This window comes from Salarias fasciatus, chromosome 23 (genome assembly GCF_902148845.1).
Source record: "Salarias fasciatus chromosome 23, fSalaFa1.1, whole genome shotgun sequence".
Taxonomy (NCBI): domain Eukaryota; kingdom Metazoa; phylum Chordata; class Actinopteri; order Blenniiformes; family Blenniidae; genus Salarias; species Salarias fasciatus.
This window is the reverse complement of record NC_043766.1, coordinates 18,895,680-18,967,768: the sequence shown is the minus strand read 5'-3', so window position 1 is coordinate 18,967,768 and position 72,089 is coordinate 18,895,680. Positions and strand designations below refer to the sequence as shown.

Below are 72,089 nucleotides of genomic sequence, written 5' to 3'. Positions count from 1 at the left end.
TTTTTTTAGACATTATTTTTTTATAATAATAAATAATACATTTAATTTCACGGCGCCTTTCTGGGCACTTTTATTTCGCGAAACTGAAGATATTGTCTGGACTGGTTTTTCAATTTCAACAATGTTTATTTGACTACTACTACTACTATTACGGTAATAACAATGATGATAAAAAAATACTACTACTATTACTACAACAACTACTACTACTACGAACAATAACAACAACAACAACATTGATAATCATGGGGGGTTACAAAGCACTCATTTGTCTCAGGGGATAGATGCACAATTTAACGAAAACCTTAATGAATGATGAGAAAATATTTGCAGTTTCAGTAACTTTGGGTGAGTAAATTAAGCAAACAGCTTTATGGCTTAAAACATGTAATTAATACCAGCTTTTTGTTTCCACAACAGTATGTTACTGTCAGGAGCAACATTTTCTCACCATTATTGCTTCTGTGTTTTTAATCTAATTTGTGTTTGTCACTTGTTGTCTTGCTTCTGTTATGCTGCTCAAATTCTGTGTGTTTGATTCCAGTTAGGTGCAAAAGACTCCAAATATAACTGTGAAAAAAATTAGTGTCTGTTGTCACAAGAAGCGGGAGGAATTTCCTCGCTTTGAAAGTGTCAGTGGAGCAAGACTTTTTTGCCCCAACCCCCATGCTGCCATCGGAGGGTGTAGAGTCGGGGTATGGAGGAGTAAAGTGGGGGTTGTGTGCTCCTACATGTGTGTGCCCTGCTGTAGCTGCATGAGTGAAGTACCAGGATGTTGGAGATTACGGTTGTGTGCGTGAAGGCCATCCGTTACCCAAGACCTGTCGTAAACTTCTGGAAGTAGGTTGCGAAGATACAGAGGTCGAGTGTTTCTGCCCCTGGAGGTCAAGCTGCTCTTTCTCTGGAGGCAGTCACATGAGGCTGGAAAGTCACAACAATGTCCCGCCATCATGAATCCACAATGTGTGTGTGCATGTATATGCGCGCTCCTCACGTGAAATGTCACCATGGTAACCGTGCTTTGGAATGCAATCCTCGCTAAAATGTGCACGTGTGTGTGTGTGTGTGTGTGTGTGTGTGTGTGTGTGTGTGTGTTTACCTACATTTATAACTGCTGTGAGGACCATGTCTGTTTACACACTCACATAAGGGAGTGCGCCATTATTCCTTTAAGAGAACTGAGGTCAAGTGAAGGTTGGAGTAAAGTCAGGGTTAGACATTAGTAGCTAGGAGGATTTCGTTAAGTGAGCGGGAAATAAATGGGACTTTTCTGGAAAGTCCCATCCTTGTGAAATGTCTTAAAGGGATCCCTTTTGAGGCCAAACTGTGTTTCAGATTAGATTAGCATTTTTATGGTTGAGTTTAGAGTAACTAAATGAAATTACTCGATCACTACAGTGTCTGCAAAAAGCATAGAAGCACGTGTGTGTGTGTGTGTGTGTGTGTGTGTGTGTGTGTGTGTGTGTGTGTGTATGTGTGTTTGGATCACATGTCATTGTGGTGGTCTGCTCTCACGCCCCTCAGTTTAGCCAATCAAACACTGAGTGAGAGACAATGTCATAGACACAAGCGGAAAGAACCTCCTACCACAACAATTCCCACATACGTTTCCAACTTCCTCCAGTAATTCATCCAGAGTCAGACTGGGCTGAAGTTAGGCTGTTTAATAGTATTCAATCTGATAGTTACTAATTATTCATTTGGGCAGACACTTAAAAAAAAATCATGACACTAGTCTACAAATGTTGTTATTAAAAGATACCAGAGTCGTGCAGAGTCGTGTTTACTTGCATGTTTACCTTTAAACTAGCACTTCAAAATTTCTATTTTTAATTTAGCTATCCAACTTCAAATAAGATCAATAAATAAGACGCACATGTCCACTGAGAATTGTTGACTGAAGAGCTGACTCATGTTTTGACTGCCTTATCCTCTTCATAAATAATACTTGAAACAGGAGTTACATATATTCTGTACCCATGCTTTGTAAAATTATTTATAAAATCTCATTAGTACGACACGTGTTTAGTGGTGACTATTGCAACACTGCATTGTAAATCTACAACATGAATGTTGACAGAAATTTCACTAAATGTGTGTCATCCACCGTGTTTTCAATATTATTTTTTGTGCAGTTCAATTCAAGCTGATTCTACAGATTTGTTGACTCTCACTTCACCCCAGTCATGGGTCAAATACTTCAGTCTGCTTTGGAAACTGTAAGTGTGTGCAAGGGAGTGTTGAATGTGACCCTTGATGGGATTTTCTTTTTTCATGTGCAGCCAGGGGGTCCTGGGAGCCAGAGTCCGAGCTGCGCTTCGACAGATAAGCAGAGACTCACACAGAGTTTCACACAGAGAGACAGAGCAGGAAAACATTTCCCTTTCCAGTGTTCATACTTTTCAAACACAAACCGACTTATATCCATTTCATATTTCTGTTTATCCTGGAGACGGCCCTTGATTCAATAATTGAAACCCTTGTCTGCTGTCCAAACAGTATGCATTAATTCACACTAGCCCCGGGCTTAAAGTCAGAGTGATACCTTTAATCAGTTACACATGAGGTCTGCTCACTCCTGAGAAAAGAGCAATACACCTTTACAGTCAAGTTTTTTTTAATCATTTGGAAAGCTTGTGGATTTATGTTCCATTTAAAATGACAATAAGCACAGAGACGTTCTCTTTCCATGGAAGCAAAAGGATCCTTACTCCTTTCAGTCATGCTCTAGCAAGCATGTAATTAGCTTAGCATAACTTTAGGATGAGAAACGGGAAAACAACTACATCTTACTCCATCTAATCACATGTTTCTTGCTTAACTTTTTAGTACATCTTCCTAATGACCACGTATTTAAATAACCTAGGTAAACATGTAGAACTTAAAAAGTTTTTTTATCTGGAAAATATATTTGCTGGCGCAGCATAGAAAACAGCAGTACCATGGTATCACTTAGCCCGTCTGGTTTTTATAATATGAAATACTGATCCAAATGTAAGATGACCACGTCTTCTACAAGGCTCATATTTGAAAAAAATAAAATAAAAGCAAATTAGAAAATAAAATTTTTCTAAACAAAAAATTGATGACTGAAATGTTGAATTAAGCAAGCCTGAACCAGTAATAATTTGAACATTTCTGAATAAGGACATATGGTGAGGCATGTGTCTTTTGGAGCAGTTTTGCACTTCAAGATAACGGATGGCGGAAACGTAATGTATGACAGAGAGACACACAGGATGACAGAGACAGACTCTTTTCATCCCCACTGCACTTCCACATCAGTGATTTGTTAAGTGTCTGTTTACATTTACAGATGTTGGCATGTAAATTAAATAACTACATTTGATCATTATTTCCTCTCTGGTTCAGCAGCTTCTCAGTGTCGTCTGATTTCAGGTTGGACCACAGCTGTTCTTTTCCATAAAAACAGTTTGTTACACTGCATGAATCTTCTCCGCAGGCCCAGGTGGGCTTTAAGCTCACAATCAGAGATGTTTAGCTCTTCGGACTTCGAATTCAATTCAATTCAATTCAATTCAATTCAATTCAATTCAATTCACTTCAATTCAATTCAATTCAATTCAGCCTTATTTATAAAGTGCCAATTACAGCATAGTAATTTCTAGATACTTTTACAGAGAAAACCCAACAGATCCACACGAGCAAGCATAAGCAACAGTGGAAAGGAAAAACTCCCTTTTAACAGGAAGAAACCTTTGCAGAACCAGGCTCAGAGGTGGCGGCTTTCTGCTATTCTGGTTGGGGTGAGGGGACAGAAAGAGAAAGAGATAGGACAGACAGGTACACTTCTTGTATCGACATACATTTCGGCACCTTCAGCTGTTGAACAGCTGTTGTGTGGTTATCGAAGTGTCCTTCAGCAAGACACTGAACCTGCTTGGAAGGATTTAGCAGCTTGCTTGGCAGCTGCCTCCACTGGTGTGTGAATAGGTGAATGTGATTGTACAAAGTGCTTTGGGTGCTGCTCAAGTGGTGGAAAAGCAGAGTATGAATTAAATCCATTTGTTTACCAACGTGAAACAGCTGATGATTTAAATTCCTCCATTAGTATTGCTCCAATCTATGTCTGTGAAAGAGTTTGAGGAGCAGAGTATGATCTCCTGTGAGTTTCAGACTGTTTTTGACTTTTCTTCCATTTCACTCACTGATACCATATTTTAGGTGTCAGCTACATTGATCACTATCAGTTTAAAATTAGCCTCATAACATCCTGCACATGTTGGCTCATAACATCCTGCATCCGGAATAGCTGATTAATTTGACCTACTTTTGAGCCTCTTTTCACTGTATTGCTCCATGTTTTATCGACAGATTAACATTTGCTGGATATTAGAGATATTTTAACTTCTTTGAGGAAAGAAAACTGTATCACATTGGTTTTACTAACATTTAGAATTAAAAATGAAAACCAGCACATATTTGGATCAGTATAGAAGAGGTATAAATGTGACACACAACACATTAGAGTATCATGAAGGAGATTACTGCTTTGAGTCTCCTTTGTACACTCATTACATATAAAGTAAAACGTTTGGATCTTTTTGAAATGTTGTTGTAATCATGGGTTCTAGGTTTAAAGAGATGTGCTAAAAAAATCTAATTTTATTTATTTTTTTCTTATATCTGAATTTCATTAAGAGGGGGAAATTAACTTTTGCTTTTTGTTAACATTTTGAGATGCAGTGTATACTGAAACAGTTTCAACATGTTTATTTAATACCTGGACACAAGTAAATATATACTGTACGTAACTGAAACAGGATAAAACACTGAGTGAAAGATGACGTACTTTCCTCCCCAGTCAAATCCACAATGTAGGAGACAGATGGCAGATGATAGTGAAAAATAAGTAAAAATTAAACATTTAGAGACAAAGTTTGCTCCCCTGCATGGCTGCTTCTCCTCACGTAACCGTGCTGTCATCAATTATATTCACCTCAACCATCATGTGCAGATGAGTGAAATACATTTACAAAATGTAATTTGCCTTGTCTTTTTGTAAAGTACCTTTAATCACTTTAAGAGTGAGTAATACATCTTTCCTTTTGAATATATAGAAAAGTAATTCATTCAAATGGATGCACTAAACAGAAGGGGGTAAATCTGCCTGGTGGATTCTGATATAAACCTTATGGTAAGAGTTTCTCAAAAGCTGAGCTGAAGGTCGTAGCTGCCAATATCACCTCATTTATTGGCGACTTCAGTGTTCAAGTAATACAAGAAATGCATGTATATGTCACTCTGAATTAGATATTAGATTTCAGATATTGTTGATAATACAAAAAAAATACAAGCAGACCACTTTCCAGTCACTCTTCAAGAAGATTCAAGATTCAAGAAACCTTTATTTATCCCTAAGGGGTAAATAGTTTAGAGCTGCTCTGTCAACACAGCTCATGGCTGCACATCAAACGGTGCTCTGCACTAAACATCCAAATGATGCCTCTGGTGAAATGAAAACAAAAAAGCCCAAATGCACATACTTTTTTCATAATTAACAAAATAAGCACAGATATTGGTTTCCGATGGCTATTATTACATTCAAAAAACATACATAGCTTATTTTCCTAGTAAGATAAGATTTTTCTTCTTTTGATGTGCCTTCTTAAAAAAATAATCAAGCTGTATTATGTTTTTGACATCAAGTTACAGGCCAGAAATAGGAGGGGTGCAGGTGGAAAATGGCCCGTTGGGATCTCCGATCATGTCACGGTGATCCTCACTCACCGCTCTTGCCCTCCCAGGCCAGTCCCAGCACTCCGCTGTAGTCTCTGTTGGTCAGCAGGTAGGACAGGCAGAAGTTCCCCCAGTTGTTCTCAGAGTACAGACTCAGCAGCTTCTCAGGCCCGATGAACAGAGGATTCAGAGGGTCTTTTTTATCCTCCTCAGTCATCACCTGAAGGGAAAGACACACTGAGCTCAAAAACATTAAGAAAAGGGATGATTTTCCTTCACTTTGATGGAATGTTATTGATAAACCTGTGAGTGATGCAGTGCAGTTAACAACTCCTCTGCATAAAGCTTTCTTTTTTTTTTTTTTTTAATTAAAACAAACAAAACACTGCATTCAATTAACAAAGAAAGCTATGATATGTACCTTTATAACAGATACATGTTTAAAGTGTAAGATTATGTGTTGTTGAGTGTTACTGGTGATCTACAGTATATTTGAGGTTTATCCCTGCAGGGGTTATTGTTTCAGTGCACTGTGCACTTACATGTAGAGATTTTACTTTGAAGTTGATCAGCTTGACTCCATCGAAGTCCACCTTGTCGTATATGTCATTTACTGCTCGGATGTAGGATGCAATCTGAGAAAAGCACAAGTTTAGGTCAGACAGCATCAATATCATCAACTGGCTAATGCACAATAGGGATGCTATGCACCTTTTTTTTGTTTTGTTTTTTGTTTTACAAATTCAAAACATCATTTCACAGCTGGTTTCATGTCTGAGTCTTCTGACATTGCATTGTGTTTTTGCTTTGAAATGTCCCTCCCATGGTGCCCTGAACAGAATAAAACAATACAAGCTTTTTTTTCTTTTTTTTTCCCAAATTACAAACAAAATCTATAAAAGAATCACGTCTGGTAGTCTGATAAATGGGGCCAGCCACAGGGTCTTTTCTGTATGGGCGACACAGTTGGTTACGCATTCAACGAGGCACGTGCGGACCAGTCACATGCAGAGATCCAACTCTATACAGCCAGTCTCGGACGTACAGTTGAGCCCGCTGGAAAACTCTGATGCATGTAAATATTGACACCTTGACCAGAGAAGACACTAAATCCAGGTCAGCAATGAACGACAACAGCACTCTGTCCGCTGGCATTCAGAGATCCTGCCACTAATTCTCTCTTAGAGCAACTTTTCTCACCCAGCGCAACAAAGGTCTGGCACTCACCCAACCACATCAGCAAGTGTGTGTGTGTGTGTGTGTGTGTGTGTGTGTGTGTGTGTGTGTGTGTGTGTGTGTGTGTGTGTGTGTGTGTGTGTGTGTGTGTGTTTGTGGTGGAAAGAATCTGAGGAGGGTCAGGAGAGGTGACGGGAGGACAAACAGCAGGAGGAAGAATAACAGAGTAGCCACCAAAGAAGCAGCTTTGAGGACAAACTCCCCTAATCTTCAAGTGACCTTGCTTCTGTTGGAAAGAGATTCAACTTATAAAGAGAGAGAGAGAGAGAGAGAATTTCAGAACACCTCTCACAAATGAAACTCTCACTGAGACAGAGTCGTGTGCTTTCTTTAGTTTGTATCAAACTTGGAACGCCAGACAGACTCTTCATGTTGTTGGATTTCAACTGAAGAAATTGGAATAATGACTATTTTGTAATTAAGTCTTATATTCATATAAAATTTAGCTCTGACCACGAGAAGAAAGATTTCTGAAGGTATGCACTCTACGTTTACAGTGCATTATGCATCATTGGGGGTGTCCTCAGTCATGACTTTTATAATTTCAAAGTAGCGATGGTCTGAACTGTACTGCAGTAAAAGCAGAATTACAAATATCTGAACACAAAACTACTTAACTCCAGAAATATTCATATTTGTAATGCATTACTTCCAGTAGTGCCACTGACCCCCGATGAAAACATCTTTACTGAGACAAAGTGCTAAAAAGTCTATCCATAGACACTTTGAGACAAAACAGATGCACCAAAACATCAGATGGCCTTGAAACCAGCCCATCAGCTTTTCTGCAGTGAGGTTTAGAGGTGAGCGCAATAAAGGGGGTCACACAAGTTCAATGACTTTAATACAATAATCCCCCAACACTTCACTGTGTGCATCAATCACACAACAGGGTTTCACTGAATTTCCAAAACCGGTTGCAGTCTGTGATTATGTAGTGAAGCTCTGCAGAATGTTTAGATGCAGCTCCCATCTGAACTGCAGCTCGTTGTTTCATGTAACAACTAACAAACTGAAGTTATTACAGGAGTGATTGGTTCTCTTCATTCAACCTGCCTCTCTTTGCCAGGTGTAAAAGCCTTAGTGTGAAGCAGCACAGGTAGTTTGTCGGCTCTCCATGTGACTCCATGTTCTCAGAAAGCAAGAAGGTCTGCAGTCCCCCTCCGATGTCTCTGCAGGTCCTTTCATTTACCCCCCTTTCACAGCAACATTTCACCAACAGAGTAGATTTTGTTTACCTTTTTGTATTGTTCAGTATGTGACTGGAAAAATGTGATATGTGCCCGAGCACATTTCTCTCTGTCAGGTATTCGTCACTATGACCAAACACGTGCAAACATGACCAAAATCTTTCCTTCACACAGTAAGAATGAACATTACAGTTAAAATATTGAACTTGCTCACAGAGATACAGTATTTGACAATAGGCTGAACCACACACAAGTATGTGTGTGTGCGTGTGTTCGCCTCAGTTTGCCCTGACTTTTGAAAGTCAATGAACAGATTTCTGTCAATTTTGTAAATATCTTTTTAGATATTTTCAAATGGAAGAGCATCTTTGTAGGATTATAGTAAAAATCACAGCTGTTCCAAATGATCATAACAGTGCATTTTATTGTTTTATAAGAGGTCAACAACTTTCACAGCATGTTTTCAGCATGCCCTGCAGGCCACATTGCACATTGGTTACCCCTGGTTTAACTTCTGACTAATTTAATTCACCACATGTCATATGCTACTACTTTCTATCAGGCTTTAAATTGAGCGTCAAAATGAGCAGTGATTTAGCAGCATGGAGTCTAAATCTGAGAACATTAATTCTGTAACATTTTTGTAAACAAAGCGTGACGCATTCAGTCAACCTCTGCTCCAAATTAGTGATCCAGCGGGATTTTCCTTCACAGAAGGAAACGCTCTGGTAAACAATACACTTGCACACACACATACACGCACCTGTGCACACACACGCGCACACTAATGGACACACTTGATGCAGAAAATGCAGCATAATAGTTTAGTTGAGTGTTTTTTAACTTTATGGCCTCCTGCTGTCAGTGCTTATGATATATAAATCACAGACGTCGTAAAAAGTAGATTCAAAGTCTTTACCTGAGACACAACGCCTTCTACAGACTTGAACCGTTTGTAGTAGAGGTGGTCAGCATGGAAGTGGATGAGGCAGCTGGTCTTTGACTCGTCCAATGTTCTTCTGGATCGGCTCAGCGACGCCTCCTGTAGGATGACACTTCAGAACATTAGGCAGGAGAACAAAGGCAGAGGTAAATCATGATAAGGCCTTCTGAATTACCTAAATGTATTTAAATTTCTCCCTGGGGCTTGGGTGACTTAGTCTTGCATCATAACATTTCAAAGGGAATACGACTCGTCTGAATGTTGATGCAGAACCGATACAAAAGTGCCAGAAGGACTGGTGGACGTGTTGCAAAGAGAAAACAATGCAGAAGCTACATTGGGAAAAACATCTGTTCAGATCATTTGAGATTCAAATCTTGGAAATGATCTCCAGGAGCAGGTATGTTGTTAAAAATAGATCCAAACCGATGTCTCGGCATCCACTGTTGACAATGGACATTGAGATCACCACCCAGTTGGTCAAAGGTCAGTAATTAGCTGTGTGCCCAAGGGGGATATTAGCAGAATCCTGGTGCCAGATGTTTTTCAGTGCTGTTGTTTTAATTTCACATCACAGTGAAGTTTTTCTTTCGTGGGTACAGTACACCCTTTCCAGCATACAGGAGAAAATGAGTACATGAATGAATGAGTGAAGATATTATGGTAATGTCAAGCTTAGGCAATTGATTCATTCAGACATTCAATCATTCATTCAGTGACTTCAGTTATTTAGGAGACGGCCGCACGGTGGCGCAGTGGTTAGCGCTCTTGCCTCACAGCAAGAAGGTCAGGGTTCAAATACCGGCTGGGCCTCGGGGCCTTTCTGTGTGGAGTTTGCATGTTCTCCCCGTGTGTGCGTGGGTTCCCTCCGGGTACTCCGGCTTCCTCCCACGGTCCAAAAACATGCATGGTAGGTTAATTGATCACCCTAAATTGCCCCTAGGTATGAATGTGTGAGTGAATGGTTGTTTGTTTATATATGTCAGCCCTGCGACAGACTGGCGAACTGTCCAGGGTGTACCCCGCCTTCGCCCACAGCAGCTGGGATTGGCTCCAGCCACCCGCGACCCCAAAAGGGATAAAGCGGCAGAAAATGAATGAGTTATTTAGGAGTTAATTTATTTATTCATACTGTTTTCTCCAACACGTGGTGCTGGAGAAGGACCCAGGTCTCACCAGGTCCATCTTAAGGCCTGCACAGACTCTGTGGTTTTAATCATGTAAGTATAAGTTCACAACCTGCCGCACTGTATGTGACAAAAATCTTTCCCAATAGAAAGATGATTGCAGGTGGATGACATCAACATAAAGAGGTGTGCACTCTCCATGGCAACTGAAGCACCAACAGAGCACCGACATTCACTAGCAAAACCTGGTTTACTCCCGCTGCTCATTAAAGCACAGGCCGGTGAACAGTACACAATTGGATGGAGTCCATTTAGACGCTCTTCACCCCCACGATCCGCAAGTGACTCCTCTAGTCAGTAATGAGCTCAGAGTTCTGGAATATCTGTAGCATAAGTGCTATCAGCTGGACACTGGAGTGACCACGGGTCGCAGCAGCAGTCCCACGATCGCCCCGAATTTCTGACATTGTCAGAAATTCATCGTAGTTCATCTTTGGTCCCAGACGAAGACGTCGGCCGTCTTTGACCCAGTTTCACAGGGTGAAGTAGGACCACAGATTTGGAGTCAAGACCAAGGATATTGCTAGATATTCTCTCACGACCGTTATCTTTCATCTGGAATGGCCAAAAACCATGGAGTCTGTACAGGCCTTTAGACCCTGGACAGACCACCAGTCCAGCACAGGGCAAACAGGGAAACAGACATACACACTCACAGTTAAACATATGGGCAAAACAAAATGACTGGTTTTCCTCAGAAGCATGGCTAAGGACTATGGGAAGAAACTCAAGCACTTAAGGGAAAGCCATTTACAAACAGGAAGAACATGCAAACCCAACATGGAAAACCCTTAATGCCCAGTCTGCATCAAACTGGGGACCTTGCTAAATAGCTATTTATTCATCACGAGGCTGTGCTACCTCAAGGTGGATTGATCACGTCGGTGTTAATGAACTTGACATATTCACAACAATCAATAATGCTTCAATAATTAGTTTCAGCCAAGTGTACTAACTACCCAGCTTAGCAGAAAATGTGCAAATGTGTAATGTATTAATATTTTCATATATCATTTTCATTATTTTCATTCATTCATTCATTCATTCATTCATTCCTTGGTGTAAGCACTGGCGCCTAGGGCTGTCTCCCGACGGTGGGAGGGATCATCATGTCCCACTGGCCAGCTACCGTCTGCCTTTAGCTGGGCAGCCCCCAGCCAGTAAGATGCTCGCCCGCCACAGTCTGCTTACTTCAGTGGGTGCTTGAAGTGTAGCCCAAAAGCTGAAGCATGGAAAAAAATTTTTCCCCCATGATCTTTCGAGATCGATGGAGCCAACAACAATTTCATTCATCATCTATTTACATTTAACACTTACTAAATGTGCATTAAAACTTAATACTTGTTTTATTGCATTGTTTTCCTTCAGTCGGCAGGATGCTGTGCTGATCAATGCCATAACATTACTCTGGAGAAATTTTAATTAGATATAGTAAATTTAAGTTAGACAGCAAATCTCATGTCAGAGACACTAATATATTTAAAACTACTTGACTTAAAGAAATCATTGCAAGGAAGGAAAATTTGAAGGCAAAGAGGCAAAACAAAGTTGGTATGAGTATGTTTCCATGAGGTTATGTCTGGACTGTCCCACCTGATTGGAGCTGAGGCTTTTGGAGAGATTTTTCAGAAGTTCTACACCACAGAAAGCATCAGGGGCAGAAGTCGTGTGTGGAAGAACTAGAGGAAAAACAAACACATTTGAGCTCCCACATGGACATTGAGCATATTAAATCCACTTCGTTTTCTCACTCACCTTTGGTCAAACATCCACAGAGATACAGACTGTCAGGCAAACACAGTCATGCGCAATTATGACCTTGACTGTGTTCCTTTAGCTCGTGTTCTCTAGCCTTAATAAAATATCTGAACAGAGATTAATCATGAGGCAGGTTCAGTCTTGTCAGATGAATATTTTGGAGCAAACATGAAGTTGCAAAATCTAAGCTGACAAATACTCACAAACATGCATGCAATGAGATCCAGGGTCACAGTTTATTCTTTGTTTCTAATTATATAAGTTTAATATTTTGCACCGAATGTGCTCAACTAGGAGGCAAAGACCTGAACAGAAATATTGAATAATTTATCTGAAGTTGATAAGGTCAATACAGAATACCAAGTTGAAATATCAGGAATGAAAAACTTTCATGACTTTGTAAACTCTGAGAATGAATAGCAGTATGAGCATTCCCATGTAGATTGTTAACACAGTGTCTCTATTCATCACGATGACCATGCTGAGCCCTACACTGCTCCACAGTAGCATGTTGTTTCTCAACAAACTGAAGTTGCAGTACTCAAAACACTGAAAAGAAAGCTTTAATAACACTTGCAATTTCTTTGGCAGATCAGCAACATTTGGGTGGAAGATGATGATCATATCCTGAATTGGCGGCCCCTCTTCTTGAGAATATAAATCAATCAGTGTATTAGTTAATGGCTGGCTGCTCAAGTTTGCAGCGAATAAATCGTTTCACTTGAACAGAGACACCCTCACACTCTGAGGCACTTCAAGAGGTCGTCTGTTTGGAAATCCTGCACTGTGGTCTGGAGTTCTGAGTCAGTCCGTGGAAAGTCTGTGAAACCAGCTGCTTTGAACACACTACAAAATAGCTTTGTGATTTGCAATTCCCCTGGGTCTCCCCTGATTGCAATCAGATTGATGGAGCAACACTGGGATTTCAGTCAAGTAAGACATTGCATTTGTATTAATTGGCTCATCGTCTTGTGCTTACAAAAGCAATGTTTTACAAAAATGTGTGAGATGTTTGTCAATAAGATGGAGTGTTGAAATAGAATGTTACTTTCATGATCAGGTACGTGGGGTACCTCCGCATGGATATTAAGGATACAGGTTAAATCAAGCGTGTGAGGATGTAAAGCACAAGTACATTTATTCAGTGTATTGCGCATTAGAACCAGCAGTGTGGTCAAAACAAATACCACCACACAAACAAAATATCCCAGCTGCATTAATGTAGACACAATATCTTTGTTCTCTGCTTATAGTAGAGTCATGTGAAATAATAATCACTTTCACATGTGAGCGGCAGAACCAGGCAACGTTTTGCCAGTTAATAGGTGGTGACCCATAGCAACTTCAAGGAGAAAATACAAAGTGTGTCCATGTGAAACACTGTTACCAGCTCGGTCTCTCCAGGTCAGAGATGAGTCTACAGTGGAACGGAGACACACGATGGATCACGCCATTCTACTCAAGGCCTTCACCCAATCACAAACCCCCAATTTAGTCCATATAAGGCATGAGTGGGGGTTGGGGTGGAAGTGGAGACCTGAAATGGCGGTGTCGACCCGCTAACAGAATTATATCCAGACCTTTCCCATGGTCTCTCTCCGTCTGCTGCGTTTTGCTCGGGAGAGGTGGACTCAGAAAGCCAGGCACAATGAAGAAACTCATTTTATGGCCAAACAAGGTGGAACCAAAAATCCAAAAGCTCCCAAGTTCAAGGGAGTGTTATCCAGAGGGAAACAGAGACAGGACACACTGAAGCGCTGACGTACAGGAGAACAGCCTCGCAGAGGCAAAGAAACACAGATGGACCGTCAACCAGAACATACTGGAAAAGCCCGTTATATAATAAAGCAGGCAGGCGATGACAATCGCATGCTCCGGCACAGGTGAAAGACAGCAGGGTGGGGAACAGCGATCAAACACAAGGGAGGGAAGCCTAGGAGCCTGAAGTAAGACACCGAGTTTGAATATCAGCAAAAACATTAGACGGAACAAGAATCCTGACATGTAAATGTATTTGACATATCTGAGGGAACCTTTATTACTTGTAAAGTAAAACATGCTATATGTATTTTTTATTGTTATTATTGCTGATAGAAAAGGAAAGACAACCTGTTAGTGTGAGCCACGTTGTAACTGATTGCTATACAGTCAGGCCAAAAAAAAATAAATAAAAATCACCATTTAGAATCACTGCCTTCAGCAGCTGCTGATTGTAGAAAGTCTTATTTTAGCCTCAAGTATAACATTTTTCACATCAGAAAGTCACAGCTTTGTGCATTGTTATATGATGAAGACAAGTTATTGTGTTTGAGCTAGAGAGAAAGAAGCGAGCATTTATGTAGATTTTATAAAATTGGACATGTCTGTTGGATTCCTGCACTCCTGTTCTAAGGTCATGACCTTAGTACTTCATGATGAATAATGACTCTGTCATCTGAAGTTTCCTGCTCTTTGTTCAGGCTGCTGCCTTCAAGTCCAAAAATCCCCAAAATAACCTCAGTGACAAACACAGCACTTTAACCTCCTTTTCATTTTAGAAAGCAAACTCACGAGCACATGTCCAGTGCTCAAATTAAACCTACCAGGGACTCAGTAGTTGTTCCCTTTTTAACAAAAAGGAACTCAGTTCACCAAAATGATGTAATTTTCATATTTGGTGTCTTTGCTCTGACTCATGTGTACATTCTCTATTTGGAGGAGAGAAATGAGAAAACAGTTTTAGAGCTCATTGCCCTTTTGACTTTGAATGACACTGGCTGAATTTATGCAGCCATAGAAATTGGAAAATCGGCTTTTATATTTTAAAGCACATTTATTTTTAGGTGATTGCTTTGCAACTGTCAGTATGTCCTTGAAACTATTTTATATGTAAAAGTCTTTTTAATCATACACACACGTGTGTGTGTGTGTGTGTGTGTGTGTGTGTGTGTGTGTGTGTGTGTGTGTGTGTGTGTGTGTGTGTCAAAGGGAGACACACAACACAAATACTGATAAGAGCAGTCTCATCACTGGGTCGACACTCTCATTGGGAGAAAATCATAGTAGTTAAACATTGAAAGATGCTAGTAGAGTGTGAGCATTTATTACACCAGATTTACCTGAGAAATAGCGCGTTAATGATTACCCTTCATTCATAAATATGAGACCTTCGAACGGAGCACATGTGAAATATGGTTTTATACGCACACACACACACACACACACACACACAGCTTTCTTTTTTTACTCAATAGCCAAATGTGTTATTCTAGCGCACCTCTGTGATTAACAGGAGGTGAAAATACGGTCAGGCAATGCAGGAAAACAAAGTAATGGGAAAGACAGTGTGAAGGCTGCAGGGAGGACAATGAAGTTGGTGAAGAGTATCAGGAATTAAAGCATGGAGAGACAGGAAATTAGGGGGTGGCATTAAGAACTAGGAGGAAGTATGAATTGGTGAATTGGAAATCACTGAAGGCCTCATTCAACATCATTCACTGTGTGAAATATCAGTTTGTCTATCAGTCACTGAAACTCTCATGCAAAATTCACAAACTTGAACCCACAACCTTCTCTCAAGAAGGCATCAGCACCAACCACTATTATCCTGTTTTGCTCCACCCTAAAAATCATTGTTGTTAGAACAAATGAGAAGTTTGAAAAGTTTGTTATGCTCAGTTTAAAATTAGATAAGCCTTGTTTACTGTTTAGATATGCACTAAAGACTTTCTTTTTTATAATAAAGGGAGAAAAACTGGATATGATATTCAGAATGTACCGCCTTGTTCAACTTAGTGCCACATGGTTTAGGATGTATAAAAGGCTAGATGCTGGACTAAATGAACAATCAGTCCATCCCATGGCAAACAGATAATCGCAGACCCACACCTCAGGTCAATTTAGAGACATTAATACAAGCTGCAATACTTCACATGGGCTGCATTTCAACTGGAAAAAACTTGAAGAACACTGTTGTGCAAGTATTAAGTTACTTGCTCTAACCAGTGTTGTGCAACCACTGGCTGCAATATATTACTTGCATCGCTCTAAAATATTGATGAAGAACATTAAATTATGCTCAGGTTGAACATGCAAACACGGTAGCAAAAAAAAAACAAAAAAACCCACTATAAGCAGCTGGAAAACAATAAATTTGTTTTGGTGCGCCTCACAGAGTGTAAAGACAAGGCTGTGATAAACAAACAAAATAACAGCAACACATTACTCACTTTTATTTTGTGTTCATTAATCTTATTAAAATTACAAATCTAACAATTTTTATGTGTAATTTAATTTGATTTACAAAATTTTTGAGGGAGTTAATTGTTGTCGTACAACAATTTACTGACATACTTGTCTGATTTAATGAATGAAACATGTATTTTAATCTCCTTTCTTGATGTGTGTTGGCATTCAGCATTATGAATCAAGATCTTGATCTAAAAAAGTATTTGATTGGGAGCAGGTGTGTTGAGGTCATTTTTCAATATTTGAACAAATGGGACTGCCCCCACAGTGTCCTGTGTCCTACTTCTGATTGGCGTCATGACATCCAATATCCCACGGGACAGAAACTACCTCACACAACCTCCAGACGACAACCGCAGGAAGTGAAAATACACACAGGGGCATTATGTCACCCCCCACGTCCCATTTTGTCATTTTGCATGGGAGCATTGATTGTTTATTGACTTATCATCTGCCAAATCTTTCCCAGTTTCCTGCAGATATGCTGGCTGCCAAATGAAAGAACAGGATGTTATCAGTTGCAATGTTATCTAATGTAGCTGCAGTTTCTCTTCAACCTTGAAAGGCTAAAGAAAATGGCGGGAGGTGTAGCAAGGAAGGCAGTCACAGAGTCTGAGAAGACTGGAGGACAAACACTGGGAGGTTCTGGCATCACTCGCACTGTATTTCCAGGAATGACCTTTCTTGGAAATATTCAAATACTACTTCAATTATGTGCAGGCAACCAAGGGAATAATACACAAAAAAATACACGTGCACATTTTGACAGATCATTGATGACTGCCATCTGGTCAAATCACACGCCTAATTGTGAGCCAACCAATAATTCAATTTAATCTGTTATTGTAGAGACCGTCTCCAAGGCCTTAAGAGCATGAAACAGCCACTACATGGTCCTCTTCCAGATTTATTTTCTCTCTTTTAATTTTAACATTTTGGCTTTTTCCTGCTGTACTGTGCCAGCGAATTCCTTTCTGCACTTTTTACATTTTCTACACTCACCCCCACCTTTGCACACCTCCTCTTACAAAAATCACACCACCCACAGTTTATCTTTTTTTTGGCTGGTTCCCAGGTAAAAAGGGCCTCAGCAAGCCCCACAGAGTAAGTAAGCAAGTGTGGTTACATTACAACTCCACTCTCACTGCAAGGTTCAGTGCCCTGTAGTAAACTTGGTCTGAACCAGAGCTGGAGGCTGCAGATACTGCATGAAACAAGATGAATAACAGCGGAGTAGAAAACGTGTTTTGCTGCAGTTGTTTATCTTTCTGTGAGACTGCCAAAGGGGGCTGCGGATCAAACTGTGGAGAGCAAATGTAGAAAGGAATTAGTTTTGCGCTCTTTCCCATCATTTGGCAAGGCCAGAGACACCAGCTGGAGCGATAGTTTGTCATTTCACTTCTTTTTTTTTTTTTTTTTTTAGATTTCAGGCTGAAGACATGCTCAGTCAACTTTTTCTCTTAGCTTTGATAGTGTAAATATCCTTACCCAAATCCTCCTCGTGATAGATTATAGAGTGGTAATCTGAGGGGCTGCTGGTGTATCTGTAAGCTGGTTCGATGTGGTAAGTCCCATTGTCTGTGTAGATGCTTCCTTCAAATTGGCCGTTCAGCACAGACCCGTGGCATGCTGAAACTTTCTCACCTGTAGGACAGAGAGTGAGAGAAGCGTCAAGATGACAGGTAAAATTCATACCAGGAGCAGAAAAGATGACTAATGATCAAAGTGAAAAAGCAATACATTTTCAGAGTAAACTTACGGATTTCACTGAATGTATTTAAAGCTCAGTAAACTCAGAATCTGTCAATTACAACTTAGACCAAAAAAAAAAAACAAAAAAAAAACACACTCATTAATTGTTAGGGTTGGGCTGTTCATATTTCACCTCTAGGGCCCCAATCAGTAGATTTATTCAGAATAGACTCATTTAAATATAGAAAATGAAGGGCTACAGAATATGTGCTCTAAATGTCTTCTGTGTGTCTCTGATCACATGAGCTACTGTTGTTAATCCTCATGCACAGTTTTGCTGTGGTGACTGATTTAATAATGCAATGCTTTCTGCTGTGGAATTTTCCATTTTTGTTTATTTCTTTTAAAGTGAAGGCTTTGCTTTTCTTTTAGCTTACACTGCTGTAAAATCCTTTCTAACATATAGCATAAGGGACCTATTGCCTATGGAGCACACATATTCCAGTCATACCCACCCTGCAGCGTTCCTGAGTAGATGTGTGAGAGATCAACCGATCTGGACCCCTCCTCACTGACCACTGTGAACTGTTCAGAAAAGGCTGCGGTGCTTTGCCTCAAAAGCAGGTGGAAATTTCTGAGGAACGCAAAGACATAAAGTTCACAGTCAACACTTTACAGAGTTTTGGGAGCAGCTTCCACTTCAGGACGACGATCAAGAGAGAGTTTGCTCAACCAGATATAAACTGTTTATTCAACTGGATTGTTAAAGGTTTGTATTTGAAAGTGGAGGAATGTAAATTCACCTGTGAAAAGCAGTAAAATCCAAATGAAGAGTGTATTCCTGAGGTCGTGCGGCTCTCTTGGCTCTCAAGTGCTTTCTGTGAAGATCCTCTTTGTTGTATGATAAGCCTTCATAATATCTTATATATGGACTGATGCTATTGACAGCACCTGATGGGAAGAGCGACATGAGGGTTAAAAGACAGTTTTAAATAGTTTCTACTCTCTGGTAGTGTTTTCATGCATGTCTAAAGTATATATTCTGATGTTGCGATTACTCGTGTTTGTTGGAAATGGGCTTTTGCATTGTGAAAGTTGTTCCTTTTCAAATACATGAATAACTTTATGTGAGAAACTTAACCTGTAAACCTTCCATTGTTGGGATATGAGTAGTGAAAGAAACCCATATACTCTGTGGAACATTGGACTATTAAATTTACAAATGAAGTCATTGGCCCTCATTTATCAAATGATCTTTCAAACGGTTGTATATCTGAGCGGTGAGCTCACCGTACGACGGGGCTCGCGTGGCATTACAGAAGCTTTGGTACCTCGCCGATCTCAGCGTTTGAGCGTTCGGGTGTTGATAAATACGGCGGCTGAATTTGATCGTCATTAATAATGTTACGCCCTGAAATATTCATAGTTCCGAAGTTGGGCCCACTGAGGTCAAATACGAAAAAGGAGTGATTTTTACGAAAAAAGAAACTTTTGGGGGCTGGAAATGGATCCTCTCAGGTCTGAGATGGACGTAAATCAGGACGAGCTCTTTGGAAGAATAAAAACTGAAATTAAAGGGTAAAACGCTGTCTGGAGGAAGCTCGCAGCAGCGGTGACCTGGATGTCACCTGGACGAACGGACACCAGCTGAGGTCTGAACATATTATAGATCCGTTAATTTAATTTAACCCTGATATTACAAATATTGAGGCGGATTCATGTTATACAGCTCAGAGTTTTATTGTTTTGTTTAATTATGTCTCAGAGTCAGACAGCAGCGACACCGTGGCCCGGTCTCCTCCCCACAGTGGGGACGGTCCTACCGAGACACACACACCCACCGGACCCGGTGCCGAGCAGGACCCCGGACCGAACGGGACACAGGACTGAACAGGACCCGGGACTCAGTCCACGAGAGCAGCGCGTGCCACCTGCTGCTGCTTAAATGAAATACAATTTGTAGAATTCTTAATAAAATGTTTGACTACTCGTCCACTGTCTGTATTTAATCTCCCTTTAGTTCATGTGTTATTTTCTAGGTTACTGGCATCACATCACTGATTAAATAAATCATTTGCTAAACTTTTATTTTAGTTTATTTACATTTATTTACATTTCAGTAGCGGTTCTTCAGGTAGCGGTCTCCTCCGTCCAGACCCAGTGGAGGCTCTGCTGGTTCCCACATCCTCTTGTGGCGCCAGCGCATCAAAAGTAACTATCGGCCAGTGGAATATTGGGTAAAACTGCCGAAATAAAGTCACACACATTTTCGGGGATGAACAGGAACAGCAGCGTTTCCCCTGCTGGATCTGAGCGTCTGAAGCAGCTCCGCAGCAGCGCGTGTGCGTCTTTGCACACTGTTAAACTGCACTCCTCTCCATGGCAGGATGGACCAGCGGATTTATTGAAAGTTAAGAATCCTTTATTGATCCCACAAGGAAGAATTTTATTAGATATTCCGTAAGGATGTTATTTTATTTATTTACTTATTTTTACCTCCACCAGGAGGTTATGTAATCACGTCGGTTTGTTGGTTGGTTTGTTGGTTGGTTGGTCTGTTAGCAACATTATGGAAAACGTAATGGACAGATTGCAATGAAACTTTGTGGAAAGGTGGGTCTTGGGCTAACTTAGAATCCATTAAATTTTGGTGATGATCCGGATCACTGTCTGGATCCAGGAATTTTTTAAAGGATTCTTTATCATTGACCGATACGGTGTACCGCCCAGCGTAACTTTTGCTTTAGTTCCTAGTCGGATCTGTTTCACAGATGGAACAGTCGTGCAGCAGCACGAGAAAATCGCCACAAGTTGGCTTCTCTTCAAAACTTGATCAGAACTTCGTCTGTAAGTGATTTCACCCTATGCTGGACTATTTGTTTCCTTTGTTATGCATCTCTGCATGTCCGTCATTGTGTTGTTGTTTTTATTGCTGAGTTACGTTAGGGTGACAACTTTCATTTGACCAGTGTAGTACTGTATCTATCCAGCAGAGGGCCTCAGTACTATGTCTTAAATTGATGACAGGCTTTGTTTACATCTGTTTAGTTATATTTATATATGGTGTTCTTATTGTTGTCGGTGACTGATTTCACCTGTGGCGGAGGTCTGCGCTCTCTGAGTGCCAAATTATAGTTTTAATCTGTACTGAATGTGTGTTGCTTGTGCTTTATGGCGTGTTTGAGATGTGTTTCATAATTACTTTCATGCTCTGCCAGGTTTTTCTGCACTGCACAGCAAGTCCGCACTGACTGAAACTTGCATACACGATGTCAGACCTGTCGTGAGATTTCATCTTTCCGAACGATCGTGATCAAATTGATAAATAACTAACGTGTCTTTCATATGGACGTATGACAGGTGTACGCCCACATACCGCCATATGACCGTTTGATAAATGAGGGCCATTGTGTTTGGATAAGGTATTCTATGTTTTTTTTTTTCAGTGCTATTTAACTTCAATTGTATTTTGGTGTTGGTCCAACAGATTTCTAGATGAACCGGCTTTCTTGTGCGTGTTCTGAAGTGGTAATACAACAACTAATTGTATATGCAATAAACCAGTAGTTTATATCCTGGGATCCTTTGAGGGCAAACAACAATTCACAGAGGTGACCTGAGATTTTGTTAAAATCAGGATTGTGCCTGTAAAAGAAAACCAAGTTTCTGTGGTAACTATTATAAAAGATCTATCTGGAAAAAAAAATCAATCTTAAAGAAATAATTAAGGGTGCATATGATACCCTGATTTATGCTTCCAGTGTAAGCATCAAATCCAAGTCCTCTGTCTCTGTCCATCATTCATTCCTTTAACCAAGCACGAGTTGACACCCATCACTAATCTACCTCATCAGCATGTCTTGCAACACACACACACACACACACACACACACACACACACACACCACACACACACACACACACACACACACACACACACACACACATACACACACACACACACACACACACACACACACAAAGGAATATTATAAAATCACCTCACAAAAAATAAATAAATAAATTTTGTTTTATTTATTTATTTTTTTTTAGTTTTTAGGGAGGAGTGTGGTTTCATTTGCAAGGAACCCCTTTTTCAATCTTGGCCAAACTTAAGTCAGTCCAGCTTTAAAAGTGTTATCTTCTTGGCACCATCAAATAAAAGTTTGCGTACTCCTTTTAGTTCATTTGAAGGGAGAGTCCAGCACATTCCTATGCATGCTGTTAGTGAGTGAGGAACTCCTTTAATCACAAATAAAGGATGAAATGTGTTGTCTACAAGTATGATGTGTTACGAGGGCTTCTTTTTGTTGTTCTGCATTCCTCAGACAACAGGTCGAGTCATGTCCAGAAACAAAGCAGGAGAGCAGCATGTCCACCAGAGAGGTGACACCAGTACAGACAGCCAAAGAGGGTACAGAGTGAGGACGTACACACACACACCCACACCCTACCTGCAATCCAGTTGACAGCCACCAGAATCAGTGTCAGACAGCAGAGTTGAACTTCCATTGTTTCTTTCTCTTTTCCCCTCAAAGTTGTTCTTTTTTTAGCCTCTTTTGTTCTGGTCCTTTTTGCTTTTTCATGCCTTTTCTTGTTGCTTCTCCACCTCGCCAGCCTCTTCACACCTGTGGTCGTCCCACACAGGAATGTGACGAGATAGAAAGTTCAAGCCACAACTCAAAACTGAAACAGCAGAGAGGCATATTCAGACTTGTTGGGTAGAATGTTCAGAGTTACAGGAAGCCTTGAGGTTAGATCAATTTCTATGATAGTCGGAGATTTGTGTTATTCACTGATAAGAGCATAAGCCGAGGGTACTATCAGTCAATCTAAACATGCTCAAACTTTGATTTGCAGAAATTAACATCAGAGTAACATGATATTGCTCACTCAGAAGAAGCAACTGAGCAGCCAACAATCCTGCAAATCAAAACTAGAATGTAAAATTCAGGTCAATAACAACATAAACAGGGTTTTTTTTTCCTTCCTGATTTTCCATTTGATAATATTGCCAAAATTCTCATTAAAAAAAAAAGTTCCACAAGCCGAGACTCAAATGGATATTTTCTTGGTGTGAGATGAGACTGCTCGTCACTAAACCGCTCTGCGGTCCTTTAAACATTTTAGCTTTTACTGACAAGTTTCTTGGACGCAGTGAAGGATTACAAGCAGGTGACCGCTGTAAGGACAGATGACACAGGAGACAGAGGGAACTTAAAAGATTATCGACTGCAGAGACAGCAAAAGGAAACTGCAAGAAAAAAAAGAAGTAAGATGTTAAGTGACTTCTGTCTCAGGTTAATGACTGGTGGTGGATCCGTTGAGAGACCCTAGTGTGGTGCAGAGTGTGTAGGTGGGTCTAAAAATAAAGAGGAACTGAGCGTCCTTGTGACCCACTCTAAGTGAAAGGCATTTGTGGTGTCATTCTCAAAAAAGTGTAACAGATTTAGATAGAGGAACAATTACGTGTGAAGTGGAACTGTGACCAGGATATGAATTAATTTAAAGCAAAGGTTTTTTTCCCTCCGTAAAATCAAAATGAGGTGTTTTCCAGGATTAAAGGCTACAGCTTTCACTGGGACGCCTCAGGAGATTTATAGATAGGCAGCCTACTCTGAGGATGGACCAGCAACCTCAACACACAGCTGGCTCCACACACTGAGCAGCACTAAATCACTGAAGCTTCTTGGTACCAGAATTGATTCTGGGTCAAACCAAATATGAAAAGAATTTTGTTGAAAGATGTGTTTTTTTTTGTTTCGTTTTTTTCAGTAAGTAAACCCAGGAGATTTCAGGAGGACAGCAAACAATGGGTGTATTTAAAAGAAATTTGTAAGACCACAGCATCATATAGGCCACCGATGTAACTGCAAAGGTCTATGTGGCATTCAGTTTTTTTTCTTCCATGATATTCTTTACGTCTAAATGATCTTTTTCTTACTAACTATAACCCTAACCCTAACCCTTTGTCATCTTTTTATTTCTTAACACGAACAGTATTTAAACACTATAAAATAAGACATAAACATAACAAACATAGAATAAAAAAAACCAACAATAACAATGAGAGAATTAAAATGAGTTGTCTTATTTATGTTCAAAAAAAGGAGTGGGAGGAAGTGGAAACTTATCTAGTCCCACCCCTTCACTTCACCTGAGTTATCAAACTAAAATACCTGCTTCCAAATAATTGTAATGACAGCAACACAACAAACAACCAAGAATATAATGAGACAATAATTAAAATGAAATATTATTAAAAAAACAATAAGTAAGAAATTAAATAAATAGTTACATAAGAAATAAGGAAGAAGAACACAAGCTTTTCTTTATATCTATGCATTTGTATAGTTGTATCTTTTATATCTCTTTATAGTTTTTTTACACTGTTCAATATTTTGATATTGTGTCAGCTTATCATTCAGATGGTTTCACCCCCACATACACAAACACTACTTTTATGTTTTCAAAATAAAACAATCTCCTTAAATTATATCTTCTTTTTATATTGTCCTTCACAATTGCAACCGAGACATAGCAATATCTGAACTGGTTTGACCACAAAGAACCTCGTAAAGAAACCACAAACAAAACAAAGTCTAACAGCCTGGAAACCTTTTTTTTTTTTTTTTTTTTTTTCTCGCTTGAAATGCTTGGATGCAATCTCCACTGAGGAGCTACAGTATGTCAGACATTCCAAGAAAATTTAGGCTGATATATTGACAGATTTCCCAGTGTGTGTTATCTCTTCAAGGGTTCTGTTATTCTGGTTGCATCCACCACCCCACCCCTGAGCAGATGCACTGCTGGACATGCTCAAAGCACATGTCAAGTCAGGTGTGGATCACACGCACATAGAAAGCTGTGTACCATTGCATTGTGTTCTATGTGAATCTGTTGAAGGAATTTACAGATTTCACGAATTTGAAGAAACATCCGTTCTCCATTTATCCTGCTCAAAAATCTATGACATCAAACATTTTTGTGAGGAAAAACTCTGTTGACTCTGTGGAGAGGTTCTGTTAAAGTTGAAATATTCGCTCAGTCAATATATCGTTAATGAACTAACCAGTCTTCGATCGTCTGGCTATTTCTTATTCATTTCCTTGTCCGAACAAGCCGACCAGATCTCGTTACTGTTAATTACACGGCACTTCAAAAATAGGCCTATTCATTTGAAAATGATGCAGAATCCAGTTTCAACTCTTCTCTTTGCTTTTCCAGTATGTCTTCATACTTTGATCCTCTGAGGGCTTATGGGATTTGTACGCTGACTCCTGCTGCCTGTGACCTGAACACCACAAAGGTCATGACATGCCATCCTCAACTTTTCTGACGATCCGTACTTTAACAGACTCATGTCTCTTCTGGGTTGAGTCCAGCAGTTGCATTCATCTTATACTTGGACTTGCTGCAGACAGGTTCTTGGCCTGAGACGCCACTACTGACATGCAACATACTGCACCACTAACTTACACCAGTAGGTCAATGTTTTACAGCCTGGTTTAGAGCTTAACCTCCCCCATCCCTTAATCATTCACTGACAGCCTCCCCCCCAAAAAATCTCCTGCTTCACACTGATTGGCTGGGAAAGAATCACCCGGATCCATGACATGACATCACACTCCAAGACACACCCACAAGTAACACACACACACACACACACACACACACACACACACACACACACACACACACACACACACACATACACACACACACTTGCAGGTTACTCGCGGCTACAGTTCAGTTCGCGGTAGCGTGAATTGACACCCTCATGTGTCCTTCACGTTATCACAATGAGTCTAAGCTTCATAGTGAACAATGTTTCCAGAAGATTAGGGATTTTGAATCATGTAAAACTACAAATAACTTATTTGTTACTCTTCTGAAGGGACTTTCTGTTTTCACAACTTTTCAGTTTTGTTTTTTTTTTCTTTATGTGGCGAGGTTACTCTAAGGCATTGACTTTAGACAGAAATGAAACTGTAACTAACACTGTTTCTCAAATTTTTTATTTTCTTTTTAATGAATCTATTTACATCTCAGACACTACCTTTATGAAATGCATCTAAAGATCTGAAACACAGCAATTGGTTAACAAGAACACTCCAAATCAGAGTCAGCCATCCCAAGTAGTTTTCTACAACAGTTGACAAGGAAAGTGGAGAATAAATATTCTTTCCTTCCCCACTTTGAGCATTGACTTCCTCAGTTTGGAAACACCTTTACATTCATGTGAGCTTCTCCATTTGGGCTGCAGGATGTGAGGTTCTCATGAGGTTTTCAACTGTGCTTGAATGAAATGTTGCCATGGGGGTTTCTGGTTGCCTTTGAGGCTAATTCAAACCAACAGTACTCATGACATCCAATCTGACCCTACAAATGTCTGGTATTTAGTGCCAGACAAAAGATCATGGGATAATTAGTGCGACCACAAGTCTTAGTAGGTTTTCTTGGTTTTGTGAGGGTTCATAGGGTATGGGAATTATCCAATCACATCATTCTGCTGACATAGCCATGTGTTAACCCCTTCTCAAACTCGACCCAATTCACAAAGGGCCACAGCTTTCCCTTTCTTTATTCCTGAGCATCGCACAATATCCAGTCTGTGTTATAGTCCATAATGAGTGTATTGTGCCCGAGACATTGACATAGATCCGAGCTGAGCAGATGGGCATGCTGCCATCCACCTATGTCTGTGCATCATGTCTTCGTCTGCAAACATCACGCTAAGCATGTTGAAGACAAACCATATCAGTTATTTGTTCTAAACACAAAACACTGCACAGATGCTTATGGCACACCAATTACAACTGGAAAAAACAAATGCACTACCTGAAACAAACATAGCACATTGAAAGTGCATGACAAACACATTGTCTTACTTTCAGAAAATGGATCCACATTGTCACACATATTGTTGACACTTTGTACCTTGATTTTCTCCTCCAACAGGAACAAGAAAGACAAGAACAGTTTTGCCTTTTATGTTACTGATATGAAAAAAGAGTTTTAAAAAATCAGTTCAATTTGGATTTTTGTTTCTCTTTGATTGTCATTTTGGCTGCTCAGAAAATCATAATCAGAAAATGTTTCTCAAAAGAATAACATTTGTGTGTTTGTACTGCATGGTCTGATTCACACCAACCTAAAACCACCAACTTCATTGGTGGGGAGTTAATAAACTTTGATCATTGAACTTTGTAATCTATTACTTGCTTTAAAGTACAGCATGCTGAGTAAAATACTTTAGCATTTTACTGCAGCAGTGTGTCCACTTCTGATGCAATGCCTCCCCCTGCAGAAAGCTCTGGACAAAAAGTATGCAGATAGACTTTAGTTCCATATCCACTTTCTGTTACAGCACAGCGAAGCAACATGAACATGTTTAAATATGTCTTCTTGTGGATCCTGGTCCATACGATTCTACAGCTTGCTCCATAAAGAGACATAACATTTTTAAATTTGTGCTCTGGTAAAAGGATAAAAAAAAAAAAAAAAAAAAACAGTTAAAATAACAGTTTTTTTTTACCTACTGCATCCCAAATTTGTCCTTGGAGAGCTCAAGATGATAGGACATGTGTGATACCTCTTCAGAAAACTTTGCCGTGTGTGTGTGTGTGTGTGTGTGTGTGTGTGTGTGTGTGTGTGTGTGTGTGTGTGTGTGTGTGTGTGTGTGTGTGTTTGTGTTTAAATCGAGGATGTTGACTTTGATGAGCATGAATGCCGAAAACAGCACAAGTACAACCGTCACCAGTATACATGTACTGTTGTGCATAGGAGAAAATAAAAATAAAAAGGTTCTAGTTTAACTGTAGGTTTCCAAACAAAAGCATAAGCCGCAGGTTGTTGCTCCAGTTTCTCTTTGTTGAAACTTTTTCAAGATCAGAGGGACTGACACATGTCAATCAATTATGCAAATGAGTTGTTGCCCATACTCTGCCCATGCACCACTCATATAAACCCAAATTTATTTGCATTTAGGCTAATTTCTTATTCTCCTTTCTTACTTTCTTTTTTATTATCCGTTGTGCATGTAAAAAATTTTATATTGAAGAAGATTTTGATTGCTCATAAAGGCAAAATCTCGCTATTCTTCTGCAGTATGCGGTTCAGTCTTAGTCAAGTGGTCACAAGTTGACACTTTAACACAAATCAGTTGGTTGATCTGTGAATTGAGTCTGATTTGTCATCTATTTATGTATTACTGTCCTGCTTGTTGGGAAGCTATGCATTAATGCAAAAAAAAAAAAAAAAAAAAAAAAAGACTGCTCTGAGTTAAGAAAAAGATGTTTATTGAAACTCAGCACATTAAAGGGCAACTCTGGTTTTTTGACACCTGGACCTTATTTCTAGGTGTGTGCATGCTCATACTCACTCAGACAAACATCGTGCAGCTCGGAGTCCTCCAGAAGTTACTTAGATCCAACTGATTAAGCCGCACTTACTTGGGGCCATGGCAAGGGAGCTTCAGTGCAGGACATAATCTCTGCAAAATCGCTCATTTCGGCTATAGCTGACCCACCTGAAGACAGTAGATGAGCTGACTTTATGATAACACTGGCGAAGGATGAAAAAATATAGCCGAAATGAGCAATTTTGCAGAGATTATGTCCCACGCTGAAGCTCCCTTGCCGTGGCCCCTGCTAAATCGGTTGGATCTAAATAACTTCTGAAGGACTCTGAGCTGCGCGATGTGTGTCTGAGTGAGTATATGAGCATGCACACACCTAGAAATAAGGTCCAGTGTCAAAAAACCGGAGTTGCCCTTTAATAGTGTTCCGTTTCATAAAAGCGGAAGTACTCCAGCAAAAATACAAAACGAGTGCTTTTAAAAAGTGAACGATATTAGGACTGTCATTCATCTTTTTTCCAGCCATCTGGAGGTCGGAGTGGTAGCATTCGATGTTAACCAAAACAAAGACGCAGACAAGGTCTGCAACAGTTGTACTATTATCAGCAAACAGGAACAATGCCTTCCTGTTAAACTTACACAATGATAAAATATTAGCAATTTGATATGGCTCTGAGGAAAGAACAAAATGATTCTAAACCACATCCAATAACCTTGACAAGTAGAAATGAAGTAGTCGGTGTCAGGCAGACTGTCTGATTTAATGTAGCAGTCTGAAGCACATAAGTGACCTTGAGTTTAATCAACTCAACTCCAGTATTGGATGAAACTTCATCAGCACATTCTTTATTAAAGGATATCATTGGCATGATAAGTAAGATGAGCACGTACTGTTTGAAAAGATATGAGTGTGCCAGAGAGAGTATTTTTTGGGAACTCGCTGTTACATGATATCGCATTTCCTCATCTAGCACCAAAGATTGTCAGCTGATTGTCAGTGAAAGTGATCAGTTGACATACAGAAAGGTCAGTTTCTTTTTTTATAGGCATTTAGGAGCCTTTTGTAGTTCTTTACAATTCATTTATGGGTGTATTATGTGTCTTGCTGATTTTATGATCACTGATGAAGCCCTTTTACATTTCAATTCAACTGCAAATTATTCATTTGAACATGTTTATGGCAATCAATAGCATAAGACAGAAAACAATCATAACGCAAATGTAATGTAATCAATAAAGCTGGAGCATATCAATAAGTAAGTGAATACATGGTTGAAGCAACAAAACATAATGCTTTTTTTAACTGGAGTAATCATGCTGGTGAATGACAGAATTGCTGGCCTGCAAGTTCTTGTATCTTGTCATGATTTGTGAAAGGGTGTGTCGGAAGGAGGAGTCAGTGCGCCAGGCACTGCAGGAGTAGCAATTCAAACTCATTTTATTGTCCATAAACCAAAAATCTACAAAACCAAAAAGTCCACCACCAGGAGTGAAGTCCAAACACACGCACAACTGCTGCAGCAGAGGGCAGAAGCGCACGAGCACAGGAACAGACTGATACCAAAAGAGCACACAAGACAACACTGGAGGCAAGACTGAAGACCAGACGATCCAACAATCTGACAAACCAGAGCTCAGACAGCCAGGCCCTCATGGACCCAACGCACTGCAATGACATAATCAGGCACAGGTGACTGACATCAGGGCAGGGAACAGCAATCAGACATGAGGACAGGGATACACAGAGCCTGAGGCGAGAGACACAGTTAGAGGTTCATAAACAGACAGGACGAAGCAAAAAGAAGAGCACTCTGTTCCAAATTGGGTGCAGGAGACCAGAACATGACATATCTATTGGGAAATAATGCAGGGAGGCAAGTGATCTTTACAACATGTTCTTCAGTTTTGTGGCATATTTTTCCTCTTTCATTTAGTTTTTTAAAGAGATGGAACCAATTACTTTGTGCTGAGCAAATATTATGTTGGTTTTTGAGTTATGCACATTGATACCAGCCCTTGACTTGTTAAACTCTCACTAGAATTTTCACAATAATTCCCTGTAAACCATTTTTGTCACCTAGAATAGAACAATTGTGGTTCCATTTTGCTGCAAGATGTCTGACTTTCTATTGAGATGCATGAGTGAGTTGGAAATACTGCGTGCTGGATGCATGAGGTGGACAGGGACTGAGTTATGTTATGATAGGAGCCCATAAAAGTGACCCAATTAAGATGATCTTGAGTCCTAAGAATGACCCAGTGGATCTCCACGGATTCCACAAGCTTTGGCTGGTTTGTAGTGTAATAGTTAATTGTACCTCTGGAGTTTTCTGTAAGTACTTCATATGCACCAAAAGCTGGTATGTGTACATTTAGTTACAGTGGTAAAAATGATAGGGTTACGATTGTTGTGTGTTTAGCTGGTACTTCAAAATGAATGCATGATGTTTTGATTGTCATGCAGGAAGTAAAAGAAAATATGCATGGTATAATTCTGTCTATTTGAACCATTCTGTTCAGTATTCCTAATATGTTTACCATTTCATTTTTATCTTGGAATGAAAAAATTTCTGCATGAAATATATGTTGGGGGGGGGCACACGGTGGTGCAGTGGTTCGCGCTCGTGCCTCACAGCAAGAAGATCCTGGGTTCAATTACCGGCCGGGGCTCGGGGCCTTTCTGTGTGGAGTTTGCATGTTCTCTCTGTGTGTGCGTGGGTTCTCTCCGGGTACTCCGGCTTCCTCCCACGGTCCAAAAACATGCATGTCAGGTTAATTGATCACCCTAAAATTGTCCCTAGGTATGAATGTTTGAGTGAATGGCTGTATGTCTGTATATATGTCAGCCCTGTGACAGCCTAGCGACCTGTCCAGGGTCTACCCCGCCTTCGCCCACAGCAGCTGGGATCGGCTCCAGCCACCTGCGACCCCAAAAGGGAAGAAGCAGTAGAAAATGAATGAATGAAAATGTATGAATATATGTGAGGACTCAAACAAGAGCAGTTAATGCTTCACTTGCTAATGGAGATTCAAATGAACCTTCCAGGTTATGAATAACCCCGTAACCTGAGATGATTTCTCTCATGGAAATTGCACATTGAAGTGGCATTTAGCTTATTTCTTACCTCTTTTGTCCTTTAAAACTACTAGATAACTTTTGTTGGTCCTTCCACCCTGGGCTCTAGCAATGCAGCTGTGCATGCCAGCGCCCTATTGCCAAGAGACCTTGGTCAGATGACGTCTTTACTGGTCCAGGCATGGTGCCAGGTATGGCTGGTGCAGTCCCCGATGTCAGGCGTCTCGGAGGGCTCTCCGGAGTTTGGCGGTGGAGCCAGTGCAGCTTTTTGACTTATCCACAGTGGAGGTGAAGGTTGACCTCAATAACAGCTGTGGTTCCACTAGGCCTCCTGTCATTTTGTCCCGTGCAGAGGTGGCTGAACGACTTCCACTTGGATGCCAAGTGGCATCACCACCAAAGGGCATCAAACTGGTCGTGGCCCCAGCCCGGCACCGAGATCATCACAACAGATGCCAGTCTCACAGGGTGGGGCACAGGACAGTGCAGGGGTCCCAAGAGATATGAAATAGAAGGAAAGTTATAAATGCAACAACGGTTATGAATTCTGTCACTGATATTCCTCTTGATCATGTGAGAAGATTCTGTATGAACCGAACCTGGGTTGACATCGGAATCTACAATCCTCTATGGTCAGCCAGGGGTCACAAGTGACATCATTAGTATATATGCTCAAACTGCACATGTGCAAGGGGGACATTCTGTGCTTTCAGCACTGCCTTCTCGCAGTCAGACGGGATTCAGAGAACCATAGTTACATTTGTAACTTTCGTTTCACCATGCAAAGCTTTAAAAGTTAGTACCAGTATTTCAAAGTGAACAGGAGAAGTGATTGGGAGACAGTGAAGACAGGATAGAACAGGGGTGATGTGGGATCTCCAGTTTGTTTCTGTTAAAAGGTGAGCAGCTGCATTTTGGACTACTTGAAGGTGACTTAAAGGGGACTGACTTGAACAGGTATAAAGGGCAATACGATAATCTAAACAAGAGGAAATAAAATATCATAAAATCACCTGTAATTCCACCTGAAATACCGAACATTTTAATTGTCTTATGTTATGCAAATGGTACAACAAGGAGAGTATATTAGCTTCTGGTTTGCTTGTATTTAATTGAAGGGAGTTGTCAGACACCACAAAGAGTCACTTAAAATTGGTAGTTTGTTCTTCTTGTTTGAGGAAGTAATATAATTAAATTTTGTCAGCATATAAATTACATGACATCCCACTAAAACAGCTAATTATCTGACCCAGGGGCAAGAGAGCAAAAGAGAGTGGCAGGGACCCCTTCCAGTATTTTAGAGATGAAGGGTAGTTTGGAGATATGTCTATAATTAGTTGGTGGGGAGGAGTCAAGATTTTTTTTTTTTTTTTCAGCAGAGGCTGGATTATAGCATGTTTGAAAAGAGTAGAGACAGAACCAGTTGAAAAGAGGAGATTTATGATGTTGACAATGGTGGGATCAGTGTATTTAAAAACATAAAACAAGGATGGTGGGATCAAAAGGACCAAATGATGGCTTCATTTTGTGCAACAAACCTGCAACCTCCTAAAAAGGAAAAGAGCTAAATCAGTTTAAAATTGAGAGCAAAAGCAGAAAGACGGTGAGATGATGGATGGATCTTGACTCTGAGTCCACTGACTTTCACTGAAGTTTCACTAAGGAGTTAAAAAGTCCAGGTTTTCCTTAATTAACAGGTCCCGAGGAAGAAAAGTCTTTTTAGGAGTGGAGAGTGCATTTAGCAGAGCAAGATTTGCTTAAAGCTCAGTGGCGTGTGATCCGGCACTCACTCCCTGTCAGTGGTTGTTGTGTATTGAGAGTATAGAGAGGGTTTGAAGTGAGAGAGTATTCATTAAACAGTGAAAAGAGCTGTCTTTCTCATCAGGTCTATTGTTGCTGTTTTACTGGTTATTGATCTGTTTCTCTTACAAATGTTTTTAAGTGTATGGTTTTGTATAATCATCTCAAATTGTGCAGTGAACATTTTAAATATCACAATGTAATCATCTCTGATTATCTAAAACAGAGCAAACAGCATGTGAACACTAGTTGACTTCCAACTAACTTCACTTGAACTAAATCAGTGAATCAGTCGTTAGACTGACAGCTCAGCAATTCATGTCATAGGAACACCAGAAGTGTTGTTGATTGCAATATCCTAATTACAAGACGGTCAAAAGCTATATAGAAGATACTGCATCAAGTTACCTTTCCAAGGCAGTTTTAAAGTCACTATTGAAGCAACTAAATTAGCACCATTATTCCTTAAAGCAATAACTAGAGTCTGCTTTCAAGTGCTCCTTTATAGTTCCATGCCCAGCCATAAATGTCTGAGATTTGGACATCGACAGTGGTTCTCCTGGTGATTTTAAAACATGTTTAAACTGAAGAACGACAACGCTGAAGAGTGTGCGTTCAGAGTACAGGAGTCGCACATGAAACCAGGGGCTTTATCTGCGCGTGACTTAAAGTTGTGATACTCCTGACACTCAGGAGAGGGGGCTGTTCACACACTTTCAGAAACACTGACTTGGTCAGCAAGTGGAGAAGTGACACCCCCACAAATAGGAACCAAAAATGTTTCCGACCAAGAAATGGGGGAGGAGAAGTGTTACTTTTCAATCTGTTATAAAAGTGATGCGCTATTACTATGGCTTGCTTTCTGCCAACATTTTTCAAAATGTCAAATTTCTAAATTTCTGTATTTGTCATTCTTAATCTTTGCCTTATTTTTATATGTTTATGTTTGATAATCACTTTGTGCTGGTCGGGCTTGTCTGGTTGCACAACTGTCGTTAGTTAGAAAGTGGATCAGTATAGTTACTGTAACTGTGGTTTGTCACCAGCAAGGATTTTTTTCTGTTGTCCCCCAGGACTCTTCCTTCCTGTGGCCATTAGATCCTGTAACTTCCCATGTAAATAGTGTTTGTTGTGTTTTTCTTGTTTTCATTCTCTATTCTTAAACCAGTTTATTATTACGGCCAGGTATATTGTATATTCCTAGAATCAGAACCAAACAGTATTTAGTTAATATGCTTCTCACTTGTGAAACAAGCACTTGAAGTCTGTCTGGACTGTCAGCTTACTTAAATCAGGGCTGAAAACATTATTGTTCACTACATAATTATGATTTTGATACATTACCCCATGTAATCTTTAAAATTTTCACTGTTCTTAAGGCATTTTTATTAGATTTTTTTTTCTTAACTATGTTTTAATCACCTGTGGTCTTTCAGATGGGCTTTAATTTTTCAAATATCTCATTCTATTTTATGACTTTAATGTAAGTTTCAGTGCAGTCTGAAATGTAGTGAACTTGTTCATGAGGCCACTGTCCTCAAAGCTGACAAAATACAAGTACACAAACTTAGCAAGGAGAGGAGTACCAGCACAGAGGGGGAGGAATTGTACCCAACTATTGCTATGTGGACACCAAATATGCTTTCACTGAGGATGAGGAAGCGCAACAACAGCTTCATTTTTATGCAGTCTACACCAAACAGCTCAGGCAAACAGAGCTGCAATCGATCAATGAAAGTGAGCAAGAAAAAGCCAAGCATGATGTCAACACTGGGACTTGTTCCTCCACTCTGCATTGGTGACCTGGAAGAGGCCTCAGAGTCAAACTACAGCTCTACAGGAAACAATTGCCACTCTCACCCAAAGACAACATCACCCACCCAGTTCCCTTCACCAACCAGGAGGTGGCACACTGCAACAGGACTCTGACTGCTCAGGGGCTGTTTTGAGTTGTGACAGAGTGTGGACAAACGCTTTCCCTATCAGGGCAGTGCTGGCAGCAGGCAGCGACTTATCAGCAGAATGTCTTTGGGATAATGTCATACATTCTTCCTGTCTGGACTCTTGGGTGCAACACCTTGATAATCTTTGTATTAATATGACTCAATTCAAATGTGGCCAACTTTGCCTGTGAATGTTGGCACCTTCATTTAATTGAAAGATTTTGCAAACGAATTTCACATCAAGAGAAGGATCTGTACTGAAAAGCATCATGACAGGCCATCTAGTTCAAAGCTTTTTAAAGTTAAAGTACCTTCAGTAGGACCTTCTTAATGAAATAGGTCTAAATGTAGTGGCCTGTAACTGTTATACTGTACCTGTTGCATTTCATCGTTTCACTTTGTTTTCTTTATGTTTACATTATTTTCAACACAAAGAAATGTGTACTTTCTTTATAATCATTGTAAAATTTCAAAATTACACTTCTGGTCATTTGTTTAACCCATTGTTCTCTTATTCACAAATAGCACCCTGTATATCTGTACAGTTTACTATATATAATTCATGATCTAGTGCAGTGATTCTCAAACCTTTCACAATACGTACCATCTGAAAAATGTCAAGCTCTCCAAGTAACACCATTATGGCTGAACTGAACAAACAGTAGCTACAGTAACGGAAGCTTACTCAATTACCTATAGTCTTATTTCTTACATATTTATTTCAAATATGCAATTTATTTTTGTTTATTACTGTTATTCAAATCCTAGGTTTTGGAGTATTGTGATATTTAAAAAAAAAAAAAAACATTTTATCTAAAAAAAAGTATATTTGTTATTTTGCCTCACATACCAGAAGACCCTTAAACCTAACATGGTTTAAGGGTCAAAGATATAGTGATTTAGGCAACACGTCATTTATATTTCACATTGCTGTAATCAGTAGTTTTATATGAATATTGGTTAGTACACCAAACATTTAGGTGACAAACACACAACATTGAATTTCACAGCAGCTGTGCAGCTGTTCTCAGCTCCCTTAGCTGTGATGAAGCTTTATTGCCCATTATAGCTAATTGTTTTGGTTTTACAACCACATTACACCACTTTCATCAACGTTTCCAGCAGCAGCACACAGCTATTTGCTGCTAACCAGCACCAAATAGCAGTCAAAGCTGGCAGCTGGCTGGTAAACATTGTGGGACGTTTACATGCTGAAGACCGACCGCTGTCAGAAGTGGGATTAAATACTAGGATTTGTTTGTTTTTGCGTGTGTGTGTGTGTGTAGGTGTAAGGATGCAGCTGTTTGAGAGTTTAAATGTCGTCTGGTTATCATGTAATGACAAAGTGGAACTAGAGAAATGCATGCCTCCTGCATTAACCTATGGAGTAATTCATTACAGCCGATCCCACTTCCCTTTCTCTTTGCCGTCCTGTGTACTCCATCTCCTTGCTCTCTTCATTTCCTATCAGCCTCAGGAACGATTGTGATGGGCAGATAAAACTTTTAATATGTGATTAAAAAAAATAATAATAAACAAACAAGAAATTGAAACTCAGATCTTATTTACACACTCCTGTTGGCCCAGATAATGAATGGAAAGTTGAAACAGCAACCAGACGCTCACAACATTCACACAAACAGACCAACTGGGGTCGTTCATGACAGACACAGTGGAGAGGACTCATTAGGTTGTCATGACCTTGCAGAGACATTTCCGCAAACACACATGGAATAATGTCTCTTTCACTTCAACGGTCTGGACACTGAACTAGATGAATATCCTGCATATTAGCAACAACCATTAGTTGTATAGCTTTTAAACTATGACATTTAAGCTGTTTGTCACTGTCATTTTGTTTTTACTGTTCCGCATCACAGAAACTTATTTTTGTCTCCAAATAGTATTTATGTGAAAAGAAATATACACTTGTTCTATTCATGTTGCTACTGACTGAATAAAGCCTTAATCATCTCACTGATTACACAATCACTACACAAAACACATTTTACTTTATTTGGCAAGCATGCACATAAGCATAAAAAGAGTGAATGGGTGAAACATTCTCAATGTGAAATAGTGGGACTGATTCAATCCCATTCATGAAGGCCATGAGACGGAGCGAGCTTGGATGATGAACTTCAAGAGAGAAGAGAGCTTTGCATCAGCAGCTAACAGTGATCATGGAAGGTGATTTACAACCACTGAAAAAAATGCAAATATGCTCAATAAGGTAAGTGCATTTACTGTTACATTGACATCACTTTGACAACTTGTAATTTAAAAGATGGGTATACCATTCATCTTTGAACTTTTAGCTTAAATTGAAAGCTTGAACACTTTTTTTCTCCAATCTTTTCTCTTCAGGACTATTAAGGATTTTAAGTTGTGACAATAACTCAGTGTGATTAGAGACTTGTTTAATTCTCACGATGGCCAAGGCCTATGCATCTTTTGTTGACAGTTTCTTTGTGAATGATTTTCCCATGTGGAAGTAATGCATGGGGTGTATTTCCCACAGCCTGCTTATGATGACTCAAGCAGCAGACGACCAGCAGGAATGTTTCTCATCACCATGTGCAGCAGGTCAAAGATTCAGTCTGAGACAGATCAAATGAAGGCTCTGAGTCGCGATGCCCTGATTGTGAAATGTTAATACTCAATGTCCTGCATAAAAGGTGTCATTCCCAATGCTTAATTGATGTATGTAGAAATAAAGGAATTGTTGAAAAACATTTTTCTTTCCGTCTTTTTTTTTCTTCAAAATGTCAGTGTGAAAGTATGAATTTGGCTGTGTTAAGTTTTTGTGATGACTTTCTGAGCACACAGTCTTCCTCCTCTGACTGTACAGCTTTAAATGAGTCTATATCTTAACCTCATCCCAAGTGAGAACAGTTTTGGGGAGTTTTTTTACCTTAAAAGGCCATGTGGAGTGTAGCACTGGTTTCCTGTGGGAGGGTTTTCCTCTCTGAGTCTGGAGCCAGAGGCCGGGTCTCGTCCTCGTCCTCTCTCACACAGGCTGTTTCAGTCAGTCACGCCCATTTACATTTACACACACACACACACACACACACACACACACACACACACACACACACACACACACACACACACACACACACAAACACCATTCTTTTTGGACTCAATAGCCAAATGTGTTATACTATGAGATTCTCGCTCACCTCTGTGATTAACAGGAGGTGAAAATACGGTCAGGCAATGCAGGAAAACAACGTACTGGGAAAGACAGAGTGTGAAGGCTGCAAGGAGGACAATGAAGTTGGTAAAAAAGCATCAGGAATTAAAGCATGGGAGGAGACAGGAAATAAAGGAGTAGCATCAAGAACTAAGAGGAAGTGTGAATTGGTGATGATGACTTTCACTGTCCTGTAGTTCATACAAAAATCATTGAAGGCCTCATTTTCCAGCAGTCACTGCGTGAAATATCAGTTTGTCTGTCAGTCATTCAGACAGTGAAAGAGTCTTGAGTATTATTGTCCTAATAAGGTCCGTGCTGAAGACTGAGCTGAACAGATGAACTGTGGGTCACAGTGAAAGCAGCTGCTGTCTCATCACCACATCAGGACTGGATCATCGGCGTCACTCACTGTAGCCGGCCATGGCTTTTTTATGATGTGTGTGTGTGTGTGTGTGTGTGTGTGTGTGTGTGTGTGTGTGTATATATATATATATATATATATATATATATATGTGTGTGTGTGTGTGTGTGTGTGAAGGAGCAGAACTTTATAACACATAAAAGTAATCTTTAAGGGTTGTATTGAGAGCTGTCCCTTCTAGAAATTTGCAGCTAAACTATGGTGTGCAGTATGCAGGTATGTAGCTGGAACTGACACCTGGATGTCGGCAAACAACAGCAATTGATTGATTACACACAGAAACACTACTCTAAATCAATCACAGTAACTAACAGATAGCAGGTATATTATATCAAAGCATGCTAGATGGTGATGGACACTGGACATTAGCGAAGTAAAAGCTAAACTGGATAGTAAACAGGATGGTTTGATGGTGTTGGAATTTGAAAAAAATCTGACATTACTGTCTGTTTCAAGTTTTAGAAGGTTACATTAATGTGGCGTGCTCCTCAATGCATCCCCTGATAGTACCAGTTCATATGAAAATAGCTGAATTTCTGGTTTTGTACACTGATAGCTAGAAAACTCTTCTTTCCCAGCACTGACCTGATGAGGTTACTGTTGAGGATAGTTATGAAAGTGGTGGAAACTATTGGAGGTGAATCAAAAACCAGATGAGTTTGTCAATGTTGATTTAACTTGATGTAAATCAAGCCAATTACAAAAATGAATCCAGACTGTGGGAGACTACACACACACAGGCATGGTCAAAAATGATTTGAAACCTTTAACAGGAATTGTTAAAGGTATGCAGTCTCAAGTGAAACCACTTTGTGCATTTGAACATGGTTGTATTTTGTCAATACTGGTGTTTTTACTTGCAAACAAGAGTGATGCTGTGACACACACTCGCTGCCAACCGGCTGGCAATGATCCAAACACCTGTGAAATGCCCAAGAAGAAGGTAATGAAGGTAATGAAGGTAATGAAGGTGGGTCCTGATGCCACTGCTGCAGCTCAGGAGCTCACTGACACACAGGAAACATTCTCATCAGCGTTTTGTGTGTGTGCGTGTGTGTGTGTGTCTGTGTTTGTCACCAGGGGCCGAGAGGTGTCCTGTGTAGGTGAGTCATGAGGAGGCATGTTTTCACCCTGGGGGTCAAGGAGTTCACTCACAATGAGGACATCGTGTTCTACTGACGGCTTGAATCCTGTAAAAATGTTATGATTATGAAGCTTTACATCTGTAACACCGTGATGAAGGTCCTCCTCAGTCGTCTTCGTTATGCCCTCCTGCTCAACCTAGATAGTAGGAAGACAGTGACAACTTCCATCAGTAGATAAACTTGCATATGCAAAATGCCTTCATGGGTAGTCTGGGCTGATCTGCAATCTTTCTGTGGCTGAGCTGCAGCAAAAGAAAACATACTTGAAACAGCTGTGGAAAATATTGAAGATACCGAATTACACTTTTAAATGACTCGCTGATACGCCAACATTCATTTGCTTCATATTTAGGACAGAGGTTGTGCTTTAGTGTAGTCCTATTGAAAAAAAAAAAGACATACTGCAGAAATGTGATACTTCTTCTATTGGAATTGTCTTTGTGAAGTAGTTTTGCAGTTGGAGTCACATCTCTTGATGTTTCAATCCTATTTTTGGTTCTTACAAGGAGGATATGAAATGTTAGGCCTTGAAACGAGTAATGAAAAATTACTAGTGAAAGGTAGTGTTATTCCAAAAAAATGTGAAGTTGCAAGGTATGCCTGCAAAAAATGGCTATTACAGTCATAGTTTTAATGTTTAATTGTTTCTTCAAGAATATAGTTATTTTAATTTGCCAGTTAAAATACCCACGTTTCAAAATTATTCCGAGAACATCCTAACAATCCATTTCATTTCTACATCATTTTATCCAGTTTGGGGCTGCAGCAGACTGGAGTCCAGCTGAGCATGGGTGGCAGGCCGGGGAAACCCTTGGTATGTTCACAGTCCATCAAAGGGCAACGACATGGGGACAGACAACCACACACACACTCACACTCACTCCTGCATTCAACTTAGACACTGATTCACCTACTAGACATGCAGGATGAACGGGGCTAGATGAATACAACTCACACACACTCACAGAAACAAATCAGGAAAATTCCTGCTATGAGGCAAGAAAGCTTGTCAATACTGAAACACTGAAAAACTACATTAAAGGAATACTCCACCCAAAAAACGATTTGGCCTCATTTTCTACTCACCCTCATGCTGAGAAACACTCTGGAGCACTTTTTTGACGTTTCAAATGCAGTTGGAGATGTTTGGGGATTTTCGTTGTCAACAAACAGGGACCGACAGAGCCTGACAGAAAAAATGGTCCATAAAATCCACAAAACGTTCCCATTTTCCTTCATACTGCTCGTCCGCTGTAATCCAAGTGTCCTGAGCGCGTAACGTCCATAATTAATTCTTAACGAGGTCATTTAGTACATTTTAAGAGCCCAAACAGGGCGCTCTCACACAGCTCCATTGCATGTCTGCGCGCGCACCCTGAACTACGGAAGCCGCGGCAGACCAAGCCAGACGCTTGCGCGCTTTCAGCGACTACTTTTCTAAATTGCAAGCGTAGAAGAAGAAGTTCCGCTGTATATATTCTGCTGTGAGTAACCGAGCTGTGGACAATCACAAAAGTGATTGGCTACTGTTTTAAAGCTTTGAATTCGGTGTCCTGCTGAAAGGGCACAAGCGTGTTGCTTGGTCTGCCGCGGCTTCCGTAGTTCAGGGTGCGCGTGCAGACATGCAATGGAGCTGTACAGAGCGCACTGTTTGGGCTCTTAAAATGTACTAAATGACCTCGTTAAGAATTAATTATGGACGTTACGCACTCAGGACACTTGGATTACAGCGGACGAGCAGTATGAAGGAAAATGGGAACGTTTTGTGGATTTTATGGACCATTTTTTCTGTCGGGCTCTGTCGGTCCCTGTTTGTTGACAACGAAAATCCCCAAACATCTCCAACTGCATTTGAAACGTCAAAAAAGTGCTCCAGAGTGTTTCTCAGCATGAGGGTGAGTAGAAAATGAGGCCAAATCGTTTTTTGGGTGGAGTATTCCTTTAAGGTAACAATTCTACATATACTATAATAACAAATAAAGATGCTTTAATGCTGACCGCAATAAACAAAACAGTGATATCTGTTGAAATGCAGATAAAACAATGCAAACTGCACCCAAGTATTCCATACTTTAAATACCCAAAAGTATGGTGTCATTAATGTAATGTTCTATCCATCTATCCAGCAATCCATCCATCTATCCATCCAGAATCACAGCAGGTTGGAGTTGATCCCCGCGAACTAAAGGCAGAGGCAGATACCTACAGAAAAGCCATAAATACATGCACTGGAAGAGAAACTGGCTCAGTGCAGATGTGCTCTTCTCAGATTTTACCTCCTTATCACAACACCTCAGACAACACAAACCAGACTTTCGTCAAGGAAAGTATTCAGGTGGAAAAACTCAAGAAGAAAAGAAAACTCAAAGGAAATGAAAGCACTATAGAAAGCAGGATTGATTAACTATTGGAAGAGGACAGAGCCAGTCGTCTATAATAGCTTCCTGTTTTAAAGTTCCTGATTGTTTTGGTCTCATGCTCCGATTCTCTTTGCTCTTCTCACAGTTTGATTCTGAGTCCCTGCTTACTTGCGCAGCATAACACCATAACACCCAGAGCTGAAGATTAGACAGTAAATATAAGATTACCCCATTAGTTCTAGACCCATTTCAAGGAAAATAAACTCCATCTTATTTTTGGACCAATGAGGTAATGCAGAGGGAATGTCTAAAGTTGTGAAAATACAACACTTAACAGATATCTGAACACGAATCTCTGATCCCAGAGTCTTGGTTTCTAATGTATGTATTTATGATTCATGGCTGTGATTTATCCTTACACTCATCTTGCTCCAAGTGATTGTCTGAACCCACCCTCATGCCCTCCTCCTCCAGGGGCCTTCCTTATTTGTTGTCAGATATGAATATTGATGATTGTCTGCAGTCTTGTTTGTGTCATTTAGTCTCACTTTTAGTGTCTCTGTCAAAAATTCCTTGATTATTTTGGTTGAGTTAGAGTTTCCTGAAATTGTCTGTTCTTTTACACTTGTCCTTTTAATCTTCTGGATGGTCCTTCACTGTACCTTTGCCTGTTTTTGACTAACTACCTGCAAATTCTAAACTAAACTATTCAGTTTAATTCTTAATTTATAAAGTCTCAATTCCAACATAGTCCTTTCAAGACACTTTTAAAGACACCAAAATCCAACAGATCTACATGAGCAAGCATAAGCGACAGTGGAAAGGAAAAACTACCTGTTAAAAGGAAGAAACCTTTGCAGAACAAGGCTCAGAGGTTACGACTTTCTGTTATTCCAGTTGGGGTGACGGGACAGGAAGAAAAAGAAATAGGACAGACAGGTACATTTCTTGTATCGACATACATTTCATGTATAAACAGAGAGTACATAGACTACAAGAGAAACAATGATCAATCACATGTAGTTATGAAACATGACGTGAAAGAAAAGAGAGAAATGAAGCAGAACTGGGAGCCGGTTCCACATGGTAGGAGCCCGGGGTTAAGTAAACTGCTTACACCCACTGGGTCCGGGTTATCTCATTCAATCAATGGATCAGCTGTTTTGACTGATGCCGAGTTAGAAACTGTTTGCGCCTATTGAGTCCAGGTTGTCTCGTTAGATGAATGGATTGATGTTCTGTTTGCGATCTCTCATTCACGACTCTAAGACAACCTCTTCCTCCAGGGTTTTTGGTGTTCTGACTTTCTAGTCTTTTTAGTCTCCCATAGTGTATCTGCAGGAGAAGAAAGGAGAAACACCTAGACTTAAACAACATTGGATATTTTTCGGACAGAGTAGGACAATCTTTCATTTCTAAGCTTTATTGTCTGTTAAGGCATTAAATCCCAGTCTTCTTGAAGAACTGCCCTTGAGGTTGGGTGCAGGATTATAACCCTCAACATGACTCATCTGATCCCATACATTTGACAGAATTCAGGTATGGAGAAAATATGAATGCATCTCCCCATTATTTTTTCTCTCATCTCCCTTTGAGGAATCCCAGCCCCCAGAAGCATTTCCCTGACAATGCATCATCGACCAGCGGGGGCATTGTCATCCATGAAGATCTCTATCCAGTGTAAATGCTTGTAAATACCCCTGCAGGTCATCTCACAGATAGACTGTTCTAAGTTGCTTTGAATGGTCTTACATCACACACTTATGTCTCTGGACTTGAGTAGCATTCACTGAGGAGTTCCTCAGCCTCTAACTATAGCTAATGGACATAACAGGAAGTACCTTCAGCCATGGTGACAAAACCAAACACATTGTGTTGCTTGTTGTGTTGGCTCAACACAATTGCAGCCAGTTAGATTGGTGACTTTCAGCTGGCTCATTAAAAAGCCCAAACACATTATAAAGTTGCTTCCGAAGACCAGTTACAGTAGGTAAGTAATATCTAACATTTGTTTTTCATTTTTTTGGATTGTATTATATTGCCTATTGTAGAAGCACATTTTCTGCTGTCAGTGCTTAACTTAACGAGAAACTGTTGTCAGCCTGTCAATTGCAATAAAATGCTATGGAAATTTCTGATACATGACATTTTTTTTATCAAAAACACTAGACTTATCACGTTTTTAAAGCTCACTGAGCTTGAAGATTTATTTGTCCTACTCATTTTTAGTTCTACTACAGGAAACATGTTTGTTTACGTGTGTGTGTGTGTGTGTGTGTGTGTGTGTGTGTGTGTGTGTGTTGGGGTGGGGGGGTGGGTGGAGGGGGGGTGGAGTTACATTAATTTTCATAGTGTTTCCTTTCGCTAGGTCTCTTGTTATTGTTCGTCCTGTCTCTACTGAATTCCATTGTTTTCATCAGCTGTCATTTTAATTTTACCCATTACTGATCCAGCGAAAACATCTTATGTGAAAACTTCATATGTCAGATTTCAGAAGGTGTCTCGTTTGATCACTTTTTTTCCCCTGATGTATTAGCAATGTCTACGTTAAGATCATGAACAGAAAAAAACAAAACAAAACAAAACAAAAAACGTCTTCATCACAATATTAGAGATGCATTTGCAACAGGTGTGGTTTGTGCAGTCACTTCACATTACTGAGCTCTATAACTCAGTGATGTTTAGCAGATATGACTCATTTCACAGTTTAGCCGGTTTAATTATGCCTAACATAGTGAGGCAACACTTCAAACTCTGCAGCTTTAATGTATAAATAACTGGAAAGGATGATCTCAATGTGGGAATTCTCTCTCTCTCTCTCTTTCTCGTTGTCTTAGAGGCCTTAAGTGTGATGTGCTGTGTGCCAGCAGGGCTCTTAGCCACTGACAGGAGGGTAAAAGTGGAAACAGGACCTGCACATCTGATCTCTGTCTCTCGTTGTGCAAACACAGCAGCCCAAATAAGGAGATAGGCCATGGTTGAAGAGTGAGTGGAGTGGAGTGGCACAGCCAGATCACTCCATAGAAAGAGTCTGGATGGATGGTCTGATAGGCTGGAATGACAGGGTTGATAGCGAGGGAGTCAGGATAGAGTGGCCACAGAGTGGCGAGTGGAAGGATGAAAGAGAGAATTGACAGAGATGGAGATAACTGAGGAAAAAAGATGAATGGATGGAGGGTGGGTGAAAACATGAGAAGTGGTGGATTCGGAGAAGGAGGAGGAGGGGAAGGAGGAGGAGACTGGAGGCAGGTTCTGCTTTAGGTATATAGGACTCAGATCTTCATCTCTGACCACAGCTCTTTCTGTCTTCTTCCCCCAGTCTCCCTTCTCTTTCTGTCTCTCCCTCTGTTTCACTGCAGTTTGCTGGACTCTCATCAACCGCAAACGTGCTGCTGAAGCCCTCGCACCTCAACACTTCCAAAGGCAGCACTATTTAACTTTCTAAATCTCAGAGGAGGAAGTCCAAACAACCAACCGTCATGGAAGCCATCAAGAAGAAGATGCAGATGCTGAAGCTGGATAAGGAGAATGCCATCGACCGGGCAGAACAGGCGGAGACAGATATGAAGGCAGCGGAGGAAAAATGCAAGCAGGTGAGAGCCAATAAGCAGGGCAGAAAAAGATGGAGAGCTTATAAAGAATGCCTCTGCTTGTAGGCAAGATGTGACAAAGTAACATTTCTATAAGAAGCAGCAATATTACTCTAAAATAAGTGGGATTACAGGAAAAGGCAACCAAATTTGGTATTGAATAGTGAATAGAGTTTAGGAAAGAGTCACCTTTGAGTCTGAATTGATTGAAAATATGTATATATCACATAAAGTATGCATTGCTAGACCAGCCTGTGCTCTTATAATTAAAGGATTTTCTCTAGTTCTGAGGCTGATCACAGCATTGACACTGAGCAGCACAGGAGCTGAATTTGGAGTCACGGTTAATTTCTGTTCAAACTGAGGCCCAAAGGGAAATCTGTGCGAGGTTATGATGGGAGTGAGTAGCTCAGGTGAAGAGACCACCCAGGATCAAAACTTATTCTATGGGGAGGAAGAAGTGGTAACAATCCTCACCCTTGACCACTTTAAAGAACCTTAAGGAGGCATCCCAGGACATCCCTCATGAACACAACTGACAAGTGTCACCAACACCCAGGAGGTAATACTCACATACAGACAAGTACACACACACACACACACACACACACACACACACACACACACACACACACACACACACACACACACACACACACACACAGATTCAGGCATTTGTGTGTTCTCTGTGATAACGGTAGTATTTTTAGACACCATGAGGGAACAGCAGGGTGGAATTCATAGGGATTATCAGAAGCACTTCATGCACTCAGAGGGGAACATTTAACTCTGCGAGTGTGTACACATCTGTGGATGTGTGTGACAGACAGGATTGAGTTTTACATACCAGTATTCTTACCATGAGAGACTGATTGAAAACCATTACCATTTAAATGTTCCCAAATATCATAAGCGCAAAGACATGCAGAGCTTATCAGCAGCTTTGCTTAAACACTTTCACAATGTTTTGTGAGACACAGGCTTTATTTAAAGGCAACATAAGCATGGTGCAAATAGGGTATACAGAGGGATAGATCAAAATGTAGCATTGCAGGTTTGGAGTAACTGAGAAAATTATAGTCTACTTACCAACAAACAGAATAACACAAAATAGAATAGAATAGAATAGAATAGAATAAGATAAACTATGTACAGAAAGGAATTATATATGTTTTAACACAGTTTTTTGCTGTTGAAAAGCTTCTTGGCAATAAATTACATAATGTTAGAAATCCCTTAAGCAACAGCAAACAGTGAAATTGCATGCAATAAGACAAAATAGTATTTAACACTGTGAAGTAAATACCTGTGTTTGTGGCACTACTGGACATCATGCAAGACATTTATTCAAAGCCCTTAAGTGAAGGAAGTACTGGCTGCTGCTAAATCAGTCCCGCAATGGAAATTTACACATTAACTTCTCTTTGTAAAACAAAAGAGGCTTGTCAACAATAAAGGTGATATCATTGCAAATGGAAAGCACATTTAGATTCTGCAACTAGTGGAATCCCAGATCTCCCCAGACTGGGATCAAACTCCATTCTTCATCATGATAATGCTCTTTCCCACGGAGTATACCTTATATTACAATTCTTATTTCAACAACACATCATCAGATGGGTAAAACTAACCTATCTCACAACGGTCCGAACCCTCCAGAATATGGGAGTTTAAATAATGTGATCATCTGAACACTTGTGAGATCAGCATGCTTCTCGTGCCAAAGTGACTAACTCATATTTACAACTTGACTCAACTCAATAATTTAAATAATACTCTTGGGGAAGTGAGTTGCCAAATGGGGTGCCACAGCCACGAATATACAGGCTGGACCACCATGAGGAGGATGTAGCTGTTGTGGATTCAAATGGTTCTTCCACACACATTTGAAATTCTTGTTTTTTAAAAGAATAAACAGCAATTTTTAGTTTGACAATTTGTGTCTTTAGACTTTAATCCTTCAATGAGCAAGCAAAAAAGGAGAAGTTAAGACTGGTCGTAATTTAGCCTTTTTTAGCCTTAGATGTGTGTATTTTGGACTATAATAGAGTAGTTCAAGTGTCTACACCTCAGTGCAACTGTAGTAGTCACCCACAGAGCAGTACACAGAAGCTTGTTGTGTTGGACTGGAGAAAAACATTGTGTAAAAGCAGAGCACAGCAGAGCTAACAGTGTTTTCCATTACAGCTGGAGGAGGAGTTGCTGGACCTCCAGAAGAAAATGAAGCAGACGGAGGATGAACTGGACAAATTCTCTGAAGGCCTGAAAGATGCCCAGGAAAAACTGGAACTGTCTGAGAAGACAGCTGCTGATGTGAGTGACGATCCACACATTCATGCAGTACACACACAGCGGGGTCTGGGGGTCAGTTCAGTTCATCTTGCATAAAATGTGACAAATGACAGTTATGCAGCTCTGTTTCATTCCAAACTGTTTGCAAGTGTTTGAATATTGACTAGAGGCTTTTGTTCGTTTCATCGCCTACTTACTTTTTGCAAATGTAACATACACACTTTGCATTACATTGGCACAACTGAACACTAGAGCCATTATTTCACAGCTGGACTGTTTCAGTACCAGCACCAGCTGTGGCTTCACTTTGATCCATTGAATACGTTGGAGCACTTCAGAGGCTGTTGCATTCTTGTGCAGTCACTCCTGAAAGATGAGCACATGGCTAAACTGTAATCTGTGAGTGTGTGTGTGTGTGTGTGAGTGTGTGTGTGTGTGTGTGTGTGTGTGTGTGTGTGTGTGTGTGTGTGTGTGCGTGTGCGAGCGTGCATGTGTGCGTGCATGCATGCATGTGCATGCATACATGCACACACATCAGACAACAACACACCATTATTTTTTAGTTGTCACATAACTTTGCTACTTCTAAAATAACTTTCGGTTAATATGCAGTGCGAACGTACATGCTTGTAACCATTTACACGAGGAAAGAACAACAAAAATAGAGATATTGTTTTTTGTTTTCACTCATGCTATTTATGTAGTTTCCACATTAGGTGATATCGCATGTCGCAGCCAAAGACTGTATTCTGCCACAACAGTCTGGTTGTGGTCTTCAGATACAAACAGCTGACTCACTGTATAAAAACATATGGAAACACCAGTAACCATTGCAGCACTTTCTTTACCTTTGCTTTTGCTTTTTCTTCAGCAAGGAACCTAAATGTATTCCTTTTAACTAATACATTTTGCTGATAGGTTTCTGAGAGCAAGTTTATACACAAATAAATGTGATAGATGTAGTAAATGTTGCAGAACGTTAGAACACACAGATCTAATAATCAGTTGCAATTTGAAAAAGAAAAAAAAAAGCTCTTTTGGTGGATTGCTTGCAGCACCACAAACCACACTGCTGTGTATCTTTAAGTAGTGATTCCTCTAGCACTAGAAAACATGTGTGCACAGTTGTGTTTATGTAAGTACTTGTGCATGTATGTGAAAGAAAGCCAGATAGATATTGAATGAAATAGAGAGGAAGCTAGAATCAAAGTCCAAGATAAATGCTGCTCCAAATAGATTATCAGTAAACTGGCACTTTAATAACTACAAGTACGAGACCAGGAAGTGAATCCTGCAGGATTACGAAGCAATTTGAGTACACACAGGGAAAACTGTCATGACCACCTTGCACCAAGATGTGGTATTGTTTGAGCCTCATGGAGGATATCCCAAGGAAATGCTGTGTTTTACTACACACAAAGAAAAAGGAAGTGTCTGCCTTAAAGACATAGAGCAGAGGGCTGAGACGTGCTGGATAATCCTCACACGATGATTAAAAAAAGAGAGAACAGCTCTCAGAAGCCTCACATGTAAAGTGGGTCAAGTGTGCCCCTGTAAAACGTATTTGTTGAAGTTGAGGCTCAGTCTGACTCGGCGTAGCTTCCACTGTTGCATATCCTGCAGTTTCTGGAGAGGCAAGTCAAGACAAATAGATTTTGTTGAAATTGTGCCTGCATGTGGGTAAGATTCATTCACATCCACTGTTAAATGATACTACAAAAATCAGGAATAGAAGAGCTCCAATAGTTTAAATGCAGGTATTTCTCTCTGTGTGTGGCTTGTTAGCGGTAGCAGTCAAGTCTGTATATATTTGAATTCACAAAGACCAGATTGAAAACCTGGAGGCAACTCCAAAAACAGAACAGAGAGCCAACAGCCCCACAAAGTATGCAGTTATGATTCATGAGAAAAGACACCAGACTAGAAGTGGTGATATTTAGGTCATTGCTGTTTTTTGCTAGCTCAAGCAATCAGAGGACCTTAGTAATTGTATGAGTACTAGTACTAGTACTACTTTTAGTACCAGATCAAAATTTGATACACAATGCTGGAAACTAAAAGTGGTGTGTGTGGAATGATTTTACAGGCAAAAATAACACGACTGAGAGCATCAAGCATTACAGTTGTGGGGAAAAGTTGGTCAGTGGTAGAGAGAGCAGAGAATAGGCAGGGGGCTCCGGTATGTAAGGAATGCAGCCAAGGCAAACAGAAATCCCTGAACTCCTGTGTCTAATGAAATCAATGCTTCCAGCTTTTCCGGTGCAAGGGGCAAATCAGAGAAAGAGGGGCTCAATCAACACATGAGACTCATTGTAAGAGATTTTGTTCTTGTGAACAGCAGGAGTGAATTTGAGCTCAACCTGAGCAAGGATCATATTTGTAGCTTACTGGCCTCTCCACCCACATGTTTGCTTTCAGGCTGGTTGTGTGAATTGGAGAATATTATCCCAAACACAGGCAGGAGACGCGGCAAAAACATGAAAAGAAGAAACATAAATTTGATTTACAATCAGACGGCCCATCTCTTACATGAGGTGTCAGGAGGGAGATGATAGCTGTTTGTTTACTGGAAATCATAAATGATTTATGATAGAAATGAAGAACTGATGTAAAAATTCACATAATAGCTACTTATGTCTACCTCATTTTTGCCGACTGGGGGCAAAGAAAAAGGTGGAATTTTGATTATAGCTGATGATATGATTCAGTTTAGAGAGCTGTCTTTTTATAGAAGTGTATTTTAAACATCAAACACAACTTCCTATCTCAAGTAGAAAATCCATCAATGGATTGACCTTTATGTGACACACAGCTAACTTTTCAACTTTTAAACTTCGAGTTTCAAGTCAATCTTTAGTTTATTTCAAACTATTTCATGCTTACAATATGTCATGTGAAAGTTAGCCTCTTTACCTCCATTATAAGAGCTCAGAGAAAACAGATAAACCACATCGATGTGATCATGGTGCATATCAGTACAAAGAGCAAACTTTTTAATTGTTTCATGCTGGTAAAACTTTGTTTTCAGGTCTCACAGAAAATGAAAGCAGGTATCAACCAGCTGGAACACTGTAATCACTGACTTACAACTCTCAGGATGGAGATCGTGACTCCTTTATTATTGTTTCTGGTTTTATTTGAACCTCAACGCTGAAGTTTAAATGTGAATGGTTAATGTGACCTGTTGTGCAATGATGGACTCTTTAGCAAATATAGATGTTTGCAATGAAACTTGAACTTCCCAGTATTATTTTTATATATTTCTGCCACTATTTGTCAGGCCTGTTGACACCAGTTCCAGCCTCTGCTGATTAAGCTGAATATTACACCTAAAATTGACTGGGCATGACATTTGATAATAATGTCAATGAGATCTGATTGCAATGATACAGCATTGAGCACATCAATAGCGATTCATAATAAGGATTGGAAGCTTCTGAGGCCAACCACGTTCTGTGTTGAGTCCACAGACAGAGTCCATCTGTGCATTCAGATTTTAATTGAATATCAGTCAACCCACACCAGAGTCCATTTGGAAGTAGACTGATAATTAATTTTCATATTCTGTTTCATGACTTGGTGTGGCCAAGATTTCCAACACTAATTCATACTTGCAAGTCTGAAAAGCATTCAAGCAGCAATCACACCAGGCCTGGCCCTAATCAGATTAGCTATGACAGGCATAAAGACACCCTTAGGGACCCATTCCATGGCCCTTTGTCAATCGTGCTTAGCATAATTGGTAATTGTGAATTGCTCATAGATATGAAATCCCATTAATCCAGTTTATATGCCCTTTTAGGAATGCCAAAACTGAATCCACCGTAATACTGGGTGAAGAGCCAGGTGCATTCTGGACAGGTCTATCACAGGGCTGTCAGTTAGACAGAAAATGAATGATGGGCACATTTACACCTTAAGTCAGTTGAGCTTCAGTCATTAAAGTAACCTGTTTGGATTGTAGGAGGATGCTGTACAACCTATAGAAAGCCAAAGCAAGAAAAAGAAGAATATATGCTCAATAAAGAGAAGCCTGTGCCAGAAGCTAAACTTGCTTCGTCCTCCTTTGAGTAGCAGAACACCAGAGAGTCAAGAACAACTACCCCCTGGAGACATCCACCTCAGGGTGAACGCAGGGAAAAAGCTCAACAGACTCATCAGAAAGGCCAGTGACGAGGTGGGGTTGGAGACGGACTCTGTACAGGTGGTGTCAGAGAGGAGGATCTGGTCCACACTGAGGTCCATCCGGATCAATATCACCCACCCCTACTGTGATGTTCCGGTCAACAGAAGGAACTCCTTCAGCAACAGACTCATCCCATCCAGTGTAATATTTATATTCACTGTTGTTTGTAGGATTGAATTTAATGTTTTAATTAATACATATAGTTTCCATGTTGTCTATGTAGTACTTTAGCAAGGTTTAAGTATTTGTGTCACATATTTGTGGTTTTTGAATTGAATTGAATTTAACTGAATTGAAAGTCCTCTATTTGCCCCACAGGGGGAAATTGCAGTGTTCCAGCAGCAGTATAACAAACAGAGAAAAGAAAGAATGAATAAAATAGAAATGCTGAAATTTAAAAAGCTAACCATACATAGAAAAATTAAATCTAAATTAAATATAAATTTAAGACAGACACATATGTACAATATAATAAAAAGATGTGAGAGCGCAAAAAGATATATACATAGGGAGTTGCGCAGAGCTGAATTGATGAGATTTCACAGGTTGGATATCTGCACATGATAAATTAAGATTGCATGGACATTCAGGAGAGTGTGTGATGTGTGGTATAGTGCTGGCTGTAGAGTCTGATGGCAGCAGGGAGGAAGGACCATGCGGTAAAGCTCCTTAACACACCTGGGGTGACGCAGCCTGTCACTCACACAGCTCTCCAGGGCCCTCAGGGTGTCCTGCATGGGCTGGGAGACCCTGTCCATTAGGGATGTTGATCCTCCTTTCTCCTGCCACCCCCACTGGGACACCCCAGGACAGAGCTGGCCTTTTTGATCAGCCAATCAAGCTTCCTCCTCTCAGGAAGTCAAGTGAGATGCTGCTGCCTGAGCAGACCACTCCATAGAAAATGGCTGAGGCCACCACAGAGTCATAGAAAGTCCCCAGGAGTGGCCCCTGCACCCCAAGAGACCTCAGCCTCCTGAGCAGATAGAATCTAAATAAATTGTCTTTTGTATATTGGTAAAAAAAAGAAAAAAAAAAAGTGGAGTTTTTTTTCTTCCCTCCTTGATTGTCTACAGTGGATTCAGAACATGTGAAAATTCTTGGAGCTCCAGGAAATTAAAGAAAGTTGGTTCCACATTCAATCAGACTCCGAGCAGTCTATCAGTCAAATCACGCTTAGGAGAGGATGGCTGTGCGCTTGACATCCAAACAATGGGCACCGCAAGTACTGAATAACTGAGGGTAATTCAGCCTGGCTCCTGTCTTTTGTTTTTGAGTTTCGCAGCAGAGATCACACAGATCAGCGCTTACAGGCCCCTCCTTCTCTGACCTCATCGTCCGGATCATCTCTCTCCTCCTCCGGCGCACTGTGCCGCTCTCTCCGCTCTCCTCACCACGCAGCGCTGCCGACTCTGCTCAAACTCCCGGTGTCCGGACCAAAAGTACTACGTACATTCCAGAGGACCACTTTCCTGCACCTCCGCACGAGCTTTCCATTCCTACAAACCTGAAGGCGCATTTGGAGACCACCCGGGCGCGCGCTTCCTCGTCGTGTAACTTTTACTGCACTTGAACGACTCTTTTCCATTCCGAAGACTTTGGCCCTGAACGACATTTTCTCTCCTTTTTCCAGTCGCCATTCTAAGTCATTTTTTCTGAGTGATACATTCGTTTTTGACCAAAATCCGTAAAGCGGCCGCATTTTACGCGTCTTTTTTTTTATTTTTATTCTTTTGCACAACCCAGAAGCAGTCCTAACTGTGAGTTTTAGGGATTTTTTTTAACGTCTAGTCTTAACTTAAGCGAGAAAACTAGTAAACCATGGCAAGCACTAACTCCCTGGATGCGGTGAAGAGGAAGATCCAGTGTTTGCAGCAGCAGGCCGACGACGCGGAGGACCGAGCTCAGGTCCTGCAGAGAGAGCTGGACTGTGAACGGGAGCTCCGAGAGAAAGTGAGACAATCCGCTCCCATTTATTTCACTCTTCTCTCGCTCCTAACCTCTGTCTTTCGCCGCTGCGCAGTGTGTCAGGCCTGGCAGGTGGCTTTCTCCGCTTCGTGCTTGCCCCTCGGGCTCTTAAAAAGTGTAATTACTTTATGCCATTGATCCATTGGCGGGCGTGATTGTGCCACAATGCAAGGCGTTGGTCTAATGAAAAAAAAAAAAAGTTTAGATTCCTGCAGGTCTGCGAGCATGCGCACTGCGGTCTGATTCGCAGGCCTCTGTACTGCTACTGTGAATAATGTGCACCACGTAGACAGCACGCTCAGCCTCATTTTTCTAATCTAATAAAGCTATCAGATTAGTCCAATGACTTCTTGTTGAAACAACCCCACAATGGCCAATCATATCATAATCACAAACTGTTTTCTAATCTGGATTTATCAGCTTTATGAGATTAACGGGGCAGTGTTTGGAAACTGAGTAGGAAATTCATATTTTAGTCTGTCGGTGGCATTTTAGCGGAGTGGGTGAAGCAGTGTGGTTGAAGACTGAGGCATCGGTCATCCCTGCCTCCACAGATGTCAGGAAACTGCTGAGCATAACTTTCTAAAGCGTGCCTACTGCTTTACTCTCAATTGAATCACTTGATCTCTGGGATGTAGATTCAAGTTATCACTGTTCTTTGTTTTGTGTAAGCAACAAATCTCTGGATCAAACACATGGCTTTTTGAATATGATAATTTTTTTATTGGTAGTACATGCCATTCATTTCTCAAATTGAAATGATATTTAGCCCGATTTTATCCTTATGTTGTGTTGGCACTTTAATTTACCTTCATTACATTGGTTTCAAAACTTCTGGCAGAAATTCAGCACAAGTCATTGATGAAGTTCCACAATTGTTATCAAAGGAGACACTTGGTTGTGTCAGGAGTGACTCAGTATTTGTCCAGATCCGTCACCTGCTTGTCTCTTGACTCAGCCCACATGCAACTTTTATGACTTTATATTGTAAAGGTAGATTCAATGGGGAGGTAATGGCAAGTTATACAACAATCTTGACTTGTTTCACACCGTGCTTTATGGTACATGATGCCATATATTTTGCGTAGTAGCTGGTTAAATGACAGGACATGTGGGAAACTCAAGAGGAGTGGGAGGGTAAGGAGCGGCTGTAAAGATATGGCATCCCAGGCAAAGAGCGAGCCTGCTTAGGACTTACTCTGTGACAGACAAGTAACACAGCACCTTTTGAAATTGAAAATTGGGTATTTGCTCTGCTTGTGAGCAACAATTGTGAAATGGACTGACACAGTTATTGTTAAAAAAAAATAATGCAAAGACTTCCACTTCATGATGTGTTTTATTGATCTATGGCTGGAAAATGTGAATGCTAGGATTGCTGTGAATTAACCGTTAAAAATTTGTAATTTGCTTGATGTGTTTCTTATTTTTTGCCACTTGTATGAATGCTTGAATGCGTTTGTTTAATTTTATTGAATGATGTATGGCCAGACCAGAGTAACATGCATCAGCAGTTTTATTAATCCAAATAAATTCAAGTAACAAATTGGGAGTCTTTAAGGAAGTTTCCCATTATTTTAGCACCAATGTCACCGACATCACCAGAGTCCTGCAGGTCTCTCACAGGTCCAGTTGAACAAGTTCTTGAATATCTTTCCTGTCAAGCTTAGCCTGCAAAGACATATTTCAGATGTCATACATCTCCCACCGTGTATGTGTATACTCAAAGTCAAGCTGCTCTGCGTATCTGTGTGCGAGGTCAGTGTGTTCCCATATGTGAATAATTAGGGCAACCTGGAGTTATTCCTTGGCACAAAAACTCCTTCATCAAAGGATGGGGGAGATCAAAACAGAATCCTTGCTGAGTGTAATGAATCATTGTTTAGAAATGTGTACGCAAGAGAAATTTATTTGGCCACAACTTAAAGCTGAAAAAAAAAAGCCACATGGTATGGTTTGTGTGGGTTTGACACCTCTATTACCAAATAATGTGTTAAAGCTGGCAGATCATAGAGGCAGGACAGAGTGGTGTTTGGCTTATGAGATGTGATTACTCTCAATGAGCTGCTCAACATTTAAAGCAACAAGGTTTTCTCCAGCGGGAGTCAGACCAGTGAAATGGCAGCACAATAACAAACAAACATCAGCAAATCCAAATGTTTTAGAGCATATAAATGCATGAAAATGTGATAGCTTCAAAATAAGTACAATTTCAACATCATGCCAACTGTAAACTTTGTCCCCTGGTGCGACGTACAGTGAAATGTCTCTTTCAGTCCTGCTACAACTAAAAAGGCAGCATTAACTCAACTCTGCGCAGAGTCGCCTCACAGGCCGGACGGGACCTTCTGGCGTTCTGGGTTTGACCCATGGACCTTATGTTTGACCTTATGTCTGTCACCATAGTAACAGAAAACATGAAGGAAACACTTCCTCCCGTCAGAGGCGCACAGCTCCGGAGGAGGTGGAACTTTTGATCCAAACATGTTTTTTGTGTTCTCTGCACATTCATTTTTTTTTTCTGCTCAACATGGGGTGAGTGAAATCAGCAGTTCCTCTGGAAAGCACTTCCAGGTGATTTGCGCCATCGGCCAATATGTACATTGCACCCATCAGCCAAAGCGCCAGACACCTCCTCTTCAGTCATATTCTATGTTGTGTTTGTCTGCAAACTTGGGATATGAGCCGGAGGGCCGGCACTGTAAGTGCAGCTCACATCAGAGTGAGAGAGGCTGCAGACAGCTGAGAAACAACATAGCAACTCTTACAACTAATATTTTAATGCAGAAGCTATATTGATGTAAACTATATATATTTTTAATATTGAATTTTAAATGTTGAGAAATTATGTTGATACATCATAAAATTGATATTATCGCCCAGCCCTACATCAAACATTCTTCAACCGTCACACATTTTATAACCGTCAAACATTCTACAACTGTCACACATTCCACAAGTGTCACACATTTTAAAACTATCAAATAGGTCAAATAGGTCAAAGTCCGATCGCCATCATTTTTTTTTAAACAGTCGATAACGATTTATATCACAATATTAAACAAATGACATTTTTTTAAATCATTTTTAAATGTTTCCTTTTACTCTTTTTTAGTCAGATTTAAAGAAGGTTCATTTTTAAAAATATTTTCTGTCAAATTTGAACGTGACATGTAACAGCACTGTTTCAGTTTTTTTTTTTCAATGACAGCTGTGTCTTGCATAGTTTCTTCCAAACGAACTCTCATTTTCTTTCTTTTTCTTCCAGTGGTGGACAAATTAAGTGGTTTTTATTGCATAGAGGAGAGTTGGACAGATTACTTTTCATTCATTCATTCATTCATTCATTCAGTCATCATCTGTACTGTTTATCCTGTTCAGGGTTGTGGACTGCTGGAACCAATCCCAGTTCAGCATTCACCCTTGGAAGGTCACCAGTCCATCACAGAGCAAACACACCGAGACAAGCAACATTTTACTATTCAGTTCAAATTATTTTCAATGCATGCCGCCAACAGTAATCTCAGGACTGTTGGCACTGTAAGACTGAGATGTTTCCTTTCAAATGTAGTGCTACAGAAAGAGATTGAATTGTTATTTCTCTAAGAAACAGCACAATCCTTAGTAAGTTTGCATGTCCAGCATTTATTTGCATTACCTTTGTCTCGGTTTCCATACATAGGAGTGTAATTGATTTATTGTTAAAGTCATATTAGGCCTATAACCATGATAGAATCACTTTAATAGTAGTAATGCATTGGTTTTATACAGTGCCTTTTTACAGTGAACTCAGATCACTTTACAATGACAATATTCATTCATTCATTCCATACTTGATGGTGGTAAGCTACGTCTGTTGCCACAGCTACCATGAGGTAGATTGAAGGAAACCAGGCTGCCAGGCTGCGTGTTTGGTCCTTCCAACCACCACCACTCACTCACTGTCACACAGGCTTCCTGCTTCCAGGTGTTCCCTTGTGGTCTCCCATCTTATGGGATCAGGCATCAGTTAGGCGGTATGCGTTCATATGGCAGTAGAAGACATAAAGGAGGCAGAACCTTCAGTTCCTGTTGCAATAATTGGTGTGTCACTTCATGTTGGACTAGAGTTTGTGGCAAGCACATCCATCCTTAAAACCAAATGAAAGGGGGAAGTTGGGCTCATATGTTTTAAGAGGTGCCCACTGGCCCTCTGATTGGCTGCCCCTCCCAGGATGTTGCCTGCCGACTCAGGTCCAGTGCTTCCTTTGCTTCTACTCCCAGCACTTCCTGTCACTAAGCACCAGCCCTGATCAACAGGAAGGTCAACATTTGCCATGAACATTTCCCTGCTTTTGTTGACCCCTGACAGAAGGATCTGTAGGACAGGGGTCCCCAACCTCTGTGCAGTGGACCAGTACTGGTCCCTGCATCATTTGGTACCGGGCCTTGAAGAGAGAATAAAAAAAATTTCAATTTGGAAGTGTACATTCAAATATCCCTGACTCTTGCTTGAGTTTTATTCTGAAAAATGCTTCACTTAGACAAGCAGTTATTTTGTGAAACTGCTTCATTTTTTTTTTTCTCCTCACGCATCATAAACCCCTGTTAGAGTGACTTTATACGCCATCCTGCCGGTCCACAAAAAAACGTTGTCAATTTAAACTGGTCCGTCGTACAAAAAATTTTGGGACCACTGCCGTAGAGGGAAAAAAAAAAACATGTCTCCAGTTCGTAAGCTAACTTTAATTATCTCTTGATCTGTAACAGGTGATCACCAGAATAATTCTTGAGGCATTTTCACATCAAATAGCTAACCTTTTTCCCTTCTTTGAAACATTGTGATATAGCTAATATATGATATAGCTAATGATATAGAAAAAACACCTTGAAACTCCATCCAGGACCATTGGTTATTGAACATTTAATCACATTTAAAAAGCAAAGTTGTATATTGAAAGTGCATAGGCATAGGGAAACCAGACGATAACTGTGGTGTCATTTCATCGTGTCTTCAACGGGTGAAATCAATGACAATATTTGCTTCTGCTCCTGTTAGTTCGGTTTAACTTAGTTTTCTTATAGCAGTTGTTCATTTAAAACTCTTTGTATTTAGATTGATTCAGCACCAAACTACCTCAGCACAAGTATACATGCGCCAGTATTTATGCACTGTAGTTGTTCATTGAGGTTACACACCAGCCAGTCATTCAGGATTAGTGATTCTCACTAAGTCAGATACCCTCGACGTCAGGGTGAACCAGTCAAAAGTTGTCCTTTGTTTGCTGCTTCGTGTTGTCAGTGAGCTTGAGGGTTTTTTTTGTTGACCTCCAGTTGAATCTGGCTGAAGTCTGTGGGAAGAATTAATTCCTGGTGTCACTGTTTTCTTTGGACTTTCTCACTGAGAACAGACCAACTTTCCAAATATCACAGCCACCTGTTAATGCTTTTCTGGCAGGCAGTGGGATCCTGGGGAAACACACCCATGTTATGAGCTTATTTGATTATGCAGTTTAAGGCTATGTTCACCTCAATTGAGAAGTAGAATATATTAGTACTGCTGGTTACAGTCCTGTGATGCCACAAAAAAGCTGCCATGGAATGGGAAATTCACTATTTTGAATCAGTGTTTCAGCTTTTGTCAAATCAAATACACAGGATTCCTGTCTTTGCCAATGTAAGCAAAGCTCAGAGAGACCTTCATGCCATTTGTTAGTGGATCAGTGTTAGCACAGCAAAATAGAATTGGTACTTATTTAACCATTATTGATGGGATGTTTACATGACCAGGAAGCATTTAAATCACACGCCCTTTATTTGAGAAACAAATTTTAAAGACTGTGAAGTTTTATATTTGCTTCCTGTAAAATCCACCCTCAAGAAAGGCACTGTATTGTCTCTGGAAAATTTACTTTTTCCTATTTTTGTGAAAGTGCATGCTTTTAAATGGTGACAAATGAGATTTGGCACGAAGTGCGCTCATTGTGACGCCTGTCTAGATGGTTAAAGACTTTCTCTTACGTATCAAGCTGCGTGGCAGACTGGCTTATGACTTGATGCAGGGTTTTTTTTTTTTTTTTTTTTTGTTTTTTTTTTATGCATGCCAGGTTATTATGGGGCAAGATTACACACTTTTCTCTCCCTGTTACACGCAAACACACATTAACATTGAAAATAGTGAGCGGCTGTGTCAGGAATAACTTATCCTGAACCCCAACAGCATTGTGCAGCTCATTAGCCCACTGCCCTGAAATCAGCCAGTAATTAGATTCCTCCTCCACTTGTCCTTCATCTTGTCTCTAATACACTCAGGTATTTCTTCAGTTTCTCCCAGCAGAACTGTGCTGTATCTTCAGCTGGAGCCTGTTTTCCTGTGGGACCCATGTGTCTTTAAAAAGTCATATACTCAAACAAGGGTGAATAAATACACACATAGCGTTTGTGTAATATATTGATTCAGTGCTTATGGGAGGTTGACATTTTCAAAAATACACCAAAAGCAAAAATAGCATAGTGAATATCAATATCACTGACAGTGGATCTAAATCCACTTAACACAGTATGTTAGAATTCAAATTATTAGAAGCAAAGAAGTCAGTAACTGATTTCAATGACATTATTGTCGTATTTCACTGTTTGAAAGGTTTTTCTAACCTTCTATATGTTCCTTGTTTGTGATTCAAGCTTCATAGATGCTGATGATTTCCTATTGTTTACGCTCTCCAGCGTTATACAGCCTCCAGCCTGTTCAGATGATTTTTCAAAAATATTTAATAATCTTTGATGATGGTAGCTATTGTTAGTTGTGGTGGCCACAGGAACTGTAAAGTGGCAAGATATTGTCATGCATTGTTTATTAGTTTAGTTTTGTGGTTGGTTTTTTTCCACAGATGAAGCAGATAAAATAAAATACACCATTGAATATGTTTCATTAAATGGCTGTTCTTAGATCTCACCCTGTGAAAAAGCAGAAACTTCCACGTGTCTTTATGTGGAGCTGACTGTCTGCTGGTGGCCTTCATGCATAGAAAGCGTGGGTTCACCAAAATGTTGAACTAAACCTTTTGACATCTGTCACCTCAATGAGCCGAGTGCCTGTGAGCAGGGCATTAACTTCTTTAGAGGAGCTGTCAAGCCAGCTCCTGTTGCCTCTGGAAAAAAGCTGGTGTTACATGTTAATCTCTGTTGATAAAAGTGCAGCTACTCATCTTTTAGTTGCGCTCTTCCTGATGCTTTGCTGCAAACATTCTCCATAGTGCGTTTTACCATATAAGGCATCCTGCGTCCCTGGCCGCCAGAGAATACAAAGTGGGTACTGGAGGAAGGGGCATGGCCAGAGAGACGCAGGGGGAATGGTAGCTCTGAAAAGAAAGAACAGTCAAAGGGAGGAAACGAAAGGAGCTCGGGCAGCTGACTTCCTGTCACCTTTTTTCGAGATCCTCATTTGTGAAGCAACGTCCTTCTTTCCTGTGACCGAGCTTGACGCTGCTTCTTCAATATTGCATTTATAAAAACACTCTCTAGTGCCTTTCATAGCCACCCTGAATGTGGTTTAATGATTTTCTGAAACTGCAGAGGAGTATCATTTCAAGATTTACAGGAAAAGCATGTCTCTTTTTCAGTCATGGTCGAGTGAGTTAGAGGAATGCGAGCATGTACATCAGCCTTTACTTGACACAAAGCTGTGTCAGTCTGTCAGGGAATCCCCCCCCGTGCTATCCTGATCTGATGACAGATAATTCACCAGGTTGCACACATGATGTGACTGTGAGCAAAGATATACCACCACTGTAATATCAGCTCAGATGCTGGTTGCTGTTGTTGCCTGTTAATTTACAGCAATGTCATTTTGCATTAAGTGAGCTGGTGGTTAGCTGGTGGTAATGTGCTATTTGTGTTTGGGTGTGCTTGTCAGTCAGACGCAGTGATTGGTAAAGTAAGAGAGAGTGTGTGTGTGTGTGTGTGTGTGGGGGGGGGGGGGGGGGGGGGGGGGGTGCTGACTGACCTAAAGCCCATGAATAGCATGCCTGTTTGTGTACAGATGGTATTCTTCAACACATTGCTTCATTCAGGGTGCAGGAAGTAGCATTATCTGTTATTTCAGGGACGGGTTTTATTCTGTGCTGCACTTCTCTCTGGCCTGATGCTGTGCTGACAGATACAGACCCATGCAAAGAATGTTTCTAATAAAATTTCAAGATGTTCTTACCAATTATTAATGATTTTTGTACTCCTTCTGTCGGGCAGATTTCCCTCTATCAAGCGCTGCCTGTTGTAAGACACGTCAGTGATTGCTGGATAGACATTTCCTGTTTCGTATCTGTGGCTTCCCTTGACGGCTTTGGGTGCAGCTGGAAAAGACCTTGAGGAGTGCAAAAATGAAACGTGAGAGAGGGAAGGAGAGCAGTGAAAAGATTGGCGAGTCAGCAATTTGAGATGAGATGGAGACAAGACGGAGAAAATTTAAAAAATTACAGGAAACAAATCTGTGCCTGCAGTTAACAAGCCAGAGCACGAAAATCTGACTTGCATTTATTTAAACAGACCTAACAGCTTTTTCCCTGACTAATTGTGGTATTTGACCTCTTGTGTCCAGCTCCTTCTCATTCATATTTGTTTAAGTTATCTGACTGAGTGCTCTCGTAAACGGAATGGCAGAAACTCCTGCTCTTGATCTGATGGACTGGAAGGTGAACTCATGAGTCACTGGCCTAACTGGAACCCTGAAACTGCACAGAATACTGTCTGTTTTTCCAAGAAATCCCAGCTCCTTTGTTTTCTTATTTCAAAAAGAGTGAACATGTATGAGTGAACTAGGTTTCCATAACCCTTTTGGTGCAGTTTTTGTAGGTTTTTTTTTTTTTTTTTTTTTTTTTTTTTTTTTTTTTTGCTGTCTGGTTACATACGGTTTAACAACGGCCAGTTTTTGTGTTTCATTCGGACTAAGTTTCACTGCTTTTTGCTTTGAATGAAGCTCCCCAGGAGATGGTGGTTGGATAAGCTCCCTGCTCAGCGGAGGAAATTCTTGTGTGGTTGTCTATTTGCTTTATTTTTTGCTCTCCCTGCCTTTGTGTACTGAGCGCAGATGAGATGAAGCGCATTTGTCACTCACTGCTTGGCACGTTTCTGCATTCACCACCACCGGATATTGAGGCTTTTGTTTCATTCAGATTTAAAATTGTGTGATCTTCAGATATTAAAGAAAGATTATATTTTTCAGGCTGTGTTTTATCTAAGACAGTTTATTATTGCCTCTCTGCTTTAGAAGAAGCTCCTCTGCCTGCCAGCGTTTTTTTTTTTAAGTTTGCTATAAAGTGTTGAAACAGGAGTGGGTTTGACGTCGCAGTAGGACCAGAGGGTGGGCTCACACTACTCGAGTGTTAAAGTCGCTACATTGGCTCCCTGTCTGTGTCAGGATCAGTTTTAAGGTCTTCTAATTCTACGGTTCCTCCACACTGAGGGCGTGTCCGGTTCGGGGGGACGGGTATTCTTTATTTTTTTGTCGTTTTATCTTGTAATGTTGTTTAAATGTAGTAAAGCAATTTGTGTTGTTTTTTCATACGAAAAGTGCCGAACAAATAAAGGTGGATTTTCTTTAATGCTGGGAAAGTATTTTTTATTTAGCTTAACTGAGACTGGATTTCTTCACCTTGGTGTGACCTCTTAGCAGCTGAAGGTTAGCCTGACTTAATGACAAGGCTAAATATCCCCTGTAGTTACAGCAACATAGCTGTGTTTGGTTGGTTGTTTGTAAATGTGCTTATCAGATGTTTTCCCAGCATGAGAGTCCGATATGTTCGGCTCACTTTGTGTTTGTGCTGTTCTCTTTGCTGGCTTGTCGTCATATTGTCTGCTTGACGGTGAAAATGTCTGTGCTGCTGCAAAATAATTTGAAAAACCAGAAAACAAATGTGGTATTGGATGTTATTCTATTCACATTTCATATAAACTTAAACTAGAGAGACAATATATTCCTGTAACTCAGAGATTAAACTAATGTTGACGACAACGATCAAACACACATCTCAGGCTGTCATTGAAAACACGTATTTGAAGGTGAATCTGAAGTAGTTTTTTTTTCTAAAACATTAATTTCTATTGCAACTGTTTGAGTGTATTTCAGGTAAACTGGAATATCTGTTTACTTTTTATAATTTTAGCTGGTCATATATTCCAAATATAGAAAAATAGTGTCCCAAAATATTAGGACATGAAATAAATTAACATGTTTTTCCTAAAAAAAAAAAATTTTTTAATTAATTGGCAACTGTAATTAATACAGTTGAGATGTTTCAGAATGCTTGAAATTCTTTTGTTCATATAATGTGCATATAAAGTTTTTAATCATAATTGATTTTTTTTTTTTTTTACACTTCAAGATGTGACTGTGATATCAGGAACTGGGCCAGGCAAAGTAAAAAAAAAAAAAAAAAACCGCCGTCATATTTCTTACTGTGTTGACAGACAATCAAACCGTCACCAGGGAACAACTGATCGTTGGATAGTGTTGGTTCTTGACTCACTTCCCTTTTCAAGCTAGACACACCAGTCGTGTGTGAATATGCATAAACTCACTCTTTACTTGGTGTTGATAGATAAATGAAAAGACGCTCCTATTAAATGTGTGACTGTTTTCCCTTATGGTCATGAATAATTTGACTGTTCTTTTTGTCCCTTTTCCCTCTTTGTGTCTGCTTCTCCTGATCCTATTTTGCAGCAGACGATAGTAAAGATGTGACCAGTGATGAGCAGCTGAATGAATGAATGAATGACTAAAGTCCTCTCTTTTTAATTCCCAGGCAGAGGGTGATGTAGCAGCTCTGAACCGTAGGATCCAGCTGGTGGAAGAGGAACTGGACCGAGCCCAGGAGAGACTCGCCTCTGCACTGCAGAAACTGGAAGAAGCAGAGAAAGCTGCAGATGAGAGTGAGAGGTCAGTTTTTCTCAAAAAACCTGACATGGACAGTGCCAGGGACTCGGATCATATTTCATCCCATCTATTAAAAGACCAAGCTGTCTGAGAACTATTGATCTGAAAGCATGAAACTGTATATGATCCTGTCTCATCAGAGGCATGAAGGTGATTGAGAACCGAGCAATGAAGGATGAGGAGAAGATGGAGATTCAGGAGATGCAGCTGAAGGAGGCCAAACACATTGCAGAGGAGGCTGACCGCAAATACGAGGAGGTGAGGCTTTGACAGTGGGAGCCAGTTAGATGAAGACGGAAAATTCCTTCTTCAACATCTTCATTCGTACCTGCTCACCTGCGAAGAGAGAGTGTTCCACTGGCCTGAAAACACATTTAAAGGCATCCTTCTTTCCTTCTGCAGTACCTGTTCTGATTCAGAAAAAAGGAAAAGTGCATGCTTTTGTCAGCTGTGTGTCTACGTTTGTGCGTTTGAAATTTTTATTTCAGTATTTTTATTTTTCAAATCCATAGAAATTCCTGCTGAGTTCTTGATGTCTTTGGTCTCAGGTGGCTCGTAAGCTGGTGATCCTAGAAGGGGACCTGGAGAGAGCTGAAGAGAGGGCCGAGGTTTCAGAATGGTAAACCCAAAAACATACAGTCAAGCTTAACATATCATATTATTATTTGGAAAGTGACCTCATTTTGTGCTTTTCAGCCGTGTATGCTACCATAACAGAGTCAAAACTGAATAATCAAGATGGGCTTTACGTTCAGACTGTCACCTTTAAATTATGAGTATAAATGCCCTAGTAAAGTCAGCTTTACTCTCATTAAAGTCAAGCACGCACCTGTTTCTCTCCTCAGTAAAGCCAGTGACCTGGAAGAGGAGCTGAAGAATGTGACCAACAACCTGAAGTCCTTAGAAGCTCAGTCTGAGAAGGTGAGTGATATCTAATGTTTGGTTTTTAAAGGAAATACTGTCATGTGCTTGCACGTTATTTGAATTTTCTAGTTTGGGCTTTTTAACAAACCACTTTACATTAGATTATCCTCATAACTTAGAAACTGAAAAAGAGTTTGGTGAAATGTTAAGATTGCCAGTGCAAGAGTAAAGTGGTGTGTAGACGGAGACTTTCACAGATGTTTGAGCAGATGAAAACGCGCAAGACACTCCTTGTTTTATCCTGAAATTCACTGAGATGAATGATATCAGTCACATCACTTCATTTTCAAGCTATTTTAATTCTGCTAAACAGACCTACTCTTCATAAAAGCTAATTGTTTCTCTTTCACAAACACACACAAAATAACATAAAACTATATACAACAATTTATACTTAACAAGAGGTTTAGCGTTCAACACCTGCTCGTCTCCACTTCATTGTGTCTCATCATTTAGGCTGCTCTCATGGTTAAATGGACAGTAATTTGAGTGACCCGGCCATTAAAGAGGGCTCCTCTAAAGTATTGTTTCATACTACCCCCATTGTAATTGTGTATCATTAAGCCAAGCCGTTTATTTCAGCCTTGGTTTGTCCACATGGGCTCAGCAGCAGACCTGAACCGGTTTGACAGGCAGCTATTCACATCTGTTTGCACATTGACATATCCATGTTAAATTAACTCCTCCTGCTTCTCTATGTGCAAAGTTAATACCTCTGAAAGGTGTTTGAGTATATGTGCGCAAATCTGCAGCCTGGAGAGACCTGCTTCATATTCCTCTTGTTCAAGCCGCCACTCTCCAGGCGGAGACGCGCAGGACAGCAGCATGCACAATTTACCACATAATCGCATTCTTGTGCCAATACTGTACACTTCTGCAGTGTTTAGTCAGGCTTTGTTGTGGAAGGTGTAACAATACAACTCGTTCTTAAGCCACGCCACCAACATGCTCGTAACACCAACCTGTCAGAGGGAGTGGCACTGTGCTTCCTGCAGTAATTATAGCTCAAGATGACGATGCGTCTGTTTACATTGTGTCGCTTTGTACAAATGTGACCGTTTATTTATAGGTCTGTGACTAATTTATTTGTTTGTTTGTTAATAGTACTCAGAAAAAGAAGACAAGTTTGAAGAGGAGATCAAAATTCTGACTGACAAACTGAAGGAGGTGAGATCCTCAGCAGAGTGGATGAGTTTACTGGTTACTGGCATGCAATTTTGCATGCATGAGCTCGTTGCTTTATCAGATGCAGATGTTTTTTCCTCTAAAAGAGAAATGTGGAACAATTCATCTTCATAATGATTTGACTGTGAACAGAACAACTTCTAACAGCCATTGCAGTTCCAGCCATGCATGCTGGATTCATTTGCTGAAGTTTGCTGACGCACTGTGTCTAAATTCCTGCCAGGCTGAAACCCGTGCAGAGTTTGCTGAGAGAACAGTGGCCAAACTGGAAAAGTCCATTGATGACCTGGAAGGTACGAGAATGTTTTACCTCATCTCAACATTTAGATTGTTTTTGCACCCAAAATGTTGAACCTGTGATCAACTTCTTCTAAGAATGCATTTGTGTTCAATGTACGATTGTTTTTAACTAACTGACTGAATTTCAATTTGACCTGGATTCCACAAAAATTGTCCTATTTCTGCTGTAGAGTTTTCTTGTGGATCTATAGTTCTCTATCAGATATGTAAAAACTGCACAGTTAAGAAGAGCTAATAGTGACTCTTATGTATTAAGGCCATGTTGGCCACATAGCAAACAGGACAAACATGCTCAGTTAGTCAGGTACAATTTATTTAGTAGTCGAAGCACGAGCAACTGGAGCTATTAGAGCCATAATATTTAGTCAATCATCCAGAAAAGGCCTAAATGCTCAGTGCTCACCCTGTAAAAAAGAGCTACAAACCACATTAAGACATGCATCATTCTTTCCTCCAAGCATTTCTGCATCTTTAAAAAGCCTGACCTATTTTTTTTGTCTTCTCCTTCCTCCCTCTGCTCTTTGCCTCCATCTGTCTCTCATTCTTGTCCTGCTTTTGGCTTGTTTGTGTCGCTGCTGTCCTTGACACCTTCCTGTCGACCTCTGGCCATCCAGATGAATTGTATGCTCAGAAGCTGAAGTACAAGGCCATTAGCGAGGAGCTGGACCATGCCCTCAATGACATGACTTCTCTGTAGATGCTGACATCTGTCATTCTTTGTTTCACCTTCTCACCTCCATTCTTTTTCTCGCTCTAACTTTTGTGAATCATTTGTGCCTTCTGCCCATCTTACTATTAAACAAAAAAGAAAAATTAAACTTATTTTTCTTTTCAACTTGACAGATTTTGTCTCTGTTCTTGCTTATTGGTATAATTCAGAGCCTAATTTGTTAGATACCGAGCTGTTTGTTATCATACAGCTGGTTGCTGTTGTACATTGTCCATCTGCTTGTCAGTTATGCAAGGTGAGCGCTTTGAACGTGTGCTACTGTGTGGTTTTGGTGTGAGTTAATAATGTTCAGTCCTGTATTATCCTTAATAGCCCCTCGGTGAAAGATAACTATTTTGGCATCTTCTCACAAAAGTATGTTTTCAAAGTATGTGCAGTTTTCACCCTCTCTCCTCAACTTAAAACTGAATGACTCCTTAATGCAGTGCACAAGTTTGTTACTAAGTCCAGATAGAGTGTACTAACTGTCTTCCTGTAGTAGTAGTAGTAGTTAATGGTTTATGCATGAAAGGCACAGTTATGTGTGTTTTTTTTTGCGTTTGGCACAACTTAACCAAATTAGCTATGCAAAACATCTGGTCTGTAAAATAATGCTCTGTGCAGTTTTTCCAGGGATGCTGTCAGACAGACCTGTAAGCAGATGAAGATCGGCATGACTTCAGCAGAATTAATAGCTGGCGGTTGAAGGTTCACCATGTCACGTTTCTTTCTTCCCTCCAGAGAAACTATCAAGTGCCAAAGAGGAGAATCTGGGCATGCACCAAGTCCTCGACCAGACCCTCCAGGAGCTCAACAGCTTATAAATACACACACATGCATCCATACGCACATGCACACCCACGCACACGCACACCCACACACACACACACACACACACACACACACACACACACACACACACAGAGGAAACTGGAGAGGATGAGATCGTCATTAACATTCCATTAAACGTTCGACTCCATTCCACACTTTGAGCTGTAAAATCTTTATTCCCCATGTAAAACGGGGGATTAACTTAATGCTTTTCCCTTGATGTTTTTTTTTCTCCAGCTGTGTTTTTAAAAATTTCTCAAACTATTTTTGACTCATTGAAAAAACTGGCAAAGAATATGAAAAGGAACCTCACCCAACCACTGAAACTGGCTGAAACTGGCTCAGTTTTTTGCACACATATATTGTGCATTTGATTATTTTTGTAATACATAGGCTACAGATGACAATGGGTTTTGCTCAGTCTGGATTTCTTTGGCTCTTAGGTGCCACCCAGTGGTCATATAAAGTTATATCAAGAGTTATGTTATGTGTTATGTGTTTTCCCATCTTAAAGTAGGCAATAAATAAGCAGACACTTCATTAATCTGTACACATCTCAGTAGTATAGTTCCACCTGTGCCTATTTAAACTGCACAAATATTAATTGGGACAGAGAACTGATGGAAAGGTCACGGTCCTAAATCATGGCACTTGCTGCTCAGAGACTTTTTTTTAGGTAATCTGCATTTATATAGAAAATAAAGCTTCTTTTGTCAATCTCTGATTATCATGAGGTTGTCATTTTGGATATTTTTAGTGCATTTGGTCTTTTCTACTTACTGATATGGAAAACTACAAACCATGAGAGATGTGCATGTGGACGTTTTTTACTCTTTCCCTGATCACTGACACATCCTGCATTGTTGCCAACATTTTGCAATTATGTAGCCAGCATTTACTAGAATTACAATATATTGTATTACATGAGGGCGCTAAACCCCAAACCACTGGAAGCTCAATTCAAGTTTTACCAACCTTAAATACTTATTGTATATAGTAGAATAATGTTAGGTATGTGAAAAGTTTTATTACTTTTTTCCATTCACACCACTTTTTGCCAGAAGAACTCTCAAGACCAAAGAACACACATAACACAGACAATTAATCCTTTAAATGTTTTATTTTTTTCTTTGTGATGGTCAATGTGGTGTCATCTCATGCCAAGAGCCACAGAAAGCGCCTCACATTTGATGAAGACCTTTTTTTTAAAATATATATATCTCATTCACCACCCCTCCATGTCACCCTAATAAAAATTCTTTTACAGGAATCATGACTTGTGACTGTTTCTTTTACAGTTTGTTACACCTGTGGTTTGGAGGGAGTGCTTTTGTTTCTGGTGAATTGCTTTGCCTCATAATTTTAGTTCAATCTGAACACAGGAATGTACATGATTCGGAATTGGTCAATTGTTTACTTGAATGGCTGATCTTGTCCCCAAAAGTGACATGAAATTTCACTCCAAATATCAAGGTACACTTTAACGGGTAATTTTTTGAGTTTCGGTGAAACGGAGTGTAGCTTCGACTCATTTATCCATGGTCCTCTCTGCTGCTGGTCATTCATGCCCCAGATGATGGTTCATGAATATTTTCTTCTGAAGGCACAGCCTAGACAAGTAAAATCAAACACTTAGTATTTTCTGCAATAAAATCAATATCCACCAATTTCTGGATTGTTATTTTTTACCTGCAGTTAGTCTGCATTTTCCTCCTCCTGGCCTGCAAAGTATCAATGAGCAGCCTGTGCAAGGTACCACTGTCTGGGAATGACTGAAGATAGTGGTGATCTTGTAGCAGCCTGTGGGGGGGAAAAAAAATAGACATCACTTTCCTTACTTGCATTATTAAAACATTCTCACAAACGAGTGATTTAAATTACACCAAGTGTGGGTTTGTTATGCAGTCCATACCAATGCACTTGACATCCATGAAGTAGGAGTTGGGGCTCTGTACCAGCCGTTTCTTCTTGTGTTTTGCCTTCTCCATTGATAAGCTGGGGTAAAGCAGATCCCGTGCAAGCTACAGAGAAGGCCAGAACAACCTTTAATACTGGAACTCAATTATAAGGCTTTTTGATAAAAAATACTGACCTATTTCCATACATGTTACATAAAGGTTTTAACAGAATACAATAACATAATGCTGCATTACCCCCCCTGCTGGTTGATGAGTGGATTGTTAGTCAAATTCAACACGAACATGTTCAGACAAGTCCTGACATCAATCCTGATACATTTATACAATGAGCAAATAACAATCAAACAAAGAGCACATCGAGCACAATAAATTAAAACATATTTCAAGATTTGCATTGTGCTCCAGTCCTGTGGATATTTCCCAATTTTGTCTTCATATCATGTTGCATTTCTGACCAGATTTCAAACAATTTTCCTTCTGAAGAAACAAAATTTCTAATACTTTTAACTGGAAAATAAATTCAAAAGATAATCACTTACAGGCATTTTTGCTGATAAATCCCAACGTAGCTTGTCTCTTTCCAATGTAATGTTCACTGAGTGAGAGGTACAGTACTTCAGCAGGTCCACCTGTGGTTTGTTGTGGTCTTGAGACACTGACTAGAATAAATATGGAGACTGAGCAGGCGGAGTTACAGAGATGAGGGAAGGTTCAACAGATACTTCTGGTTAGGCTGGTCCTTGATGAACATGTGAATAATAATGCAGTAGATTGAGACAAGTCAAAAGCAAACAACATTAATGTTGCTATTAATAAGTAAACCAGTTTGCATGTAAGATGTATGTTGATGCATATTATATAACACTCTTATATTTAACTGTGTTTGAGTGCTCTACCCCATACAGTGATGACCACTCCTGTGCAGAATTAAAAAAAAAAAACCACACACACAATCAAAACATTTCCACATTTGAATCAGCTTATTTTTCATCTCTCACCCATCAAACAAGAATTTCCACCAAGCAGAGCAACCACCTCCAGT

General features: G+C 40.2%; 4 protein-coding genes across 6 annotated transcripts in view; 2 read left to right on the top strand and 2 right to left on the bottom strand.

Annotated features, from left to right (window-relative positions):
* The window catches only part of LOC115382269 (disintegrin and metalloproteinase domain-containing protein 10), a 37,599-nt gene extending 15,022 nt beyond the window's left edge, over positions 1-22,577 (bottom strand). For both annotated transcript variants that reach the window (XR_003930522.1, XM_030083969.1), the window contains exons 1-8: positions 22,388-22,577; positions 18,737-18,884; positions 18,449-18,567; positions 17,730-17,885; positions 11,850-11,935; positions 9,046-9,168; positions 6,243-6,335; positions 5,752-5,920 (exon numbers count right to left, since the gene is read on the bottom strand). Coding sequence is in view for 1 of the 2 variants with exons in the window: in XM_030083969.1 (XP_029939829.1) it covers positions 5,752-5,920; positions 6,243-6,335; positions 9,046-9,168; positions 11,850-11,935; positions 17,730-17,885; positions 18,449-18,567; positions 18,737-18,884; positions 22,388-22,445 (952 nt within the window). In the remaining variant the exon portion in view is untranslated. The remainder of the gene's footprint in view (positions 1-5,751; positions 5,921-6,242; positions 6,336-9,045; positions 9,169-11,849; positions 11,936-17,729; positions 17,886-18,448; positions 18,568-18,736; positions 18,885-22,387) is intronic.
* A 23,070-nt stretch (positions 22,578-45,647) lies between these two features.
* Positions 45,648-49,002, top strand: LOC115382055 (tropomyosin alpha-1 chain-like). Its single transcript, XM_030083698.1, has 3 exons — positions 45,648-45,830; positions 48,015-48,140; positions 48,991-49,002. The coding sequence occupies exons 1-3, from the start codon at positions 45,717-45,719 to the stop codon at positions 49,000-49,002; spliced, it is 252 nt and encodes an 83-aa protein (XP_029939558.1). The 5' UTR covers positions 45,648-45,716.
* A 4,661-nt stretch (positions 49,003-53,663) lies between these two features.
* On the top strand, positions 53,664-70,330 carry LOC115381556 (tropomyosin alpha-4 chain). Of its 2 annotated transcripts, XM_030083030.1 has the most exons (9): positions 53,665-54,255; positions 65,049-65,182; positions 65,320-65,437; positions 65,728-65,798; positions 66,025-66,100; positions 67,208-67,270; positions 67,512-67,581; positions 69,039-69,121; positions 69,176-70,330. In XM_030083030.1, the coding sequence occupies exons 1-8, from the start codon at positions 54,124-54,126 to the stop codon at positions 69,119-69,121; spliced, it is 747 nt and encodes a 248-aa protein (XP_029938890.1). In that variant the 5' UTR covers positions 53,665-54,123; the 3' UTR covers positions 69,176-70,330. The 2 variants fall into 2 exon arrangements, with proteins under 2 accessions (XP_029938891.1, XP_029938890.1); XM_030083031.1 differs by lacking the exons at positions 69,039-69,121; positions 69,176-70,330 and adding an exon at positions 68,203-68,391 and having other exon boundaries at positions 53,664-54,255.
* Positions 70,161-71,724, bottom strand: LOC115381558 (40S ribosomal protein S27-like). The gene is made up of 4 exons (XM_030083032.1): positions 71,587-71,724; positions 71,041-71,149; positions 70,818-70,928; positions 70,161-70,738 (listed from the first exon to the last, which is right to left on the bottom strand). The coding sequence occupies exons 1-4, from the start codon at positions 71,590-71,592 to the stop codon at positions 70,710-70,712; spliced, it is 255 nt and encodes an 84-aa protein (XP_029938892.1). The 5' UTR covers positions 71,593-71,724; the 3' UTR covers positions 70,161-70,709.
* Between the last annotated feature and the right edge of the window lie 365 nt (positions 71,725-72,089).

Coding starts and splice junctions, on each gene's coding strand:
- LOC115381556 (XM_030083030.1), top strand. CDS start 54,124: ATGGCAAGCACTAACTCCCTGGATGCGGTGAAGAGGAAGATCCAGTGT. Junction 54,256..65,048: donor AACGGGAGCTCCGAGAGAAA/GTGAGACAATCC, acceptor TTTAATTCCCAG/GCAGAGGGTGATGTAGCAGC. Junction 65,183..65,319: donor GCTGCAGATGAGAGTGAGAG/GTCAGTTTTTCT, acceptor CTGTCTCATCAG/AGGCATGAAGGTGATTGAGA.
- LOC115381558 (XM_030083032.1), bottom strand. Junction 70,929..71,040: donor CATGGATGTCAAGTGCATTG/GTATGGACTGCA, acceptor TCCCCCCCACAG/GCTGCTACAAGATCACCACT. Junction 70,739..70,817: donor AAAATGCAGACTAACTGCAG/GTAAAAAATAAC, acceptor TTACTTGTCTAG/GCTGTGCCTTCAGAAGAAAA.
- LOC115382055 (XM_030083698.1), top strand. CDS start 45,717: ATGGAAGCCATCAAGAAGAAGATGCAGATGCTGAAGCTGGATAAGGAG. Junction 45,831..48,014: donor CGGAGGAAAAATGCAAGCAG/GTGAGAGCCAAT, acceptor TTTCCATTACAG/CTGGAGGAGGAGTTGCTGGA.